Below are 72,089 nucleotides of genomic sequence, written 5' to 3'. Positions count from 1 at the left end.
GTCCCATAAAGAGTTCATTAATGAGATGGCAGAAGATTCCCTCAGAAAATCCCTCCTCAAATACACCATTTTAGGGCTCCATGTCAGAAAATGTTATAAATAGTCCCATTTCCCATTTTAGAAGTGGAGACAAAAAAAGAGGAGCAGAAAAGGAAGGAGGAGAGAGGCAGAATTTGAAGAGTCACTTTCACCTTCCACACCATTTTCAACCAAGATTTGCAGATTTCTTTCTTTTCTTACATTTTTCCTACATTTCTAGTGTTTAATTTCTTGTTTCTTAGCTTAGATTGAAGCTTTATTTCTATTTAAACTCATAATATCTTGTAAGCATTATGGATAGTGAGTAGTTTACCCTTGATTCTGGAGTAAGGGTTGTAATATTTGAGATATTTTGTGGATTTTGATTGGGTAATCCATATTTTGTGGTCTTAATGAGTTTTATTCATTTCTTGTGTGCTTAATGACATGCTTAGTGTAGGATCCCATTAAGTGATGTTCTTAATCTATGGTTGAGGCACCGAAAGGAGAAGGCCTTGTGATAGATAATCAAGAAATTGAACTTAATTAACTTAGATCTAGAAATAGACTAAGGATTAAGAGGATTCACAGATTAATTAAAGAACTTAATGGGTCTTAATTAATTCTAACTCCACGAAAGTAGGATTAGTTTGATTAAGGCACTCTTTGTCTCACTCGAAAGGGTATTCGAAGGATTTAAGAATTAATCTCCTTAAAACCATAAGTTTCACAAGATTAGATAACCAATTTAAAATCCCAAAATAGCTCGAATATGAAATCCCGAACTCCGGAATCGCCTTTTTATCATTGTTAATTTTCAATTGAATTAAATTGCTTGCCATTTTAGAATCTTGCCATATTTGAACTTGCTTATTTCAATTTGATGCAATTTTAGTTTAATTAATACATTGTTGGATAGATTATTAATTTTTCATATATAGATTTCATACTCCAATACCCATTCAATCTATTGTTTTAATTTTGAAATTAGTTCAATTTAGTCAACTTTTATATCAAAAATTCAATCATTAACTCAACTCCTCGTGGGAACGATATCTTTATTGTATTAATTGTACGACCCGTGCACTTGCGGTTGGGCCACATCAATCCCCTGTGAAAAACACTCCACTAATAGTAGCTTAGCAATTTCAGTCATCCTTCCTCAACCCCACTAATCAACAGCCATAACAAAAAGCAGCTTTATAATTTCTCTTCATTCTAGCCAAATAAGCATTCAATCACTTATCATTTATCTGAATAGAAAGGAAGACATGAACTTTATTGAACAAATTGGGCCAAGATATCAATTTTGTGAGAAAGTGAAAAAATGAAACTTGTATTGATCAGGGAACAATATTGCTCTTTATATACAGGAAGTAGTTAGCTAAGCGACTAAAGGCGGGAAAAAAAATTAAAACTAACTAACTGATTAACTCCTTCTTTAATTGACTAACTAAATAAGTTACACAGTAAAAAAAAACTCATCCATTCTCTTCTTGATTCTGTGTTAACACCCCCTCGCAAGCTGGAGAATGAATATTGTGCATTCCCAGCTTGTTTAAAATAGCAGAAAATGAAGCTACTCCAAGAGGCTTAGTGTGGATGTCAGCCAGTTGTGCATTCAAAGAAACAGGTAGTAGCTTAATCAATCCTTGTTGAACCTTGTCTCATACTAAATGACAATCCATTTCAATGTGTTTTGTATGCTCATGGAAAGTGGGATTTGCAGCAATATAAAGTGTAGATTGATTATCACAATATATAATGGCAGGCTGATCATGAGGGATATGAAGATCTTTGAGAATATACAATATCCATTGAATCTCACAAGTGGTAGAGACAAGTGCCCTATATTCTGCTTTAAAGGATGATCTAGATATTGTATTCTGCTTCTTAAATTTCCAACTTATCAGAGAATCTCCTAAATAAACATTGTAGCCAGTAACAGAATGCCTTGTGTCTTCACAACTCCCCCAATTCGAGTCACTAAAAGCAGTAAGCTTGATAGCTGACTTTGATGGGAAGAATAATCCATGACCAGGAGCAACTTTGATATACCTCAGTACTCTATGAAGAGCTTTCTCATGTAAGTCAATTGGAGCTGATAAAAACTAACTTAATTGATGTGTGACAAAAGACATATCAGGTTTGGTAGTAGTGAGGTGCAATAGTTTACCAACAAGACATCTATATGAAGAAATATTTGAATGTAGAATTCCTCTATCCTTGGACAATTTGGTAGAAGAATCCATGGGATTTTTTACTGGCTTTGAAGCTAGATAACTAGTGTCTGCAAGTAATTCAAGAGCATACTTCCTTTGGCATAAAAATGTGCCATTTTGTGATCTTGCAATTTCTAAGCCTAAGAAGTATTTGAGAGCCCCCAAATCTTCAATTCTAAATGAAGAATTCAAGAAGCTTTTAATTGTTGTGATTTCAGTCATATCATTTCCTGCCAATATTAAGTCATCTACATATACCAAAATGGCAGTAAAAGATTGACCAATAGCTTTTACAAAAAGTGAGTAATTAGATTTAGATTGAGTATAGCCACAAGACAACAAAGCATGAGATAACTTGGAAAACCATTGTCTACTAGCTTATTTTAACCCATATAAAGACTTTTGTAACCTGCATGCTTGATTAGGTTTGGGTGAGTGGAATCCAGGAGGTAAAGTCATGTAAACCTTTTCATTCAAGTTCCCATGTAAGAAAGAATTATGCACATCACATTGCTGCAAATGCCAATGATTAACAGAGGCTAAAGCTAATAAAATTCGAATAGTGGTCATCTTAGCAACAGGTGAAAAGGTGTCAAAATAATCTATCCCTTCAGTCTGTGTATATCCCTTGGCCACCAGCCTAGCTTTGTACCTCTTTATTGTCCCATCTGCCTTGTACTTTATTCTATATACCCACTTGCATCCAATAGGAGTCTTTCCTTGTGGTATATCCATCAATTTCCATGTATGATTTTGCTCTAAAGCAGATATTTCAAAGGCCATGGCTTCTTACCATACATCTAATTTAATAGCTTGTTGATATGTTTTAGGTTCAGTATGGGTAGAAATAGACAAACTATAATGTTTGTGTGAAGAAGACAAGGAATGATAAGATAAAACAGAAGATAGAGGATATAGAATACTTGAGGAAGACTGATTAGTAGCAGCTGAAGAGGTAAGATTACAATGGTAATCTTGTAAGTATGTCGGTGGTCTTTTGACTCTATTTGAAGTTCTGGTTGATGAAGCAGGTTGGGAATGGAGTTGTTGAGATTGAGGTGCAGGTATATGATGAGATGTGGAAGAATTAGGAAGAGCACAGAAAGAATTTGGATAAGGAAAAGGATATTCTGGTTAAGAAGTTACAGAAGGTTGAGAAACAGAAACAGAATGAAAACTGAAGAAATCTTAAAGAGGGCAAAATTCGAGAGAAAAGAGAGAAAACCGCTCTGATGCCATATCAATTTTGTGAGAAAGTGAAAAAATGAAACTTGTATTGATCAGGGAACAATATTGTTCTTTATATACAGGAAATAGTTAGCTAAGCGACTAAAGGCAGGAAAAAAATTAAAACTAACTAACTGATTAACTCCTTTTTTAACTGACTAACTAAATAAGTTACACAATAAAAAAAAATTCATCCATTCTCTTCTTGATTCTGCGTTAATACAAGACCTAAATATATAAAATTCTCAAGCCCAATTCACCTGAATTTATACCCACAATACAAAGTCCAACCTACTCCCCCACCATGAGTTGGCTCACTAACAACCAACCACACTAAAGCCCCGCTTGGTAGAGGGGCCACACGACCGATTGATCAACATCATGATGCTGATACGGCTCCAGATTGATAATCATCATGATCTCCAAAGTCTTGTATCCATTACAAGAGACATACTTAAAGACTCATTTCTAATATTTTTATTTTCTTTTTAGAGATGGATATTTTTATGCAATCCATTATGTTTGACAAATTAAAGTCGGTGTAGAAACCTGCTGTACTTGCACATATATGCCCAAATCCATTGCCTTCATAGAAACAGTAAAGCAGAGAAAAGTCCACCAATCATTTAACTTAACACCATTCAGTCATTTTCACTTTTTTTTTTTTTATTTAAAAAACTATGAAAGATAAACAATCATGTAACCATCACTAACCAAATAAACTCCAACAATCGTCCAAGATGAGGCTGTAGTGGTAGTTATAACACTAATAATTATTTAATAACTTGTCAACATCATAATTAAGCTTTAGAACCTTCATAAATAGATTGTGCCGACAAAAAGTTTCATCAATGGTGCGTATGAGTGCAAAGGTTCAACTTTCAAAATTCATATTTGACTGAGAAAGTGTTTTAGTAAAAGACATCATTCTTTTCTCTTAGGTTATTGGCTATGTAATCCATGACCATTGACAATCAGTGCACATGCTTAATAATTCTTGATTAATTAGAGAATAAGATCTCTTTGCAATGACCTACATTGCGTCTCATTACATGTTAATGTATGTAAAATATATATTCTACACATGAAGGGTTATCTTTATTGCCGGCTGTACGGCATGAAATTGAAAGATTTGTTCACGATCTATAAAGAAAGAACAGAATCTTTGAAAGAAAGTGGTTAATTTTGCTTTCTATGTTTAAAAATATAGAAATGATCAAGAGCTTTCTCCATCTGAAGCTTCTTGCACATATCTCGTATACTCCAGCTAGCTACAGAGCATATATCTTTTTCACTTCCTAACCCTTAGGCAAATGGCTGAAACCATCGTAGATAAAATTATAACACCCCCGTTTGCATAGCCTGGTAGATTTCGCTGTTCCGGTAACCGGTGTCGGTCCGGACAATTAAGGGGATTAGAATCATACTTAAGACAACTAAATAAGCCATAAACACAAATAATTAGTAATGTTCAATTAGTTAAGTATAAACAAGAAAAACAGAACATAAGAAGTTAAACGAGCCGAGAGTCACAGCGATGAGTGACCTCCTCGGGAACGACTGCGAAGTCATTTTAAACTCAAATTTCGATCCGTAAAAAGTGACGCCGCGGTCCTTAGGACCCTTATGAACACAGTGGAAAAGAGAAAATCACGAAAAAGAACTATTAAGCCAGTCAAATAATTAGGTCAGGGAGCCGAAAGAAATATGGAATTATTTACAAACCGAGATGAACCGGCGAGGGGCAATTTGGTCAATTGACCTCGAGAGCTGACTCCTGACCTAACTGTCAAATAAAATCGGAGAAAAGAAAATTTTGGAATCGAGAATTAAATTAAAGAACTAATAGAAAAATAAATAAAAAAAAAAAGAAAAAGAAGAAGATAGAAAAGTCAAAGGTGATGACATCATGCATGACCTCATGCATGATGCCATAAATAAATTAATTAAATTATTTATTAAATTAGCTTTTGTGGTCTTCCATAAGCAAAAATTATAAAAGAAAACAAAAGAAAAAAAAAATAAAAAACACTCATCTTCCATACGTTTCTCTCTCTTCCAAGCTCTCCTCTCCCTTTCTTTTTATTTTTCCACCATTAAAGCTTATATTTAAGATTTTAAAACCATAAATTACACCATAAATTTCCTAGTTCCTCATGTTAAACCTTGTCTTTGAGTCTTGAAAAGAAGATTGGAGCAAGAAAGAAAAGGAAAAATTGAATAAATAAAGACTTGGAAATTCTACATAAAAGGTTAGTAATCAAATTTGATAATTTGAGTTTGATTCTTACATTTCTAACTTATTGAGCTTGTAAATAAACTTAAAATGGAAAGAAATTAATTATTGGAGGATTAAAGCAAAACTCATCTAGCTAGGGTTTTGATGTGTGTGCATGAATTTGATGGACTTTAAGGTGTATATGAGCTTGATAGAGTTAAAGAAGCATGTATATAGGCATTGAATTGGTTAAATGAAACAATTAAGTGAGATTAGGGTTAGGAGGCTAGGGTTTGTGAACCAAATTTTAGAGAAATGCATAAATGATGACTTTGGTTTATTGTGAGATGAAAAATGGTCAATAATGACCAAAAGAGATGTGTGGGAATTGTTGGAATGAAAACTAAATTCGTAGGTCAAATGGTCATGCTACTTTGAAGGACCAAAACGGGAATTTTACAAGCCCAATTGATATGCCACCAATTGGGGATGAAAATAGACATAAAAGGGCACAATTTTCATTAAGGAACCATGCCCAAAAACTGACCAAAACTTAGTGAAACAATTGACCAAAGTGAAATGAGAGCAGGCTGCCACTGCACCAAACTGACCAAATGAACAGTAACTGTTCATTTGGTCATAATTCGAGCTAGACAGGTCAAATTGACCAGAAATTTTACCAGCAATTAGATAGGACATAGATCTAAAACTTTTATGAAGAACACCACCCCAAATTATGCCATTAACCCATTCAAATTATTGAGCAAAATTGAGTTATTGTACCTGCGATTCTGCAGAATTCCATTTGAGCAGTAATGTTTGAAGGGCTATAACTCTCTCTAGGAAACTCGGATTTAGGTGATTCTTGAACCGATGGAAACCTAAGACATAGTAGAACATTTCATATGAAGAAAGTTAGACCAAATTATGAACTTAACTTGATCAAATTACTGAACAAAGTTGGACCAAAAATCTGCCAGAACCAAAATACCAGTATGAACAGTGTGCATGAACAGTAATTGTATTTTGGCCATAACTTGAGCTACAAAACTCTGATTGGGGTGATCCAAAAATGAGAATATACTTAAGACAATAAGGAACATTTTCTATGAAGGAAGTTTTGCCAAATTCCAACAGTAGATTGACCAATGGAACAGTGCAACTTCGGAGCACCAAAACCGAAAATTGGCAATTTTGCCAAAATGACCTAAGCTTTGAGAAAATGACCAAAACCAACAAGTTTAATGGCCAAAATGTGGTATGTGGGTGAAGTTGGAGTTCCCATACCTATTAAGCCTCAGAAAGTCAACAATTTGACTTGAATAGTGTAGTGAATAGTAACCCGAAACACAAAATTTCAAGAAGGTCGAGTTAAGCGCGTTAAAGTTAGGTAAAAGTGAAGCTAAATTTATTTTGGATTTATTATAAGTTCTAGTACTGAAACACTGTAAAATTGTGTGTTTCAGTTGGAAAGAATACCGGGAAAGAACCCGAGGAACCGAGTCAAGGCCAAGAGGCGACTCGCTTGAGGTTTGTGCACAACTAACTCTTTTGTTATTTTTCAATTCCAAATTGATTTGAAATAAATTTACTGTATGATTTATGATTTTGTTGTGTTGAGAATTTTAACTTATTAAATGAAATTGTATAATTTGAATATAAATTTTCTTATGCATTTAAGGATTTATTGCATTGTTTTGAGGATTGTAAATTTTAAGTTTGATGTGTTGCCAACCTTGAGCATGAATTTATGATGATTAAATATGTTGATTTGTAAATACTTTGCAAATAGAAATTGTTTTAAATATGATTTGAAACCACAATTGACATGACAAAATATGTTGTGAATTCTTATTAGCTTGTCTAGTGAGATAACTCCTCCACTTGATGGGGCGAGTTTCTTCCTCTCTGGCTTGCCAGTTGGGGAATGATGTGAATGAGTACTCATATATACTAGCTAGTCTTTGTTTCTCCCTTTTAGCCTCGGTTATTGGGAGTATGTGAAATGTCGTGGTGTACAATACGGCATCTATGTGAATTTTGGGTCATGGGTTCGACTGTGTGTATTATTGGCAACGCCCTTTAAATTATGCATGATTTGATAAATTATAATTGAAATAAATAATTTGTCAGTGATTCAAAAATTTTTGTATTGTTTCGAAATTTAAAAGAAATGTAAATAAATAGTTACTATTTGATCAAAATGTTATTCAAATGAATAATTTGCATGAATGAAAATGTTGATTTTTGAAGGTCATGGATTTTGAAGAATTTAGAAATTTTAAAATTCTAGTTGTTATAAATTGTCAAGCATAATTTGTATTAAGTTTTAAATTATTAGTTTGTGCACCACTGAGTTCACCACTCAGCGATAGCTTTGCATGCTGTCGCAGATATAGAGACTAGAGGAGCAGCAGATTGAGCTGCTGAGGACAGGGGAGTTACCTGCTAGAAGTTATCGGGTATAATTTATACCCTAACTGTAAATATTCATTTTGATGTATGTATTGCACGTAATTGTATGGATATGTAAAATCGGTCTTGAGCAGCTTGTATAAAGTTTGTATAAAGTTGTAATAAATTTTAGTTTGGATTTTCTTAATGTAAATTTTGTAATGTTGTATCTAAATTGTTTTATTTCTAATGAAATATGAATGGAACTATTTTATTTAATTTGAATCAAAATGTATTGTTAGTATTTTGAGGATTATTGAATTTTGAACTTGAGAAATGGATTGAGTTTGATTGTGAAATTGAAGCAGTTATTGAGAAAAATTTTTAGAAGTGCTTTTTACAGATATTTGAAGAACTGTTTTCTCAAAATACATAGGGAACTCTGTCAAAATTTTTATAAAATTTGCGTAAAAATAAAATGGGCCAAAAATATTAACTAGTTTTAATTTTAACTAAAATGTTTTAAGTACTTATTAGAAAAGTAAGAAAATTGTTTTAAAATCCCTTGTATGGTACTTAATGAGTTATCGGTAGTTGAAGTTCGGTAGTTCATTAGGTATTCTACGGGATCATGTTATGCCTTACAGAGGGGTAAGGTGTGACAAAAATACTATCTGATACAGATGTAAAATATCGACTAGCGTACCCTATTGACAGCTATAGAAGTGGGGCGATCCCAATCCCTCAGGGACAACCTTCTGTTCAGTTTCAAGCTACTTATACTGAAAATATCCAGCAACATTATGACTTACCAGTCACCGTTCGCAACAATGTTACTGATCGTAACCGAAGACCTGAAATTGTTGGGCGAGATTAGCTTCGGTTTGTACGTGAAAAGCGTCTTAAGAGCGGCGATAGAATCATTTTGACAAAGGAAGTTGATGAAGGTAATGGTGTTGCGATACAGTATTAGAGCTCAGACAAGATTATTCGGTTAGTGGATCACTATTCCATGACCATGACGGCCTACTTTGTAAGTTGAAAATATTTTTACTACTTTTGGTTTGAATAATTATTGCAGTTATGATCCTAACAAAGTCGCAGTGGATTTGGCCGAGGTAGTGCATGTTATCATGGACAATGGATTGGAAACAAGAACTGGGATTCACATATAGCTTCCATTAGTCTTAATCTTGTTATAAAAGTGACGAATCTCTTCTCCAATATTAAAACATAAAATTATGTTTAACAATAGAAGTAGAGATATTGTCTATACATGGTATATTATAAGAATTGAATTTCAATTCTTTATGCTTTGCGCACCGACACAGCTTGCTCATTGACTTTATGCTTCTTCTTCTTCTTATTATTATTATTATTATTGTTATTATTATTATACTGTTAAAAGAATTAATTTCACATCGCAATCTGATAATATGTTAAATGGAGATATTTTGGCCTTTTTTTTTTTTTAATAATCAGACTAAAATAGTCAAAATGCAAATGGATCAAAATCAGGTGTATATGCTCAGGCATGGATTATCCACAATAAAACAATAGCTATAATAATATATCATGATCATATATGAGCATATTCTCTCAATTTCTTATATATGGTCACTATGCATATTAGGAGATATGCAAGCAAATGAATTGATTCATCACAGCTTTAATATAGTCACACAATCACAAACTACAATTTCATTATTAAAACAACAGTACAAGATACAATCTTTTACATGAAAAACGTGCTAGATAAATCTGTTTCTAAAACCATAATCATGCACAACCAAACACAAGTTATTAGAGTGCTGACAAGGGTGGGAGCACCTGCTTGCTTAATACATAACTAGCCTATAAACTTCTAATCCAAACCTTTTGAGTTTAGTGACACACAACTAAGCCTTGGGATCATGCACTGCTTGATCAGCAATTCCCATGCCATTGAGCTACTACAACAACTAAGCTTTAAGCTAAAGGCATATCAAGCTAATTAAAGACCCACATTTCAATTTCAAAGAAAGGAAGCTGATGATGAGACAAGTGATCACCTTCAAGGTGATAAATTCTCATACTTTTTCCCATATTGCCTTACCAAATAAGGGGCTGTGATTCTTTTTCAGGCCTCTAACTTGCAGTTTGCCATTGTCATTGTCGTCTTTGTAAAACACCACTCCATATTCTGCATCATCCCCAGAGAGACCGTGCGCTACCACAAATTCATGCCATTTGCATGGCCGAAGAACTGGTTTATCATACGAACCAGTTTGACGAATGGCTAGTATGAATTCCCATTTACGACCACCTGCATCGAATGCAGTAAAGTCCCTCTCGTAAGATCCATTCTCAATAGCAAATTGCTCGAAAACTCGCTCCGGAACAATTAACTGAAAATCTCTATCAGTTTTTGCTAGTTTCTTGCTGAAGATTTTTGTTCCGTTTGGAATATCTCCGATTATCTCCTTTGGGTGTCCCATATCCCTGTGTGTGTTCGTTCTTAGTTGAGCTTCACTAGCACACGCAATATAGCACCTGAAGTTAGTAGCTGGCTATTTATAGAGAATTGTAGGATGACTGATGATTGTGACTGAATCTATATCACGTCAGAAAAAGGTTGGTCAGAAAGAAAAAACATCCTAGCACCGAAACTGCGATATGTCGCCCATGAAGGGAGGGAGGACCCATGAGAGTGACAGACAGTCACTACAACATTCAAATGCTCTAGGTACACTGCTCAGCTCTGTTTTTCTTGCTACCTACTCTGTTCCTTGTCCAAACCTGAGATGAAGTGAACTCTATACGTGATGGTTATGTTCACACATTACAGGTTAATAAATTCTTCAATTGTTGAAGTGGGTCCAATCCAAAATCCTAATGGATCATTCCATAGAAAAATGAACTACAAAACATGCTGTCAAACCCACTAATTCTATTGGTGATTTGAACGAGCATTTGGGTGGTGTCTAGCAGGTGGTCAACGAGAGATTCTTAGTTTGCCAATCAGAAGAAACAGTATGTTTGTTGGATATATCATACCCATGCAAACAAATTATATTACGTCAAAATATCTACATAAGATAATTGTAAAATAAATATTACAGCAGTCAGTGCATTCAGAAAATTGAGTTATTTATTCAAAATTAGTTAGTTGATTTCTATAGTTAGCATCTATTAGTGATAAATATTGTCATTATCCAGGACCCTTAAAGCTAATAATCTATTAGAATGTTGGGCGAATTTAAAACCCATCCTTAATTAGAAGAAGGTTCTAAAGTTCATGACGTTGATAAGTTAATAATTAAAAATATTTGGTAGCACAAGAAATTCTCACGAGTTTTTCTCATTTAAATTTAGTGTATTATAAATTTCAAATATAAAATATATAATAAAATTCACCTATTAAATATATAGCACTATAACCATTACCTCATCTTGGACGGTTATTGACATTGATTTAGTCAATAATGATGGGCAAAATTTTCTCCCATGATTTTCTATCTTTCACAATTTTTTCGTTAAAGAAAAGAAAAGAAAAAAAAGGTAACAAATGGTGAATGATGAATGGTATAAGTTATATACAGTTTTTTTTTTTAAACCCATTTGGAATAAATTATTTATAAAAAAATTAATTAAATTTTCATACAATTATATTTAATTTTTATTTTTTAATAAAAATTTAAATTAAAAAAATATTTTTTTTAAATATGAGAATTGATAAAAGGAAATTAATTTAATTAAATTTTAATAAAATTCTAACTTTTAAATGAGAGGATACTATTTTATATATAAAGAATTCAACACATCGCTTTAATATATTTTTATTATGTGAGACTTAATTCAACTAATAAAAAAGTGAATTTTTATTTTTTATTATTTAAATAGGCTTTACTGAAAATTCATTCCAAGATTATTTATCTGAATATATCATTATGATGTAAGGAATTATATTTTAAAATCATCGAAAAAAATAAATTTAATTTCAATGTATAAAAATAAACTAAAACTAATTGATTGTAAATATTAAAAATAATAATAATAATAATAAATGCTTCTGTAAAGAGCATTGGGTAAAAGAACCAACCTTAAACACTATAGCAAGAATCAACACAACTTCTAATCCAACCACAAGAGGGCTTCTTAAAGTCCATGCATTGTCGTGCTACAAAATCTTAATGGGTCATAGGTATTATTGTCATTATTATTATTTTTTTAAGCATACCCACATGTAAAAAATTTCAAATTAGTTATATTTCTTTTATGTACACTTGTCCATTAATTAATTAGCCTGTCCTTAAAAAGCAATCTTCTCCACTAGTCGTATAAGTGCCAATTTTACATATAGTGTGGCATAGAAAGAAAGAAAGTGAGTTTAGTGTCAAATATGGTGGGGCCATATATATTTTTTATTCAAAAAGTACAATGTTACATTATTTTTTTTTATTCAGCTTCTACTTATTGATACTTAAAACATTATAGTTTTTGAGATAATTTTAACATAGCATTAAGCATTGAACAATTTTGGCATAAAGCTCAATTATTATATTCCCTATTTATTAGCGAAGTTTAATTTAGTTTATTTTTAATTTTTTATCTAATTTAATTTAAAAGTTTCAATTTAAATTCAATCTAACTCAAAAATCAAGAAATTGAGCTTTTTAATTTTTAGACTTAAATCAAGAATTGAGAAATTTGATCCTAAAATTATGAAATTAAACTTCTAAATTTTTTATTTAAATCAAGAAATTTAGCTCATCAATTTTAATTTTTAGACTAAATTGAGTTTAAATTAAAATTTTTAAAATAATTTGGACAAAAAAATTAAAAATAAATTGAGCTTCTTCAATAACTATAGAGGCTAAATTGAACATTTTTCCATTATTTTTTTAACAATTACAAGTTTACAACTATGCTTGTCTGATGTAAAAAAAAAAAAAAATCCCAGGATAATGCTTGGGTGTATCTAAAAAAAAAAAATCTTCATAATTCAAAGCAAATTGAATCTATATCATATCAGAAAAAGGTTGGTAAGAAGAAAAAAGCGATTGTGCTTTCTTAACTTTCTCTAATTTCAAATGTGTCTCCCATGAAGGGTGGACCATGAGTGTGACAGACGCTCATCAGTCATTCAATACAAGCTTCAGCCGATACCATTTTTCATCCCCACCAATGAAATTAAGGTATCTACTTGATTAGAAAAATTCTAATCTTAGAAGAAAACTCTGAGCTTCCAAACCTAAAAGCTGAGTTGACAAATTTTATTTAAACTTGTGGATTCAATCTGAAGTCACATGAATGTGACAGACACTCACTCAGTCACTCACTACGTACAACCTTCAGCTAAGAGCCTCTTTCATTCCCACCAACGAAAACTTCTAATCTTGGAACAAAATTCTAAGCTTCCAACTGTTAGTATCTGTTAGTTAGTGATAAATATTGTCACCGTCAAGTAGCCTTAAGCCTAAAATTTATTAGAATATTGGGCCACATTCTATATTTTATGCATATATATAAATACAACAGATTTTGTATTTAAAAATCGCATGCTGATTTATCCTGATAATTAAAAATGTATTACTCATTCAGCAGAATCAAATCTAAGTCTCACTCCCATATATAATTCCCCTCCTAAAAGATGGTTTTGTGTTTAAAAAACTTTTTTTTTTTTTAATTTGAGAAGCTATATATTATATATAATCCAAAATCTAAAACCAATCCTTAATTAGATGAAGGTTCTAAAGCCAACGATGCGATGATCAGTTATTAATTAATTTCATTAGAAAAACATTAAATATAATTGACGGCAACCTAGTCAAAGGGCTGAAGTACTTCCAAAATCTTACAAGAAATTTCCGAAAAGTGTTTAACGTACGCAGCCCAAATCTATCACCTGATGCCCTTGTTTGAATTAAGCTTTGTGTTATCCCTGAGGTAGGTAGGTAGATAGATAGTTTAGCTGAGTACGGCCAATGAATATGAAAGTGATAAATAGATTTTTATAGTGGTGGACTGACAGATGACTTGTCTTTTAAGAAAGCGATCTTATCCCTTTGTTGACAATGTTAAATGTGGTGTGACAAATGAAGAAAGAAAGTGAGTGAGTTTAATGTCAAATGTGGTAGAGCCATAGATTTATATGTATATATATATATATACAATGTTAAATATCGTGTGGCATAGAAAGAAAGAAAGTGAGAGAGTTTAATGTCAAATGTGGTGGGGCCATTGATTTTTTTTATATATATAGTCAAAACGTACAAAAGAATGGTACATTATATTATATTATTCAGCTTAGCAAAACATTGTAGTTTTAGATAGAATTTTAACATCATTGAACTAATTTTAGCATTATTTTTTTAATAATCACAATAAAGCTAACGATGATGACTAGTTATTAAAAAAATAATTATTAGTATCTACCAAAAAAAAAAAAAAGAAATCTATCAAAAATAAATAAATAATTATTAGTGTTAGCACTACCACTGCTACCTCATCTTCGACGATTGCTAGCGTTTATTTGATCAATAATTGTGGGCAAAATTTTCTAACATATTGTCTATCTTTCATATTTAAACAAAAAAAAAAACAAATAAATAAGAAATGATTGAATGGTATCGAAAATTTTTTCATAAATTTTATCTATTATAAATTTAAAATATAAATATATGAGATTCATATATTTAATAAATGAGTCTTATTATATATTTTGTATTTTGAATTAATGATAAATTAAATATATGCAAGAAAAATTCATATGTTTTTCTTTACTTTAATGTTTTTATAAAAAAATTCAACATATCGCTTTTATTGTATTTTATGATTTAATAGTTAATTCAATATAAGTCTAACTTACTTATTAATCTAGGTTGATTCTAATGAAAAGTAATTTAAATTATTTATTTAAATATGTTAAATTGATTCTACAAAATGAATGTGATAAAACTGCGAATGTTAAGATGAATATATGATACAAAATTTCAAAATAAGCGCACAGGTTAGAGAATAAATGTAGCATGAATTGGAGATAAAATGAGGTTAATCGATTAAAATGATTTAGTTATGTAACACCCCTAATTTTTTTTAAATTTATTATTTTTGGGTAATTATTGATATTTTATTTTATTTGAATTTTAGGAAATTATTTGAAATTTTTCGGATTTTAGAAATCGGATTCGATTTTCCGAAAATAAAAAATTTGATGATTTTTAAAAAATTAATTTAAAAACCACGTGGCAAAACTAAAAATATATTTAGAGTCTACGAATTTTTCTGAGTTTTCTAGAATATTTTTCGGAATTTTTGGGCCTCGTTTTCAATTCCAAGGCAAAGTAAAAAATTCAAAATTTTGTATTCTGAATCGAACAGGCGAAATCAAATCGGACCGGATCGGACCGATCGAATCGGACCGGCTCCTTCTTCCTTTTTTTCTTCCTCCCCGCGCGCGTCCCGGCCTCTCTCTCTTTCTCTCCCGTTTTCTCTCTCCTCCCTCCTCCCCTAGCCGCGCCTCCGCCGCCTCCCCAGCCTTCCCACCTCGCCGGCGTGCCACCCCAGCCACCCCAGCTCGCCGGCCGCCGCCTGGAACGCTAGGAAACGTGGCGCGAAGCGACGCAATGCGCAGCGCTCCGCTTTGTCTTCCAGGCTGAAATCCTGTCGATCCGGCCACCATTTGGGCCGGGTCTTGTGTCAAACACCATCTACACCTCGAGAGCTTTCTATAGACACCAAGAACACCAAAATCCATCAAACGGTTTGTCTAATTTTTGTCCGGGAAGTTTTGGCCCATTTTGATTTTTGGATTAGATTTCTCACAAACCGTAAACCCCACGAGAAAACCCAGAGTACCAGAGCGCTCCACTCGTCGAGAGCTTCGCGGGAATATAAATTTTAAAATTTTTCGACACCGTTTTTCGGTGGGTCCCACGGAATTTCGTAATGTTTTTCCGAGCATTAAATGAGTTTAGAAAATTCTGTAAAATTTACATACTAACCCCCGTGTTGTGAGCTTCGTGTAGGTATCTTCAATTCATGGAAATTCAACAGTTGTCCGGGTCTGTGAATTTTCGGCCAAACAGACCAGCTACCGAAAAAGTCTCCGAATTGGATCAAGATTTTGGCTACCCCACCATTTTCAAATGTCCCGAGCGCGTCCTGGAAGTCGGAATCGGCATAGGTAAACCCGAACCTTACTTTTTCGTAATTTTCTAGTACTTAAATGGGATTAAAAATCTATAAAATATTCGAGGTAGCTCAAAAAATTATAATTCTTTTTGCAATAGGCTAGTAATATTGCTAAGGACCGCGAGGCAAAGTTTTAGAATTTTTAGAGCTTATTTGGGCAGTTTTGCAAAAATGATCAATTATAATGACTAAACTGTAAATTTACATATTGTGATTGAGGACTGTTTGGATGGGCTCAGGAGGGGCTGTGTGATGTGATTGAGTTGTGAGTGTATGAATTGTGAATATAAAAGTGCGTTTTGAGCCATTTTGCAGGTTGGATAAGTCCTAGGTATAGGGGAGACTCTGCCGGATCTTCGGTACGACTTAGGACGTATTTGATCTTTTCTTAGTTTGTATTGAGTCAAATTTACTAAATGATTGTAATAAAATTATTAGGTGAGCCGGGACAGCCTTCTTCCTCCGTCCAGCCACCTCAGTGACCGCTGTCAAGTCTGTGAGTAAAATATTAATTTTAATTGTAATTTTACTATTATTATATGTTCAAGCATGTCCATACATCACTTATATGTATATATCTTTGTAGTTAAACTCTAAGCACATTCTATGTTGCATTCACAACTGTTAAAGTGTCATGGATGTTATTGTGGTAATTTGGAGCAGTGTGCGTGCGTTGGCGTGCGTGTGATGTGGTGTTGGCTATGGATAGGACGGGTAGTCACGACTTGAGATCTTCGCTGGGACCCGGTCCTTTGGGGTAGTCACAGCTTGAGTTCTTTGCTGGGGCCCCGATTTGGTTTATTAAGCAAAAGTCCAGCTTGAGTTCTTCGCTGGCACAGGTTGGATTTAAGAGAGCTGTATAGGGAATCAGCTCTCATATATTATGATTGATATTACTGGGTGTGTGAGTGCTCCAAATTACCTTTTTGCTGTTATGATGTGAAAATATTACTGATGTTGCATTTCACTCTACAGGGTGTATTAGTTTTAAATAGTTATAGAGATTATGGTTAAAATTGATATTTTACTCTCTGAGTCGAACGCTCACTCCTGTTCAATATTTGTCCAGGCCACAGGAGGATATTTTTAAGGTTAACCTGCTTTTCTGTCTCGCAGGTCATTTATTAATGTTTGTATAAACCTGTTAACTCTTAAAATTTTCGCATATGTTAGAAATATTTATTTGATTTGGGTTTGTAATATAAATTGTTATTTTGGACCTGTAAATTTATAATTTTATGCATGTTTGATGGATTGGATGAGGGAGTTGAGCTCCCATTTATTTTTATAACATTTGAGTATGTAGAGGGTGAGCTGAGCTCCCCAATTGATTATTTATTGTGTTTACAGGTCGGGTGAGTCAAAAACTTCCCGTTGAAAGGTCCACTTTATGGTAGGACTCTGTCCGGTTGATTTCTTAAAATTGGGCCCAAATGGGCCTTAGAGTTGGATTGAGGAATAGTTAGGCTTACTACGGGCCTCGGGGGCTTTAGGCTGGCCTAGGTCCTAGTGCCGGTCCGGCCCATAGGTTGGGTCGTGATAAGTTATATCCAATGTAAAGAATTAAATGCTCTGGTATGGAAATGTGATAAATTAATAGGAAAAAAAAGTAAGATAATTTGATCATATCTACCATATTGGAAATAAAATTAGAGTGTGTCAATTAAGATAGTTTGATCATGTCTAATATATGAAATTAAATGTATTAATAGAAGTATGATAAGTTATTATTAGGGGAATGAGTAATAAGAGAGAGAGAGACACCTACAATGATACAGAGGGAAATGGTTTTAAAGAACTTATAAGTTTTGAGTATAAATGCGAACTTGGTGTAGCTAAATGACAAAATAATCTGAATATCCAATCTCATTTAATTTAGAATTAAAATTTAATTGTTATTATATATTAAATTGATGTGGTAAAAAAAAAATTTAATTTTAATTTGTGAAAATTAGCTAAGAATACTTAACAGCAAATATTATAATAATCCCAAAAAAAAATTATATAAAGAGCATTGGGACGTAAATTAGTCAAAACATCAACCGACCTAAAAAGTTAAAACGACCCCACGAGTGCTTCTAAGATTCCATGCATTGTCGTGTTAGAACCTCCGAGTGGGTCATAGATTTTATTGTTTTTATTTGTTGAAGTCTCATTCCGAGAATGTGGGGCAATTTTTTAAATTGGGGGTGAATTGAGAAAATAATTAACATAATTTTAAAATTATTTCTTAAAGTGGAATGATACTGGTAAAATTCATTTCAATATGATTTTTTTTTTTTTTGAATCAAAATGTGCTTTTTTTGACGGCCAATATGAATTAATTTAATGAAACTCATCATTCACAAATAAAAATAAGTATTTGCAGCAAATCTTATGGGCACTGGGCTGCTGGGCCTTAAGCCAGGAAGTTTTTTTTTAATTTTTTTTTAGTCGTTTTTGGGCCTATCATTTTGTTTTTACTCCATTGTGTGAGTCATTCAGACCATCTTTATAGACTTCTCTCTCTGCCCATGATAAACGACTCTGCAGGCAACCAGGTCTAGAGCTATCTAATAAAAGATCCAATGAATATTTGATTTGACCCACCATGGGCTAAAACCAAAATGAATAATATTTTCTCCTTTTGGATTAAAAATGGGGTTCTCCCTTTCATCTTGTTCAGCGTCCTTCACCCCAAATTAACTTGGAAGAGTAGCCTGCCCTAGTCCTAGAATTATTGGCTCCTTGAAGGGTTGACAAGAGTTCAAATGGGACGATGGTCTGTGAAGAACACTTCAATAATAGTAGCTCAGCAATTTCAATTATGCTTCCTCAAGACCTGGAAATGATATATCCGCTTAATAAGAATTTTATTTTTTATATATTTTTTAATTAATAGTCTTTAACTAAAAAATATATATATAATTAACAATTAAAAAATATATTATATAACCATCATGTGATTTAATCATATAATTAAGGACTATAAAATAATTTAATATATTTAATACTAAAATTATTTTAAAAAAATTTTAAAAAATAAAAATAGCTTGATTTGGAAAATTTCCAAATATTTTTTAGCCAACAATTAATTATCATTCGTCCCCTTTATTTCTTAGACACACCCTGAAAAAACCTTTTAAAGCTATTCAACACTATTTAAATGTTGTCTCTTTCTCTCAACCTCTCTCTCTCTTGTGTCACTCAAAGACAAGGAGCAAAGCAAAAAAAACATTTTCTTAGTTACCTGAGACTTACAGTTTGTTTGAGAGGAAGTTTTTGAAAGTAAAGTATAGACTTTTAAAATATCATAGTTTTTGAAAGTAAAGTATAGATTTTTAAAATATCATACTTATTAGCGATGAAATTTTTTTAAAGGAGGTAAAGTTTTCAGAGGTTTTAAAACTTTTAAAATCCTTTTTACATTTCATTATCTTACTTTATAAAACATTTTCTCATTTTATCTAAATGCATCATAAGTGTTTTGATTCAAAATAGTGATTAAATAGATTTTGGCTTTTGATATGAGCCCATTGTTGTTTGTTGGTCATAGATCAATGGATTTTTTGCCTTTCATTTTTCCCTATTTTCGTTTTTTTTTAATTGGTGATTTTTCCCTATCAATGGATACATTGGATCCTCATGCCAACATTACCTTCGAATGAAATCTTTTGCAATCAATTTCTGATTCAAATGATAACAGTTATTTTTTTTTCTACATAAAAATAAAAAAAAATAAGTACATTACATGTTTTACATTGTAATATTATAAAATAATTATTTAATCTATACTACATTTTTATGGGTTTATACTGTAATTACACAACTTGCACTTTAAATTTATAATTTTGTATTCAAATTACATAATTTATATCACAACTTTTTACACGTTAAACTATAATTTTATACTGTAATTACACATAATTTATCCTACATTTTTATACATAATTTATATGCTATAATTACCCTTTCTCTTTGCAACCATTTATAATTCTTTTCAATTTTTTTTAACCTATTGGGATTTGTCCCCATGGGACAATAAACATTAACGAATATTTAAATAGTGAAACTTAAAAAAAAAAAATGGAAATCGGTTTATTTTTTCACTTATGATGGCAAAACAAATCCTTTTGAGTAGGCAAGTGCAAGGAGCAATATCGTCGCAGGTTCTTCTGAGTGAGTTCATTGTTCAGAAGCACCAATTTAACCATCAATGTGGTGGAATTCTCAAGATGTTTAATAGTATTTTCTGCGATTCCATGGGATGAATTGTATAGATGGTATCTCAATTTATGGATATGTAACAATAAAGTATATAACTTTAATTTTAATATAAAATTCCTAATTTTTAATTTAAATAACATAAAATGCCTTGTGATATTAAGTGATCAATTTCTAGATTATTTTGCTGAAGTGATACTGTCAGATTAAAAATTATATTTTCTTTTGGTTAATTTGACACTTATTAAGAAAAAAAAAAAACTATGTTCTCCATCTGCCGATAGCCCACGATTTGAATTATACAAATCAACACTTCAGTAATCTAATACCTATTTACCTGAAACTATTAATATATGAAAATCTAATTTTTCATTTTGATAAATGCTATGTCAACATAAATAATCTAGATTCCAACTATTAAACGTCATAAGAAGGTATTATATTACTTAAACTAAAGATTTATGTTAATTAAATTAAATATCAGGGGTGTTTTGTGCTATAAATTAAAGTTTAGTTTAGTTGAGCTACCATCTGTATAATTTACTTCAATTCCATGTGAGGTTATATGTTAGTGTTATTTGATTGAAGTGGTGAGTTGTGCATCTGTTCTTGGTGAAATGCAGTGTTGGAGGTTATATAACATGTGTTGTGCTAATTTGATGCAAGAACGTGGAATGTGACTTGTATCTATTCCTAACCGAAGTTTTGTGTTTCCCCTTCTGCATTTTACAATGAAATTAATTTTCCCTGCCCCAAATGCAGTCGGTGATGCCAAGGAGAACCTTACCTGGAGCAAAATGTGTCAAGTAAAACAACCTTTCACTTTTTTACATTCTGTAATATGAAATCAGAGTTTTCTCAAAACTTCTTGCAGAGGTTTCTAAATCAAATTACTCTAAAAGGGTATTGTTATTAATCAAATCAACATGGATGGTTTCTCTAGCTTATATATGATTATAATTTTAATTTGCACATAAATTCCATTTAAGTACAACCTAATCCTTCTGAGAGTTGTCAGGCCAGGGCAGATACCATCTATGTTGGAACAAAAACATGATCCAAATGAAGAACCAACACCAATTGTAAGGTGTTAGCAACACTTGCCTGATTCGGGTGCATTGGCATGTGAAAGAAAGTCTACAAGCAATATTGGACGGTTAAGGACAGTGACAAATCTGAATATCATGAAAAATTATTCTCAGTGGAACTTTGTGGGTGTTTCATCACAACTTGAAAAAATATTTTCAGAAATTGGCATTTTTGTGTTTGTACGCCAATCGAATTTGTGAGTATTGTACGAAATAATTTTTCATAAATTATAGTGCGCATTTGTGCACCAAAGAGTAGTATACCAAACATTCATATAAAAGCAGTTATATTATAAAATTCATAAATTATAGAGCGCATTTGTGCACTAAAGAGTAGTATATCAAACATTCATATAAAAACAGTTATATTATGAAAAATGAGACTAGCCATGTTGTGAGTCAAAATGCATACCTAATAATTTATCGAAATAAATTAATTTCAATGAAATTTATCATTCACAATAAAAATAAATATTTACTGCAAATCTTATGAGCAATTTGCAGATGGGCTTGACACCACCTTTTTTTTTTTTTTTTCTATAATCAGTTTTACCCCATTATGGAATTGTGACCCTGGTTTTCATGTTAGATTGTGATTCAGCCCATCTTTAGACACTTCGCTCCCTACCCAGTTTCAGATTCAAGCACAGTGTAATCGACTCTGTAGGCAACCAGGTCCATATCTATCCCATGAAGATTTGATTTGATCCACTAAAGGTTATCTAAGATGAATACTATTCTCCAATGCATTAACTCTTTTCATTATGTTGAGCATTCTTCTCTTCAAATTAAGTGGGAAGAGTAGCCCTTATTCGCTCAGTGAAGGGTTGACAAGAGTTTAAATGGGATCCCCTGTGAAAAACACTCCACTAATAGTAGCTTAGCAATTTCAGTCATCCTTCCTCAACCCCACTAATCAACAGCCATAACAAAAAGCAGCTTTACAATTTCTCTTCATTCTAGCCAAATAAGCATTCAATCACTTATCATTTATCTGAATAGAAAGGAAGACATGAACTTCATTGAACAAATTGAGCCAAGATATCAATTTTGTGAGAAAATGAAAAAATGAAACTTGTATTGATCAGGGAACAATATTGCTCTTTATATACAGGAAGTAGTTAGCTAAGTGACTAAAGGCAGGAAAAATATTAAAACTAACTAACTGATTAACTCCTTCTTTAATTGACTAACTAAATAAGTTACACAGTAAAAAAAAACTCATCCATTCTCTTCTTGATTCTGCGTTAACACCCCCTCGCAAGCTGAAGAATGAATATTGTGCATTCCCAGCTTGTTTAAAATAGTAGAAAATGAAGCTACTCCAAGAGGCTTAGTGTGGATGTCAGCCAGTTGTGCATTCAAAGAAACAGGTAGTAGCTTAATCAATCCTTGTTGAACCTTGTCTCATACTAAATGACAATCCATTTCAATGTGTTTTGTACGCTCATAGAAAGTGGGATTTGCAGCAATATAAAGTGTAGATTGATTATCACAATATATAATGGCAGGCTGATCATGAGGGATATGAAGATCTTTGAGAATATACAATATCCATTGAATCTCACAAGTGGTAGAGGCAAGTGCCCTATATTCTGCTTTAGAGGATGATCTAGATATTGTATTCTGCTTCTTGGATTTCCAACTTATCAGAGAATCTCCTAAATAAACATTGTAGCCAGTAACAGAATGCCTTGTGTCTTCACAACTCCCCCAATCCGAGTCACTAAAAGCAGTAAGCTTGATAGCTGACTTTGATGGGAAGAATAATCCATGACCAGGAGCAGCTTTGATATACCTCAGTATTCCATGAAGAGCTTTCTCATGTAAGTCAATTGGAGCTGATAAAAACTGACTTAATTGATGTGTGACAAAAGACATATCAGGTTTGGTAGTAGTGAGGTGCAATAGTTTAGCAACAAGACGTCTATATGAAGAAATATTTGAATGTGGAATTCCTCTATCCTTGGACAATTTGGTAGAAGAATCCATGGGATTTTTTACTGGCTTTGAAGCTAGATAACTAGTGTCTACAAGTAATTCAAGAGCATACTTCCTTTGGCATAAAAATGTGCCATTTTGTGATCTTGCAATTTCTAAGCCTAAGAAGTATTTGAGAGTCCCCAAATCTTCAATTCTAAATGAAGAATACAAGAAGCTTTTAATTGTCAGTGATTTCACCATATCATTTCCTGCCAATATTAAGTCATCTACATATACCAAAATGGCAGTAAAAGATTGACCAATAGCTTTTACAAAAAGTGAGTAATCAGATTTAGATTGAGTATAGCCACAAGACAACAAAGCATGAGATAACTTGGAAAACCATTGTCTACTAGCTTGTTTTAACCCATATAAAGACTTTTGTAACCTGCATGCTTGATTAGGTTTGGGTGAGTGGAATCCAGGAGGTAAAGTCATGTAAACCTTTTCTTTCAAGTTCCCATGTAAGAAAGCATTATGCACATCACATTGCTGCAAATGCCAATGATTAATAGAGGCTAAAGCTAATAAAATCCGAATAGTGGTCATCTTAGCAACAGGTGAAAAGGTGTCAAAATAATCTATCCCTTCAGTCTGTGTATATCCCTTGGCCACCAGCCTAGCTTTGTACCTCTTTATTGTCCCATCTGCCTTGTACTTTATTCTATATACCCACTTGCATCTAATAGGAGTCTTTCCCTGTGGTATATCCATCAATTTCCATGTATGATTTTGCTCTAAAGCAGATATTTCAAAGGCCATGGCTTCTTACCATACATCTAATTTAATAGCTTGTTGATATGTTTTAGATTCAGTATGGGTAGAAATAGACAAAGTATAATGTTTGTGTGAAGAAGACAAGGAATGATAAGATAAAACAGAAGATAGAGGATATAGAATACTTGAGGAAGACTGATTAGTAGCAGCTGAAGAGGTAAGATTACAATGGTAATCTTGTAAGTATGTCGGTGGTCTTTTGACTCTATTTGAAGTTCTGGTTGATGAAGCAGGTTGGGAATAGAGTTATTGAGATTGAGGTGCAGGTATATGATGAGATGTGGAAGAATTAGGAAGAGCACAGAAAGAATTTGGATAAGGAAAAGGATATTCTGGTTAAGAAGTTACAGAAGGTTGAGAAACAGAAACAGAATGAAAACTGAAGAAATCTTAAAGAGGGAAAAATTCGAGAGAAAAGAGAGAAAACCGCTCTGATGCCATATCAATTTTGTGAGAAAGTGAAAAAATGAAACTTGTATTAATCTGGGAACAATATTGTTCTTTATATATAGGAAATAGTTAGCTAAGCGACTAAAGGCAGGAAAAAAAATTAAAACTAACTAATTGATTAACTCTTTTTTTAACTGACTAACTAAATAAGTTACACAATAAAAAAAAATTCATTCATTCTCTTCTTGATTCTGCGTTAATACAAGACCTAAATATATAAAATTCTCAAGCCCAATTCACCTGAATTTATACCCACAATACAAAGTCCAACCTACTCCCCCACCATGAGTTGGCTCACTAACAACCAACCACACTAAAGCCCCGCTTGGTAGAGGGGCCACACGACCGATTGATCAACATCATGATGCTGAAAGATTTGTTCACGGTCTATAAAGTGAACAGAATCTTTATTGTCAGTCTATAAAATATATATTCTACACATGAAGGGTTATCTTTATTGTCGGCTGTACGGCATGAAATTGAATGATTTGTTCATGATCTATAAAGAAAGAACAGAATCTTTGAAAGAAAGTGGCTAATTTTGCTTTCTATGTTTATAAATACAAGCTTCTTGCACATATATTGTATACTCCAGCTAGCTATAGAGCATATATCTTCTTCACTTCCTAAACCTTAGGCAAATGGCTGAAACCATTGTAGACAAAAAACTATCTGATTGTGGGGGTGGGGGCGTGAGGCGAAATATCATCCATTGGAATTATATAAAATGCACCAGGTAATGCCCAGGAAAGATGGTGGAGTCACAATGGTCTCACTTAAATACCACCTCCTTAGACAGCATTTCCTAGACATGCACTTCATACAATCCTAATAGAATCAAACCACTGGTAAGTACCGTCTTCCCATAACACTACCACGGTACTAACGATTTATGCCACGAAGGCATAGATAGACAGGAGTCGCCATCCGGGTAATAACCGGGACATATTCAGTGTTTCTTCCGAGGGTCATGGATGGCAACTTACTCCTTGCAGAGTTTCCACAACTGTCATTACCATAGCCCAATGTCTAGGTTCGGGATAGTGGGTACGTAAGGGGAAGGTGTTAGGCACCCCTTACGCCTGGTCTAACCTCGTTGATTCGAGTGCCAGTCCTCTACTAATGTTTCTAGAAGTCTTATTTATTATTCCTTTATTAAACTTTATCCTAAAAAATGCAATTCTAATCCTACACACGCAAGTAATTCACAAAAGGGTTGTTGTTTACACACAATTTTCATGCACAAGTAATTCCTATCTATGGGGTTGCTAATTATTTAAATGATATTTACCAGATGACTAAAATTAATTTATTATTGAGAATTTAATTTACAAACAAATTCAATTTCAAATAACCCTACGTTTCTATTTAACCTAATTAATTAATTTTCACCAAGTTATCCCAAGGATAATTGAACTAAGTTAATCATGTACATGTGTAATTTATTCTAATATCACATAAGGCCCAAACAATCACAACCTAATAAAGATTTATAACATGTAAATTTATTTTACAATTAACAAGTATTAAATTAAATTTATTTACATGCCAATGTTAGTTTAATTTACAAACAAGATTAGTTTTAATTTACAAAGTATTTATTTAAATTAATTACATGCAAAAGTCAGTTAAATTAAAAACAAAGTTAATTTTAATTTATCAAATAAAAGTTCTATTATTACTACAATTTCATGCCAATGGTTATTCGATAAGTTTAGAGTTACTTACCTGTTGGTAAATGCAGTTGCCATTGGGGCAAGCTACCCTTAAAAAAGGGTCTTCTCTTCTAGTATGGCAGTGATATCCTGGCTTACTCCCGTTTAGCTCCATATAAGCTCCGCGCAAATGCCCTCTTTGGTACTTACCTTAGGGCTACTTACCAATTTTATTTGTAATAAAAAATAAAGAAAACAAAGAAAAATAATAAAAGTATGAGAGACAGAAACTAAACATGTGCAGAGTTGTGTATCCCCTCAAATTAAACATGATTACATGATCTATATGAACATATAAAATAAATTGAAGACAAAGAGCATAGAATTAAAATATTGCGTGGCATAGATCTTGAAAAGAAAACAATAAAAAACTGACATTCCAGAAATCTTGTATGAAAATCTTCTTGAAGAAAAGAAAAAATAAGGGAGAACTCAAAGAATCTTGAATATCTCTAAATTTCTTATAGCTCTGATTTTTCTCTTCCTCTTTCCTCCCATCCTCCCCTTCTTCTCTTCTCTAGTAGGGTATTTATAGGGTTTTGGGAGAGAGGTGTGATAGGGTTTGGAGTCTTAGGATGATAAAGTTTAGATGACTTAAACAACTACAATTGCAGAATTCGAATAAGACTGGGATATGGGTGAGGTGTTTCAACCAATAGGAAGACAGGAAAAAATGGAAGGCACCAATAGGGAATGAGGAAGAGGTGTGGTAGGATTTGGAGTCTTAGGGTGATAAAGTTTAGACGACTTAAACAACTGCGATTGCAGAATTTGAATAAGACTGAGATATGGGTGAGGTGTTTCAACCAATAGGAAAACAGGAAAAAATGGAAGGCACAAATAGGGAGTGAGGAAGAGAGTGGGGTCAAGGAGGAGAGAGATATTTTGTTATTTTAATTTTTAGAAAATAATTAAATAGGTCCCATTTAAAATTCCTAATTAGGCTTTCTTAGGCCCATAGAGTCCAATTAAATTTAATTAGATCCATTTAAGAATTACCCATATTAAATTTAAACAAAATAAAATTTTATTTAAATTTAATTAAATTAATTTCCCCAAAACTTTATTATTATTTTTATTTTTTCAAGATCATGCCACGGAATTAATAATTCAGCTCCATACCTCCAATTACATCTTACAGTCATATAATTTTTCATCATCGGGTTTACCACGGCCTCAATGCACATACTCATCACAAAATAAGGGTCTACAGTTTGCCCCCCACTTTGGCGAAAGTTGAAATCAATGCAAAAGCATTGCTCAAGTTTCGTCAAAGTGAAACTCAAATTTCTAATAACTATGAAACATTGGCTATGAGGATCAAGTATATCTTGCTCGGTCGACATACTCTATGTTATGAGACTAGCTACGGTCTCATAACAGTAATAACTGTGTTATGTGAAAAATGAGTGTATCTTGCTCTGTTGATAAGCTCTGCGTCATAAGACTAGCTACGGTCTCATAACAGTGATAACTGTGTCATGTGAAAATTGAGTGCATCTTGCTCTGTCGATACACTCTGTGTCATGAGACTAGCTACGGTCTCATGATAATGGCAACTGTGTGATTTGAAATGTTGTGGATTCGTATTTAGGACCGCAGTCCTGAACTACCTACGTATCCCCCTCATTATCCTGAGGAAGAATCAGACCCACTCGTAGTTCGACACTTGAAACTGTGGTGATGCATGTTCTTCTACGCCTTACACACCTACAGGTGACATGTTGATGCGTGTTCTTCTACGCCTTACACAACTATGCCATATGCCCTAAACAACGTCTAAGGACTTATCAAAAAATATCTGTCATAAAATGTTATGGGTTCGTATTTAGGACCGCGGTCCTAAACTACCTACGTATCCCCCTCGCTATCCTGAGGAAGAATTAGACCCCCTCGTAGTTCAACAATTGAAACTGTGGTGATGCATGTTATTCTACGCCTTATACACCCACAGGTGACATGTTGATGCATGTTCTTCTATGCCTTACACAACTATGTCATGCGCCCTAAACAACGTCTAAGGACTTACCAAAAAATATTTGTCATGATTTGAAAAATTTAGAATGATTGGGTCTCAAAATTCTCTCTGATTTTTATGTTTCCTATATGCTACTTCCTATCATGAGCATGCTGATTTTACTAAAGATTCTAAAAAAAAACTTAGTCCTCTGGGGGACCTCTTTTTGCAAAAACTTTCTTATAGCCTCAAAGTTTTTTAGAAGAATTGTTCACCAAAAAAGACTTCTTTAAGGTCACAATACAATTTCTCTCTGATTTTTTTTTTCTTCTCTCCCCCCATGGTTTCTGTCTTGACTCATTTCTCTTTCATGAACTCCATTCTCTGTGCTCTAACTTTTGCCTGAAATGTCCTTTTGGATTTTCATCTCAGCGGGCTTGCGCTAACTTTTGCTTAAGCGGCCCTTTCGGGTTTTCTACCTAGCAAGCTCCCTTTTTTTTTTTTTTTAGAAGGCATAGATTAAATCAAAACAATGCAGTTCAATTACTTAATCTTTTGATGTATCCCTCAAGACACAAAATATTCACAATCATAATTAAATAAAATCCATTCCTAGTTAATGCAATAAAAAAATTCTTTATTTATTCAGGTACACCATTACTCCCTCTTACATTAGGTTTTGCCAAATTTCTAACCTTCCAAAGTTAGAAATAAGCTTTATAACTCTTTGAATGACCGCTTCGTGTTTTCCATCCAGATCTTCTCTCATCTCTCCTTTTGCCTAGACCGCCTTTCGCAAGTTTTCAATCTAGCATTTTTTTTTTAACCCTTACTTTTGCCTAGACCGCCTTTTGTAGGTTTTCAGCCTAGCGGGCCTATCTCACACAAAGTACCATTTGAGCCTGTCTAAATTGACTGGTTCTTGAAATTCATTCCCATCCAGGTCTGATATTCTTACTGTGGTAAGATCTTGTTGACTATGTATGGACCATCCTAGCTTGGGTAAACTTTCCTCTTAAATCAAAAGGGATGGGCCGAGCTTGTTTCAAAACTATGTCTCCCTCTTTGATCTTTCTTGGCTTCACCTTCTTATTAAAGGCTCTAGCTATCTTCCTCTGATAAGCCTGCATACGATACAAGGCTCACATCCTCTTTTCATCAATCAAAACTAGTTCTTCATATCTCTTCTAAGCCCACTCATTTTCTAGGATCTTAGCTTTTAACATCACTTTTAAGGATTTGATCTCTTGCTTAATGGATAGCACTACTTTAGTCTCATACACTAAAGAGAAGGGGGTTGCCCTCGTGGATATCCTTGTAGTACTACGATAACCTTAAAGAACATAAAGGAGTTTTTCAGGCCAATCCTTATATGTTTCGAACATTTTTTTTTTTCAACTAGAACCTTTCCATTCATATGGAGACCACACATTCTTGCATATACTTCTTTCATTATTTTCTCAGCCTATTTTTCTATCACAGATAAGAGTTTGTAGAATTGCCCTCCAGCTAAAGTAAATTGAGTGGCTACTCTATGAATTATTGCTCTATCTCTTTTGTAGGCTTATTGTGAGTATTCTCTCACTTCCAGAGACCTCCTTATGTCTTCATATCATTTTCCTTCTCCCTCTAGGTCCATATGTGCTACTATTAATCCTGCATAGCATGAAATTTTACTCCTTATTAGGATAACTAGCTAAGTCAACTTTTGATCACTCTTTTTCTATGGGGACGGCATCTGATTTTAAGCTTGAGGCATGTACTTCTTGGTACTTTGTTAACAAGGCTATAAATTTATCTCTTTCTTCTTGGGTTAAATCTTCAGCTAACTTAATGTCTTTAGGACTATTTGGTGTACCCAAATTAATAGAGATCGATTTTGATGCATTAATAGAAATTGATTCTAAATGATTATGAATGCCATGCATATGCCCATTAGAATAAACATCAAACAAGTAAGCAGAAGGACTGGTCATATTGTTGATCTTCGCTTTAAAATCAGCATCAAGTATATCAAAAATGGAAACATCTGTATCACTACTGTGAGCATTACAAAAGACAGACTCAAACTTAGGGGTGTAGCTTTAGGTTCTTGGCTTCCATGCGGTCTTTAGATCAATAGTGCTGATTTTCTGCTCTAATTCTTTCATATGTGATAACCCCTAATCATATGTCAAGGTAATTGCCCCCTCTTTCAAGGACTTAGGAGGCTTTGGCTTTTCTTTCTCTTCAGTTGGCTCATAGCCTAAACTATAACTCGTGATCTACCCCTTCATCTCAAGAAAAGTCACCAGACCATTTATACTTTCTCCTAGGCCTATGCTAAGAAAAAACTTCATCTCCTCATCAGAATTAGTCCAGACATCCAAAGGACCCTCATCATAGCTAGAATTATCACAAATGTCAACAACCATTATAGACTGAGGTTCATTGGGCTTTTGGATGGGTTGGATAGGTTCACTGGGCTTTTGGATGGGTTGGATAAGTTCATTGGGCTTTTGGATGGGTTGGATAAAGTCAATAATTTTGTTAGGGTTATTTGGAGTGATGGAGATCATGTAGAGATCTAATGTAGTTGGAAATTTTGGCTAGGCATGGGGCTTTTGGGTTGATTTTCTGGGTCAATTATCCTTTTGGCATCAATTAGGTCTTAGATATCATGCTTAAGTTGAAAGCATCAGTCGGTGTCATGACTGTGGGCTTGGTAGAACCAGCGACATTGGTTGATATCACAGCTAGGTGGGAGTGAATTTGGTAGTGGTCTGGTTGCTAAGAGCTGTAGGAGGTCTTGAGCTTTGAGACGCTCAAAACTTCAGATAAGGGTTGGCTGAATTGGAAAAATCTCCTTGGGGTGTGAGACACAATTTGAACCTCAATAACTTTAATGCCACTTAATTGGCCTACCTCGAGGCCTCTTTCTAAAGTTGACCACAATTTTCTCTTCTAGCTCAAACATCTTGGCGTTCAATATTTCATTAAGCACGGCCATAGTTTTTTCCATCTTAAGTAGTACAGGTGAAATCCTTACTAGTCTCTTCCCTTCCCTAACCCAAGTGACCTGATTGGAAGTCTCTTTGGTGTGCTTTGAGGCTATGTTTGCTCAAAAAAATAGGATTTAAGAGTTAACCTAAGCATACTACGTACATGAATGTAATGCATGAATGGACCCTTTTTTTTTTTTTTTGCCTTTACTTTTACTAAACCAAAACCGAACCATACCAATAGAACCAAAACTGAACCCAAAACCAGACCATATAAACTGAACTAAAATCGGACCAAAGACTGGATCAAAACTGAAAAAAAAAAAATCTCCAGAATTGAATCTTCGCCCCCTTATACCTTCAACTCTCACGTGCAGGGTAAGAAAAAAAATTATATCCTAGGCTATGGTACACTGGACACACCAACAGAGGGTGGTCCAGGACGATCCTTCCCTCACAAACAAAGGATTTATATCCTTAAAGTTTAACCATAAGTAAGCATCCTCTTGCTTAACATGGGTTTTGAAATGGACTTGGGCCTATACACACATTGGGCCTATGCATAGGCCTAGGTTCATCTCAACTACCACTAGAACTTATGGTTTGAATAGTAAGAATACGAATCCAGCACAACAAAAATCTATGGGGTACCTAAGGTTGAAATCTATGGCTCATGGGCTTTATTGGGTAAGAAAAGGGTCACCCATGCGAGAGATTGTCCATTAAGTACAACAGCCAGAGCTGTGGCTCTTTTATATACTCGAAGGTACGGGCATGGGGTGCTAGCATTCACCAATTCGTCATAGCTCTAGTAGAGCCATGGTCTCCTTGGCTAGTACTAACGAGGCTAAAAGGGTAAGGGTGATCCGTGTGATAGTGTAGTGCAATGCAAAAAGTTTAACAAATGAATAATATTAGACTAATAGAAACATGTTGGAGTAACTATCCATTTAGTCCCCAGTGGAGTCACCAAACTGTGGGGGTGGGGGCGTGAGGCGAAATATCATCCATTGGAATTATATAAAATGCACCAGGTAATGCCCAGGAAAGATGGTGGAGTCACAATGGTCTCACTTAAATACCACCTCCTTAGACAGCATTTCCTAGACATGCACTTCATACAATCCTAATAGAATCAAACCACTGGTAAGTACCGTCTTCCCATAACACTACCACGGTACTAACGATTTATGCCACGAAGGCATAGATAGACAGGAGTCGCCACTCGGGTAATAACCGGGACATATTCAGTGTTTCTTCCGAGGGTCATGGATGGCAACTTACTCCTTGCAGAGTTTCCACAACTGTCATTACCATAGCCCAATATCTAGGTTCAGGATAGTGGGTACGTAAGGGGAAGGTGTTAGGCACCCCTTACGCCTGGTCTAACCTCGTTGATTCGAGTGCCAGTCCTCTACTAATGTTTCTAGAAGTCTTGTTTATTATTCCTTTATTAAACTTTATCCTAAAAAATGCAATTCTAATCCTACACACGCAAGTAATTCACAAAAGGGTTGTTGTTTACACATAATTTTCATGCACAAGTAATTCCTATCTATGGGGTTGCTAATTATTTAAATGATATTTACCAGATGACTAAAATTAATTTATTATTGAGAATTTAATTTACAAACAAATTCAATTTCAAATAACCCTACGTTTCTATTTAAACTAATTAATTAATTTTCACCAAGTTATCCCAAGGATAATTGAACTAAGTTAATTATGTACATGTGTAATTTATTCTAATATCACATAAGGCCCAAACAATCACAACCTAATAAAGATTTATAACATGTAAATTTATTTTACAATTACCAAGTATTAAATTAAATTTATTTACATGCCAATGTTAGTTTAATTTACAAACAAGATTAGTTTTAATTTACAAAGTATTTATTTAAATTAATTACATGCAAAAGTCAGTTAAATTAAAAACAAAGTTAATTTTAATTTATCAAATAAAAGTTCTATTATTACTACAATTTCATGCCAATGGTTATTCGATAAGTTTAGAGTTACTTACCTGTTGGTAAATGCAGTTGCCATTGGGGCAAGCTACCCTTAAAAAAGGGTCTTCTCTTCTAGTATGGCAGTGATATCCCTGGCTTACTCCCGTTTAGCTCCATATAAGCTCCGCGCAAATGCCCTCTTTGGTACTTACCTTAGGGCTACTTACCAATTTTGTTTGTAATAAAAAATAAAGAAAATAAAGAAAAATAATAAAAGTACGAGAGACAGAAACTAAACATGTGCAGAGTTGTGTATCCCCTCAAATTAAACATGATTACATGATCTATATGAACATATAAAATAAATTGAAGACAAAGAGCATAGAATTAAAATATTGCGTGGCATAGATCTTGAAAAGAAAACAATAAAAAACTGACATTCTAGAAATCTTGTATGAAAATTTTCTTGAAGAAAAGAAAAAATAAGGAAGAACTCAAAGAATCTTGAATATCTCTAAATTTCTTATAGCTCTGATTTTTCTCAGCCTTGGGATCATGCACTGCTTGATCAGCAATTCCCATGCCATTGAGCTACTACAACAACTAAGCTTTAAGCTAAAGGCATATCAAGCTAATTAAAATGACCCACATTTAAATTTCAAAGAAAGGAAGCTGATGATGAGACAAGTGATCACCTCCAAGGTGAAAAAATCTCATACTTGTTCCCAAATTGCCTTACCAAATAAGGGGTTGTGATTCTTTTTCAGGCCTCTAACTTGTAGGTCGCCATTGTTGTCTTTGTAAAACACTACTCCATATTTTGCATCATCCAGGGAGAGACCGTGCGCTACCACAAATTCATGCCATTTGGGTGGTCGAAGAAATGGTTTATCATACTTACCAATCTGACGAATGGCTAGTATGAATTTCCATTGACGACCACTTGCATCGAATGCAGTAAAGTCCCTCTCGTAATATCCATTCTCAATAGGAAATTGCTCCAAAACTCGGGTTGGAACAATTAACTGAACATCTCTATCAGTTTTTTCTAGTTTCTTGCTGAAGATTTTTGTTCCGTTTGGAATATCTCCGATTATCTCCTTTTTGTGTGCCATATCCCTGTGTGTGTTCGTTCTTAGTTGAGCTTCACTAGCACACAGAGTATAGCACCTGAAGATAAACAAGATATAGCTGGCTATTTATAGAGAATTGTAGGATGATTGACGATTGTGCCTGAATCTATATCACGTCAGAAAAAGGTTGGTCAGAAAGAAAAAACATCCTAGCACCGAAACTGCGATATGTCGCCCATGAAGGGAGGGAGGACCCATGAGAGTGACAGACAGTCACTACAACATTCAAATGCTCTAGGTACCCTGCTCAGCTCTGTTTTTTTTGCTACCTACTCTGTTCCTTGTCCTGTTATTAATCAAACCTGAGATGAAGTGAACTCTATACGTGATGGTTATGTTCACACATTACAGGTTAATAACAAGTTGATCAATTGTTGAAGTGGGTCCAATCCAAAATCCTAATGGATCATTCCATAGAAAAATGAACTACAAAACAAGCTGTCAAACCCACTAATTCTATTGGTGATTTGAACAAGCATTTGGGTGTCTAGCAGGTGGTCAACGAGAGATTCTTAGTCAGCCAATCAGAAGAAACAGTATGTTTGTTGGATATATCATATCCATGCAAACAAATTATATTACGTCAAAATATCTACATAAGATAATTGTAAAAAAATATTACAGCATTCAGAAAATTGAGTTATTTATTCAAGATTAGTTAGTTGATTTCTATAGTTAGCATCTATTATTGATAAATATTGTCATTATCCAGGACCTTTAAAGCTAATAATCTATAACAATGTTGGGCGAATTTAAAACCCATCCTTAATTAGAAGAAGGTCCTAAAGTTAATTACTACTTTTAATCACTCAAGCAACCATGCTAGGCTACACTTGCTTTCTTTTAGTTTGTTTTGTTTCCGGGGGAGAATACTTTATGTTCTTGTTCTTGTGGTGTCTTTCTTCTTTTGTTTTTCTTCTTTTGTCAATGAAACAAACCTATAGTCTAGCTTAGTGAATAACTATACTTAATTATGTTTTAGTCATATAATGCATTAAAAAAATATGTGACCCTTCTTACAATACATAACCCTTTCCTTTAAGCTACATGTCATCAATGGAGGTTTGCAAGAAAGGGGCAGTTTCAGTGGACAAGGGTCGCCTTACTTGATTTTTCTTCTTAATTTGCTTTTCCCCATATCACAGCATAAAAGCCCATTGATAGTACTAGAGCTCCAATGATACTGCAGCAAAAAAAAGGTCAAAAGAGTATGGCAGATGAATCAAGATTAAAAAAAATAATACTAATAAAAAAATAATCAACACATACATCCCAAGATGAAGAGAATCCCCAAGGAATATGACACCCATAATAGCTTAAATAGCAATTGACAATGGCTTGAATATTGCTACATAGACAGGCCCCCTGAAGCGTACCCCCCCATGCGTGAACAATTGTGCTATAACATGGACCAAAAATTGCCTTAACAGAGGTAGAAGGATCACATATTTAAAATTAATTACTACTTTTAACATCAAATATCTTCAAAATTAATGTTGTTAAATTCAAAATTTGTTATAATGGATCAATCAGATTCTTACTGAGTATATGATAGCAAGTAATGCTATATCAGGTCTCAGTCGCCAAGCATCCCTGTTCTCTTCTGCAATAAAACATACTGGTGCCGATATTATGCTCACACACAAGGTGTAGGCGAAGGTCACAAGCAGCTCTACTGGGCATATCCTCATAATCTGAGTCTGCGTGTAGAGTTGAATATCTAATCTTTTGGGCAAGAACTCAACGTACTAACCCAATAGCCGATTGAATGAAGTCCATACCTGAACAAGGTACCAAACTGAATAAATAACATATTCTGTAGGAAGTAAGAGGCCTCCAATAAGCCAATCTGATTTTGCTGAACCCAGAGGCAGAGGCCATTGAATTGGAATGATCTGTTTTAGAGATGCAGTGGCTAAAATTACTGGGCCTTTGTAGAGAACCACTACTAATGCCCCTGTTATTGAAACTATGGTTCCAATCACTTCAGCTTGGGTGCTTGAGCTTCTCATATCTAGCTTTTCCATCCTTTATAAGACACCCAGAAAAAAAGGATGTACCAGGAGAAAACAAAGGAAGAAATCTCTAGCAAAATGGAGGAAGAGAACCTGAAAATGACGGCCAACGCAAAGGTAAAAGGTGGTAGTAGGTTGCTTATGGCTGAAGCTGTTGAGGCAGTGGGTGTAGAATAGGCTTTGAGGCATGATGAATCACTATCTTTAAGGTATTAATTGCCCCCACTAGATTGCTGCAAGGTAATGGCAATATACCTCAATGATACAAAAAAGCCTGAATTTCCCTTAAGAACTCTTTATATGAACCGAATTTAGAGAGACTAGAAGAAAAGAGGAAGAAGTAGAAGTAGTATATATTTCTAGATTGAAAAACTCATCTATATTTATAAAGAATGAAAAGTTATGACACCTTTACTAGATAGACACATCTGTTTATCTCCAATAGATACAACTGTTTGTGCAATAGACATGCCTGTTTATTAACAGATACTTATATAAATAGTTGTGACTTTTTATATAAAATAGACATGTCTGTTTATTAACAGACACCTATACAAACAGTTGTGACTGTTTATATAGAATAGACATGTCTGATTATTAATAGACATATCTACTTGTTAATGAACACATCTGTTCATAATTTATTTACGAAAATTATAATATGATAATTATTTTATTTTACACATATACGTGTCAAGTGCCATAATAGAATAATATCTATTGAATTATATATATATAATTCTATACATATTTCACTCTTGCCATTCTTTCACTTTCTTATATTTTAACAATATAGGAATTCTTTCTCTCTATACTATCTAACATACAAGCTATTTATAACAATCCCCTATTTAGCTTGTATTGTTAGATCCCATTGTTTCATGCATAATGAAAAGTATTTTTCGATTTAAACTTTTCCTTAGTGTAAGTATTTCAAAGTTCTAAAGAAATCATAGTGGCCTTAGCTTAAACCTTAATTCCTATTAAATAGAACCGGAAATACTACACACACGAATCAATTAGTTCGACTTAAAAGTTCACCAAAATTTTAGCACGAATATGGCCTTGTGCTACCTCCTGTTTTCATGAACATTTACAAAAGTTATTCTCACTTTTGTTGAAGCGGCACCACTTCCTATGTTCATATAGGTGAAGTTTCCTTTGTAATAATATTAAACTTCATTAAGAATATAAATACACATCCTCATTCCATTACCTTAGTATACTAAGTACTTAATTACAACATTTACTAATGACTTATTGTTACCCATTTAAACTTTATTTAGTAATAATACTATAAAGTAGGGTTCCCATCAGTAGTAAATTTAATGGAATATTCTAAATCCTAATATGCACATGTACTTATGATCATAATTTTCGAGAGCCCTTTTATTAAAGGATTTGTTAGATTATTATAGGATTTAACATAATATGGTAATAACACCATTAGAGACTAATTGCCTTACATTTTCATGTCTTAAGCTTATATGTATATACTTTCAATTGTATATTTTACTATAAGCTTGAGCCATCATGATTTTGACTATCACAATATAAAGAAATAGATGGCACAGGTTGTGGCCACAATTTAATATCTAATAACAAGTTTCTCAGCCATTCTGCTTCTTTACCAACATTAGCCAAAGTTATAAATTCGGATTTCACCGTAGAATGAGTTATACAAGTTTGTTTCTTTGATGCCTAAGATACAGAATCTCCACTTAAAGTGGACACCCAACCAAAGGTTGACTTATTATCCTTAGTACTACTTATCCAATTGGCATTTGTATAACTCTAGGATCTCCACCATATTTGTTTCACTAGTCTACCATATAATCACATGTTTATAACATGAACTACATAAATAATTCACAGTCTAGATTTGTACCTTATTTGTAGAAATAATTGCTCCATAACTTGTTTAAAATGAGAGTATCCAACAATAAAGAACCAAGCTAAACTTGCACATACACATAAATGCATACTCATTTGTCCCTTTGTCACTTCTTACAAATGACTTGTAAGGCTTTTATATTTATTACTCAAAATGTATCAACCTTTTGGCCAATAAATTCATCTCTTCATACATGTAACTATTAAGAAGAATTGCATCTTTTTATTTAGTTACATCTTTGGGCCAAGAGACACAACTCTTTGCATGAATACAACTCTTTATATGGTTTTAGCACATTTGGAAATTTATCACAGAATAATCTATAGTTTATAATTCTTTTTTTTTTTAATATCCAAAAACCCTTGAAATTTCTTTCCAGTATTTCATACTAATATTACTAGTATAACTTGAAAATTTAAATACTGCGAAAGCAATATCAGGTCTAGTGCAATACATAGCATATATTAAGCTATCAATAGCATTAGTATACTCAATTTGAGTAATTATTCTACCAAAATTTTCAGTCAATTTGCAATAAATATCATATGGAGTATTTGCTTCCCTCAATATAATGAACCCCCACTATGTTACAGCTAGGTAGTTTAGGCAGATCCCTCAAAGATAATAACCAAAATATAAATCTAGATAGTAATTTTAAAATTCTCCCAAGAATAAATTAAAGAATAATAATATTGATTGTAGGTAAAAATGAAGAGAAGAGACAAAAAAGAAAAGTTAATAGATTTTTGTTTCAAACTGCTATTTATAAAGCATTCTCTTAGAACATATACAACCATTCACTTATACCTTTTAGAACAGATACAACCATTCACTTTGTATCTCTTAAAATAATTATATTTGTTCACTTATACCTTTTACAATAGATATAATTATCGGTAATAAATAGTTCATTTTGTAACACCCTAGGCAAATCCCACATCGGCAAAACACGGGAGAGATGCTGGGTTTATAAATTGACAGTTCGTAATCCCTAGTGACGCGTTTTAAAACTGTGAGGGCTTCGGCCTAGAGCGGACAATATCACTAGTGGGCCGAACCGTTACATTTGTGGTATCAGAGCCACTCCGCGTGCAACCTTGAGCGATGGTGGGGCAAACCTCAGCGAGGACGCTGAGTCCCATAAGGGGGGTGGATTATCCGCTCTGGGCAGAAGCCCTCACAGTTTTAAAACGCGTCACTGGGGGTTATGAACCGCTAACTTATAAACCCAGCATCTCTCCCATGTTTTGCCAATGTGGGATTTGCCTAGGGTGTTACAAATTTTGATATCTTTTAATGAACAGACATAACTCTTTTAAAATGAGACAAATTTTCCTATCACTAATATTTTTAACAATATCCCCACCTAGTTAGTGATAGACACAATCAATATGAATTAGGATTTATGCATATAAAAAGTGTTTTTTGACTTATGCACATAAATCTTATTATATTCTTTAACACATTCACCATGAGCTTTAGCATCATAATATAACCTTATATTTCTTCTAATTATAAACATGTCATCAACATAAAACAAATTATCATATAAAAAAACTTTTTAATGTGTAAGTATTTCTGAATCTGTTTAAGAGAAAAAACGTATGTGGCATACAGTAATTTCTTTCTATAATCATTCAAACTAGAAGTATGATGTGCTATTATTCCTCTTAATTGCAATGATTTAAGAACTACCACTTTTAAATCCTTAAACTTTGAAACAAAGATATGCAACTCATGGACTTATCCATAACAAGCATATTATCAAGTATTTAGAATTCAAAATATTTCATAATGAGAAATTTATCCATACCTTTTTTTTTTCTGTATTGTATTCGAATTCTAACGAATTCCAGATTTTCTTTGGAGACTTGACAGAGGTAAACAAATTTTATAGCCTATCTGATGAGTTATTGAGAATATGACCTCTACATGGCAATTCATCTTCTTTTCCTGATCTGTTTTCACCTTCTCAGTGAACATAATTTATTCTTTAAAACGATCAAGTTTCACAAGCTCTTGATTCATCACGGAAACAACCTTAGACTTCATTGCGATTAATACCTTAAAATTGTTGAGGCAGTGGGTGTAGAATAGGCTTTGAGGCGTGATAAATCACTATCTTTAAGGTATTAATTGCCCCCACTAGATTGCTGCAAGGTAATGGCAATATACCTCCAGGATACAACAATACCTGAAATCTGCAGACAGCAACTCCTGAAGATTTCCCTTAAGAACTCCTTTATATGAACCGAATTTAAAGAGACTAGAAGAAAAGAGGAAGAAGTAGTATATATTTCTGGATTGAAAAACTCATCCATATTTATAAAGAATGAAAAGTTATGGCACCTTTACTAGATAGACACATCTGTCTATCTCCAATAGATACAACTGTTTGTGCAATAGGCATGTTTGTTTATTAACAGATACTTATACAAATAGTTGTGACTTTTTATATAAAATAGACATGTCTGTTTATTAACAGACACCTATATAACAGTTGTGACTGTTTGTATAGAATAGACATGTCTGATTATTAATAGACATATCTATTTGTTAATAAACACATATGTTCATAATTTATTTACGAAAATTCTAATATGATAATTATTTTATTTCACACATATACGTGTCAAGTGCCATAATAGAATAATATATATTGAATTATATATATATAATTCTATACATATTTCACTCTTGCCATTCCTTCACTTTCTTATATTTTAACAATATAGGAATTCTTTCTCTCTATACTATCTAACATACAAGCTATTTATAACAAAAGCAAGAGTTGCAAAATTGTATTCTATACCTTTATTTCTAACAATCTGAGCTATAAACCTGCCTTCAGAAAATAATTATAATCACAATCACTCTAATCCTCGATAATATAAAAAAAAAGGTTGAGAAAACAGTTCTATACATACCCAATAAGGGCAAGTACCCAAATACCGAGGAGAAAAGGCAAATTGAGCGATTGAGGCAAAGAAGTGCTGCATATGCCAAGGACACAGGGACAGAGATATAGCTGGAGAATATGTGAGACTAGAACTTGGATTGGATTAAAAAAAAAAAAAAAAAAAGAAAGAAAAATCAAATGATCAGGATATAGAAGAATCAAGACCTGCGAAAGATGAAGGGTACAGGGATGAGAAGAAGAGTTGCAAATGCATAGGAGTAAAAGATGAAAACATAGTAGCTCATCCCTTTCAAAGTAGCTGCTTTGAATAGAGTGTTTACACCCACATTAGTGCATTCTACAGATATCATAGCTATAAATGGCAGTACTTCCTTGTAAAAAATCCGCCAGGCCATTCTCTTTTCTGTCCGTCAATACCCCCCAAAATGACAATTTAAATGGATCAATAATCTCGATTAGAAATTTTATTTTTGGTTGTTCCAACATGTCATTAGGATTTAGGAATTCTTGTGGGTGGATGAGTCCAAGCTATGCTAACATCAGCAGCTTCTATCTTTCATTAATTTTCACCTATCATTTAGCAGAAACAACAAATTAATTTAAAAAAAATAACACTAATATGATCAAATATGAAACTTCCAATCTGATGAGAATAATAATGTCAAAGTTATTGGCTAATTATTGAGACCAAATGGGGATTAGGAAAGCTGCAGATATTGAAGGCATGGAAAGAGTTTGTGAGCTGTTTTCTCGTGGTGGGCATGGAGGGCAAATAGAAAACACGAGAAAACAAATCCAACAACAGCAAGTCTTTCTATGATAATTATTTTTATATAGTAATTTAAGTTAATTAATTAAACTAACACCTAATCAAGTTGAAATCTGAATGGCCGCCACACAAATAAATAACTTCATTCTGTTGCTGTAGTAGAGAACCATCCAAATGAAAAAATGATTTGTTTTTGTTTGTGGTTGTCACTATTATTGCCCTGAAAAATTGGACATGAAGGAAAATTTTCATTGTGAATTGATTCGAATTAAAAGAAATCCCGAAAAAATAACTGAAATTCAATTTGTATTATATATTTTTATTTTAAACCTAAACCTATAATATTCACATCATATAAATCAAAATAAAATTAAATTATCAATAATAAAAAAAATTATAACTATCATAATTTATTTTATGAAAAATTCTTGCATAGATCTCAAATATGTAAGATTTATATATTTAATAAATAGGTCTTACTTAGATTTGACCAAGTGTGGGTCAAGAAATATTGAATGGCAATGTGGGACTAAGTCTATCCAAGAAAAATCTATATTTCATTGCAGGCTGCAGGCCTAATTCAAGGGATAAATTTTAATAATCGTCTCTAAAATCATTTTAACGTTCAAATTTTGAATAGTAAAATCCCTTTAACCTTCAATCACTATTTTTAAGTTAGAAACAGACCTAGACAGTTTCAACTTGAAGCTTAGTCAGCATTTTTCTTTTCTCTCTCAAGTTTTGTGTAAATTAAATCATTCTCTTTTTTGTAGACAGAATAATTTTATACTTTATATAAAAGAGAAGAGAAAAATGCTTACTAAGCGCCATATTAGAGCTGTTCACGTCAGTGCCTAATTGGAAAATCAATAATTAGAAGTCAGAGAAATTTTACTGTGTAAAATTTAAAAGTTGAGAGGATTTTATATTATATTTTAAAATTAAAAGATTGTAGCATTATAACCATATAAGTTCATGAACAGCCGTTAAAATTTATCCCTAATTCAAGTCAAAATCTACATTAGACAATTTGGGCCTCCCAATTTGCAGCCCAAATTGATGTTCCCTTAGACACCATTCTTAAGCACTCCCTGATTGTGACAGTAAAGAAAACCGGAGACCTCATGGAAATGCCTGCGCATGTATGTTGTCCTTTCAAAGGAAATCCCATTGAATTTTCTTCCTGCAGAAAGTCTTCTAGAGCACAACATACGCTATATAAATTTCCTGGAGTTTCTTGGAAATTGAAACTTGTATGTCTCCTGTTTTCATGGCAACTTGGTTGAACCTTCTTTTAATCCATGATAAGTGCAACAACTATATATATACGTATTATCATGTAAGAAAACTACATAAGAGACCAACATATAAGGAATATTATTTCTCCAAGCTGAATTTCTACAATGGCTGCACTTTTCTCAAAGATGCTAACCAAAACCGACATTGAGAGTTGTTTGTGTATTCGTGCTTCACCTCTTGGCCAATTGCCGTTCGAAGAAGGGCAGCGAGTGAACATGCACGTCCACGACGAAAGTGGCCAGGAATGGATCTTCTCTTGCTCTATCGAGGAAGATGAAAATGTGGGACGTTTTGTTTCTGTAGGTTGGCTTGAGTTTGCTCGTTTCAAGGATTTGAGAGTTGGTGATCAGGTCATTATTCATGAGGAAGTCATCAAACGCCATGCTGCAGCAACTTTGATAAAAATTACAGTGCAGAGGAAGATCAGATTGTTTGGTGTTGATATTTGGGCTACCGTGTGAAGTGTATATATATAATCAAAATACATGGTGAACCTACTTAATTAATCGTCTTTAATTTAGCTTCCAGTTTCAGTTTATTATACTTTTTTTAAATTAATATTTTTTATGTTTAGCTTTATATTAATATACATTGATGTTTAAACTCGACAGATCCTAGATTTAATCTAACCCAATGTGAAAAAAAGTAAATTTAATCTTTATGAAAATCAAGTGAGCTCTAGAAAGTTTTTTTTTTTTTTTTTTCTTGCGCATGCCAAACTACAATACTACTATTATTGTCTTTTTAAATGTGAAACTGAACAATTGTATATGCCACATCACCTTGGCATTAAATAGGAAATTCTTACCTAGTGAAACTCCCATGTTTATGTCTTAAATCCATATTGGACAGGGTATAAATAAGAAAAATCCATATTAAAATTATTATTATTATTATTTTTACAAGGGCAAGACCAATAGATTATAATGCAAAGAAAAGATTACGAAATTTGTTTGCTTCCATGTATTACAAGCAAAGGAGTCGCATTGGAGCATTCATTTAGCTAATGAATGAGTAGCACAATTACATTCCCTATTAGCAAAAGTAAAACTAGCATGCAAAATTGAAGAAGATAAGAAAGCTATGTCATGGAAAATGTCTTGAAGAACTGATAAGTGCATAATTTATTAATTTTACTCTTATCACATTTAGTATTTTTAGTTTGTTTTTATGTTTAATTCTGTTGTTTAAAATATATTTATCATTTAGGCATATTTTTAGATAGTTGTGGAATAATTGTGTTAAATGTAGAAATTTTCAGCATTTGACCTTTGCTGTATTTTTTAGGCGTTTCTAAAGTTGTGGGTCTCCAATTTGAGTGCTGTTTAATCCATTGAAAAGCTAAGATAGAGCACTTCAAATGATAAAGAGGGACCAAAGCCCAAATCAGTCTCCAAGTTTGACAAAATGAGCTATGGATCTATTGCAAAAGCCCAGACTTAATGTATCACCACCAGTTTCAGTATTTATTTTGTATCTGGAGTTTTAGACGTTCAAATGAAGCAAGCCCAAGCCCAATTGAACCTTAAGAGCCACCTCTACAACTTCTATGAAGGGCTAGACATGAGATGAGGCCATTTTAATTGTCAAAAACGGCAATGAAGTCGTCACTATGGGCTGGATTATCTGTCTGAACCAGTCCCGGTTTTTGAGCCATAACTTGGGCTGTAGACCTCCGATTTGGGCGAATGAGTACCCGTTGGAAAGCTAAGAAATAGGGCTACAACTTTCCTAAAGAGGGCAGAGGAAGATTCGGAAAGCAAGTCGACGAAAATCGGCCTTGATTTCAGAAACGTGAATGCAGGCTGAAAATCTGTCTTTTGAATTTCAAAACTTTTCCTAGTTTGGTTCCTATCTTTGGGATTAGGTTTTTTTATTATAAATACGTCTTTGGGCAGTAGCTAAGAGCACACCATTCAGCAGCCTCTCGATCTCAAAAACACCTTCATTCTCCATTTTCTTTTTAGATTTCTTCTTTATTTTTCTTTATTTTTCTGCAAGCCATGAACATAAGTGACTAAGTTTTTAATTCAGTTCAAGGGATTCAAGTTCTTATGTGTGATTTGTGAGATCAGATTCTTAATTTAATTTATGTCTTTTTGAATAACTATTGTTTTCTAATTTAATTGTTTTTTATCTGTTGAATGATTTGCTAAAAAGGCCTATTAGTTAATTGTTTGATTTGATCAATTGCTAGTTCATCTTCATAATTCGTAATTATTGTGTAAGATTGAACGTGAGTAGCAATTAGGTTTTATTGATTATGATCCAAGTTTTCGATAATAACCTAAGGAAACAATAGGGTGAATTAAATGATTTATGCTTCATAAATTATTGTTCAGCTTAACTACTTTTTTTTCTTAAAGCAGTTATTAATTTGATGAGGATTGCTTAATATCAACTCAGTTAATAATTAGAGTCAATAAGAGTGCTGGGCTCGAATTGATGAGTATAGAGAAGTCAGGGGTTTACCTCGCTATTTGGTAAATCTATGTTAAGTATTCAATAAGATATAATTGTATTTCTTTTGCCTATGATCGAATCAATACATTAAAATACGAATTACCTTGGACTGAAGTTTGTTTAATTTGCGAGTTTCTTAATTTTTTTTATATCTTAATTTTTGTTTTTTGATTTCTTCTTAGGATTGCGAATTACCCCCCCCCCCCCACCCCCCAACCTTTGTTTCTTTTTTCAAGTGCATGAAATTTAATAATTCAGTCTCTAGGGTTCGACCTGGACTTACCACGTATTACAGTAAATATTTCACAACTGGTAATTTTAGTTAATTAAATTTCTGGTGGTTTCGATAACCATCAAGAATTTTGGCACCGTTGCCGAGGACTGAAATTCATTGGATTTTGTGTTTTTAGTGTTAGGATATTTTGTTATTAATTTTGTTTGTGAAGTTTTGTTATTTTTAGGTTTTTGGAAAAAAAAAAATTACAGTGTTACTATTCATCGACAAATTTTTGGTTGAATTTGGAGGGCTGCTTATACCTATTTTGAAGGAAACTACGTTCTGATCAAGACCAATAAATCTTTTAAAATTTTTTGGCCCCACCCTCTTGAGGCCAAATTCGATTGTTTTCAGGGTTTTGAGGCATTTTTCTGTTTTTACTTTGATTTCTCTTTGTTTATGACAAGAACTTCTCAATCTGGTGAGTTGATCTTTGATCCAGAAGTAGAAAAAATAGCTAAACGGCTGAGAAAATTGGCTAAGCAAGTTAGGCAAATTCCGAGTACATCTGAAGGAGTCCAATCTCCAAGGGAATTACGTTCAGATTCGAATTCATATTCAAATTTTGAAAATGAAACCATGGCTGCTAGAACTTTGAAAGAGCTGGCTGCTTCTAATCTAAACCAACAACCTTTGTGTATTCAATACCCTGCTTTAAATGTTGCTTTTGAGTTAAAATCTGGACTAATCCATTTGTTGCCTAAATTTCATGGTCTTGCAGGTGAGGATCCACATAAGCATTTAAAGGAATTTCATGTTGTGTGTTCCAGCATGAAACCTCAAGGAGTTTCAGAGGATTAAATCAAGCTTCGAGCTTTCCCTTTTTCACTGGAAGGCACAACTAAGGATTGGTTGTATTACCTTCCTTCCGGATTTGTCAACTCATGGAATGGGATGAAGCAGATATTTCTGGAGAAGTATTTTCCTGCTTCCCATGCTACCAATATAAGAAAAGAAATTTGTGGCATTCGGCAGTACAATGGAAAGAGCTTATATGAGTATTGGGAACGATTTAAGAAGCTGTGTGCAAGGTGTCCCCATCATCAAATAAGTGAGCAGCTGTTGATTCAGTATCTATGAGGGATTTCTACCAATGGACCACAGTATGATAGATGCTGCTAGTGGAGGAGCTTTGATTGACAAGACACCAGAAGAGGCAAGGAGGCTGATTGCTAACATGGCAGCAAATTCTTAGCAGTTTGGAATGAGAATGGATCACACACCTATGAAGGTTAATGAGGTAAGTACATCTAACCTTGAGAAACAAATTTCTTACTTAACTTCTTTGGTCAGGCAATTGGCTGTAGAGAAAATGCAAACTGTTAAGGTATGTGAGATTTGTTCGGGTTCGGGTCATGCTACTGACATGTGTCCTACATTACAAGAGGATGAATCAATGCAACATGTTATTGCAGTAGGAAATTATGGACAACCACAACGCAGGTATGATCCCTATTCGAATACTTATGATCCAGGATGGCGAGATCATCCCAATCTGAGTTATGGGAATCAATCGGTGCAAAACCGACACCAGCAACAAAGACCACAAGTGAATCAACCACCTCCACCTCTACCTCCACCTCCCTTAAATCAAGGTATGTCACTTGATGAAATTATTAAGGCTTTGGCTAACAATACACAACAGTCTCAACAGGAGACCAGAAATAGCATTCAAAACATAGAGAGGCAGATTGGTTAGTTAGCTTCATCTGTGAGTAAGCTAGAAGCTCAAGGTTCTGGAAAGCTTCCATCATAAACAGTCATGAACCCTAGAGAAAATGCAAGTGCGATACTATTGCGGAATGGGAAAGAAGTTGATAATCAGATTCCACATGAGCCAATAAAAAGGAAGAAGCAAGGAGCAAAAGAATCTGAAGTTCCTGAAGCTGAGGTAAATACTGAACCTAAACTGAATAAGTTTAATAATTCTATTCTTCCTCCATTCCCATGCAGGTTGGCCAAGACGAAGAAAGAAGAACAAGAGAAAGAAATTTTGGAGACTTTCAGGAAGGTAGAGGTTAATATACCTTTACTTGATGTGATCAAACAAATTCTCAGGTATGCTAAATTCCTTAAGAAATTATGCACTACCAAGCGCAAGTTGAGGAATAATGAGAAATCAGTATGGGGGAAAATGTGTCGGCATTCATTCAGCAAAAATTACCCCCTAAGTGTAAGGATCTAGGTTCGTTTTCTCTTCTCTGCAGAATAGGTGATTCTAGATTTGAACATACAATGGCAGATTTAGGAGCAACTATTAATGTTATGTCAAATTCAGTTTTTCAAACTTTAAATTTAGGTCTTTTGAAAGAAACCTGTGTCATTATTCAATTAGCTGATCATTCTAATGCTTACCCATTAGGAGTAGTTGAGAATGGTTGGTGCAGGTTGGAGAGTTAATTTTTCTTGCAGATTTTTACATTCTGGATATGGAGGATGATAATACTCTCTTATCAAATTCAGCTTTGATTTTGTTTGGAAGACCTTTTCTAAAAACTGCTAAGACAAAAATTGATGCGGATGAGGGTACCTTAATTATGGAGTTTGATGGAGAGACTGTCAAATTTAATATCTTTGATTCCAAGAAGTATCCTGCTGATAATCATTCTGTTTTTTCTATTGATGTTGTTGATATATTTGTGCAGGATGTTTTTGAGTTAAGCATGGAGGATGAGTTAGAAAGAAAATCACATTTGCATGAATTAAAGGAAATTCGCCTTAAGGCTTATGAAAATTCTAGGATCTGTAAAGAAAAGACAAAGGCATTCCATGACAAAATAAGGAAGCAATTGTGATTGGATAAAAAGTTTTATTGTATAATTCCATATTGAAGCTGATGCCTGGTAAGTTGCATTCTCGTTGGATTGGACCCTTTGTTGTTACTAATGTGTTTCCTTATGGTGCAGTTGAAATTCAAAGTTTAGGAACTAACAAAGTGTTCAAGGTCAACGGTCATGAACTCAAGCCATTTTATGAGGGGTTTTAGGAGTATTCAGTGGATTAAGGAGCTTTGCCATGTCGAGCTAACGACGATAAACAAAAGCGCTTCTTGGGAGGCAACCCATGGGTGGCTTGTTAGCCACAATCAAATTTGTTTTCTTTTTCTTATTTTATTTTATTTTCTAGCATTTTTTTTTCTTTTCTTTTGCATTTGGGGTTTACATTGGGGACAATGTAAGTTTTAAGTGTGGGGGAAGGAGAAATTTTTGCTGCAATCTTTTTTTTAATTATTAAAAAAATAAAAAATAAATAAAAATAAAAATAAAAAAAATAAAATAAAATAAAATTTATTCTCATAAGCTTGATTCATGATTCTATATTAACTTTTGAAGAGAACTGTTTTGTCTTTGAAATGACTTTTCTATTTTAGATTCAATTTTTGAAATTTTAAGTAGGGTAATAGTAACTTTAATGATGGATTTTCCCTTTTCTCCATACCATAGAGCAATTTTTTTCCTGCACAAATCATTTAGGCTTGATTTAATGGTGAAATGATTAGTTATGTGTGCTTTAAACTAGTGTCATGCATATTTCAGAACTTTGTTTAATCTATAAAGGCACTTTATAATATGTAGATGCATAAATTGGGGGAAATAAAAGGTTGAACTTGAAAATTGCTCTGCTATTTTAGTTAAGCAAACTAATCAGGGGTCTTCATGAACCCCATGTCGATTCTCAGGTCAAAAGCTAGCTAGGATAAGCAAGATACTTTTCTGAAGGTGACGGTTGAAAAAAAAAAGTGATAACTGTGACAAGAGAGAAGTACAAATTTCAAATAAAAAAAATAAAAAAAAGGGCATTTCTATCTTCCTTAAGATTTGCAAAGAGCTATAATTGTTGTGCCTTGATAAATTAGCCTTGTGTTTTGGTGTGTATTGATTTAAAATTTTATGGAACTTTAATTGTGTGAGCTTAATTGATTTCAAGCCTTTTGTTTTGTGTTGGAAAATTGCTGATATATTGGTATGGTGTTGATGGAATTTGTTGTAATGGTTATTACCTTGCTTGCCTCTTCTTTCAAATTTTTAATCTTTTGTTAGAGAATGTTGTGATAAGGTGAAGTTAAGGAACTTCTAAGTAGAGTTGATTGAGAGTTTAAGTCATGCTTGAGGGCAAACATGGAATAAGTGTGGGGGAATTTGATAAGTGCATAATTTATTAATTTTACTCTCATCACATTTAGTATTTTTAGTGTGTTTTTATGTTTAATTCAGTTGGTTAAAATATATTTATCATTTAGGCATATTTTTAGATAGTTGTGGAATAATCGTGTTAAATGGAGAAATTTTCAGCATTTAATCTTTGCTGTATTTTTTAGGCGTTTCTAAAGTTATGGGTCTCCAATTTGAGTGTTGTTTAATGCATTGAAAAGCTAAGATAGAGCACTTCAAATGATAAAGAGGGACCAAAGCCCAAATCAGTCTCTAAGGTTGACAAAATGAGCTATGGATCTATTGCAAAAGCCCATACTTGATGTGTCATGACTAGTTTCAGTATTTATTTTGTATCTGGAGTTTCAGATGTCCAAATGAAGCAAGCCTAAGCCCAATTGAACCTTAAGAGCCACCTCTACAACTTCTATGAAGGGCTGGACACAAGATGAGGCCATTTTAATTATCAAAAATGGCAATGAAATCGTCACTATGGGCTGGATTGTCTGTCTAAACCAGTCCTCATTTTTGGGCCATAACTTGGGCTGTAGACCTCCGATTTGGGCGAATGAGTACCCATTGGAAAGCTAAGAAATAGGGCTACAACTTTCCTGAAGAGGGCAGAGGCAGATTCGGAAAGGAAGTCGTTGAAAATCGGCCCTGATTTCAGAGACGTGAATGCAGGCTGAAAATCTGTCTTTTGAATTTCAAAACTTTTCCTAGTTTGGTTCCTATCTTTGGGATTAGGTTTTTTATTATAAATACGTCTTTGGGCAGAAGCTAAGAGCACACCATTCATCAGCCTCTCGATCTCAAAAACACCTTCATTCTCCATTTTCTTTTTAGATTTCTTCTTTATTTTTCTTTATTTTTCTGTAAGCCATGAGCATGAGTGACTAAGTTTTTAATTCAGTTCAAGGGATTCAAGTTCTTATGTGTGATTTGTGAGATCAGATTCTTAATTTAATTTATGTTTTTTTGAATATCTATTGTTTTCTGATTTAATTGTTTTTGATCTGTTGAATGATTTGCTAAAAAGGCCTATTAGTTCATTGTTTGATTTGATCAATTGCTAGTTCATCTTCATAATCCGTAATTGTTGTGTAAGATTAAACATGAATAGCAATTAGGTTTTATTGATTATGATCCAAGTTTTCGATAATAACCTAAGGAAACAATAGGGTGGATTAAATGATTTATGCTTCATAAATTATTGTTCAGCTTAACTACTTCCTTTTCTTAAAACAGTTATTAATTTGATGAGGATTGCTTAATACCAACTCAATTAATAATTAGAATCAATAAGAGTGCTGGGCTCGAATTGTTGAGTATAGGGAAATCAGGGGTTTACCTCGCTGTTTGGTAAATCTACGTTAAGTATTCAATAAGATATAATTGTATTTCTTTTGTCTATGATCGAATCAATGCATTGGAATGCGAATTACCTTGGACTGGAGTTTGTTTAATTTTAGAGTTTCTTAATTTTTTTTATATCTTAATTTTTTATTTTTTATTTCTTCTTAGGATTGCGAATTACCACCCCTCCCAACCTTTGTTTCTTTTTTCAAGTGCACGAAATTTAATAATTCAGTCTCTAGGGTTCGACCTGGACTTACCATGTATTGCAGAAAATATTTCACAATTGGTAATTTCAGTTAATTAAATTTCTGGTGGATTCGACAACCATTAAGAACTAAGGGTACCACATTACCATTAGCATAAGAAAATAAGCATCACCCTCAATAACAACATTCGGGAACCCTTTGTTTTTTGCCAAAAAAATGGCTTCACGACAAACTATTGCTTCCAACATAGTTGGGTCAGTGATTCCTTTCACTCTTTTGCAAAACCAGCCGAGAATTTGCACTGAAATATTATGGGCCATGGCTGCCAAAGAACCCATGTTTCTGTCAATGTCAACCGCAACATCAAAATTGATTTTAATTGCTGATAAGGGAGGAGGAAGCCAGTGTGGAAGTTTAATAATAGGATTGTTAGGAACTCGACTGTCATCTAAATTAGACGCGAATTTCATTGAGGGCCAATTTTGACATGGCATTAATCTCCTGAAATGTCCACAACTGTTGTTCAAAGATAAGAGCATTTTGGGCCTTCCATATGAACCAGAAGAGATAAACAAGCAATTGAGATAATTTTTTATCATTTTCATGCGTGGAATTAAAGAAGTTCACTGCAATAGTTAGCCATGGTAGAACTATCAAGTAGTAATGAACAAATTCGAAAGGAAGAATGCAGCCATACCTCAACTGCATGAGAACACTGAAAAAATATATGGGGTAACGTCTCAAAGGCCCCATTTCCCGAGGAATGGAATGGACTCTCTTATGTAACAAGTCTCCACAAGGCAATCTTCCCTTAACCAATTTCCAAAAGAAAATCGAAAGTTTGCTAGGAAGAGAAATGCTCCAAAGTTTTTTCCAAAAATCTTCAATGTGAGTATGAGAGGATGTCCCCAGATTGTTCTGCATAGAGATGTGATCATGAGCCTCTCTAGCCAAGTAGTAGCCAGATTTAACAGAGCATTCTCCTGTTTTAGTGAAATGCCAAACTAACTTTTTTTGTTTTTTTAAAAGCTGTTATTTTATTAAAAATGAACATGAAGAAAAAGGGGAAAAACCACCAATTGAAGGACCCAGGACCAATAGGTGATGAAAAAACCCCAAAATAAAAAAACCATAAAAAACCATCACATCTGCAGATTCTTAAAAATGCCAAACTAACTTGTCATCCCGTTTGTAAAAAGAAAGAGCGATAGCAAGTATATTTTTGAACTTCTTCATCCTGAAAATTTTCATGTACAACATCCAAATTCTGAGAGCAACTATTAGGATACATGAATTGAGCAACCCATTGAATAGAAAGATCATGAGAAGAATCGGTCCTTATATTTTTAAAAATATATAATTTAATTCTTCACATTTAATGCTATTAGCAATTTGGTCCTCCATTTATTTTTGTCAAATTAATTAATAGCTAAGGACCTAAATTGTTATCAATAAGAGACAAAATGGAAATATATATATATATATATAGAGAGAGAGAGAGAGAGAGAGAGAGAGAGAGAGAGTTTAATAGTAAGAACTTTAGGGACGAAAGTGGCAAAATTAAAGATGTTTTCATCTATTTCTTAAAATGCAAGGACTCAAGTGTTAATTATGGCAAGATACAATACTAAATAGTTACTTTTCCCTATAATAAATAAATTTTATTTTGGAAAAGGTTTATTTGAGCTCTTAAAGTATGGGTTAATAGTCACATAAACACTTAACCTTTTTCAAGATTCGAACAAGCTCTTTTAATTTTAAGAAATATTAAATAAGTTCTTCAAATTTTAAAAAATATATCAAAATAAGTCCTTAACAACAAATACTCCCTTAATACTTTAAAAATCAGTCAAATAAGCCCTTTAATGTTTAAAAATATATCAAAAGAAACTGAACTATAATTTACTTCTAATATAAATCTAATCAAGGCCATACACGAAGAACTTCTGATGTACAGATCCTCATCAGTAATTTTACACACCTAATTTGTAACATTCTAGAAGATATCTGCTACATGTTAGAATAGATTGATAAGTTATTCTTTGTTAAATGGTTTAAAAAACTTTTTAATGGGTTCATCAACAGTTTAGTAAAAAACAAGTTATCAATATGCTTTGAGTTGCAGTAAATATCCACCGGCATGTTGCAGATCCAATGCGCAGCATAACTGATAAAGACCTTATGCACTAAAAGATATTCATAGCCTTGGCTGAATTTGAATTAGAGATAAGTTATAGTTCGGTCTCTTTTGCTCTATTTTTAAAAGTTAAATAACTTATTTGATCGATTTTTCAAATTTAAAAGAATATTTAAAAGAATTATTTTTTTTTAAATTTGAAATGCCAAAAAAATGTTAATTAAACTAATTAAGACAAATTTATAACTTAATTTCATATTCGTTAAGAAAAATTTATAACTTAATTTCATATTCGTTTTTCAATTTTAATTATTTTAGATATGACGTTTTTTGAGATCTTGTTTTTAGACGGATTCAAGTTATTTGGGATTGTGGAATATAATGATGGTTTGAATTATTTATTGTCAGGAAAGATTTTAAGTTGAATTTATAATTTATAAATTGTTTTTAGATTACAATATTAATTTTAAAAATAATTTTGTTCATTTAATGTTTAAATTAAATTTTAATTTAATTAGAATAATTTAAATGAATTAGCACCGACTTGAAATTATTTTTCTTTGTGGATAATAGGAACATTTTTTTTTTCAATCAAGAGAGAGTACTTTTCGTTTCCTAGACAGATTTTGATTTGATTCATAATTTTAAGAGTTTGTTTAATATTATTATTAGAGTTGCAATTAAGAAAATCACTTTTTAAGATATATTAATTAAAAAATAAAATAGTTTTAGCTCAAGCCACGGGCACTAATATCCTGAACTGACAAGTTGGGTGGTCTAACTCAAAAATGAATTCAGTTAAAATCACTTTGACATTGTTGGGTTTCCAAATTTACAGCCCAAAATCATGGTCACACCACTCACAATTAATTTCCCCCATGATTGTGACTGTACAGAAGGCCAAAGACTTCCTGGAACGGCCTGCATCAGCATGCGTATGAAAACGTGTATAAGCATATAATTTTGTCTTCGTTGGCCATTCAGAAGAAAACCCGTGGAAATTTTCTCCTCGGAAAACAGCTTCCCAGGCAAAGCACACTTGTATATAAATTTCGTGGAGTTTCTTGGAAATTGAAACTTGGATGTCTTCTCTTTTCATGACAACCTGGTTGAACCTTCTTGAATCCATGACTAGTGCAACATACTATATATATAGGGATATATCATGTCAGAGAATTAAGTGGCCATCATATAAAGATTATTATTTCTCCAAGCTGAATTAGTATAATGGCTGCACTACCACTTTTCTCAAAGATGCTAACCAAAACCGATACTGAGAGTTGTTTGTGTATTCCTGCTTCTTCTTTTGGCAAATTGCCTTTCGATGAAGGGCAGCATGTGAACATGCACGTCCACGACGAAAGTGGCCGGGAATGGATCTTCCCTTGCTCTATCGAAGAAGATGAAAATGTGGGACGTTTTGTTTCTGTGGGTTGGATTGAGTTTGCTCGTTTCAAGGATTTGAGAGCTGGTGATCAGGTCATTATTCATGAGGAAGTCATCAAACACCATGGTGCAGTAACTTTGATGAAAATTACAGTCCAGAGGAAGATCAGATTGTTTGGTGTTGATATTTGGGCTACTGTGTGAAGATCAGATTGAACGCAACTTCAATTGAGTTTCAAGTTTCACTTAATTATATTTTTTTAAAACATTTTTTAAGTTTGGCTTTATATATTAGTTTTTAATGTATCGATAAAAGTTTAAGACTATGATAGATTGCTCGCTATAGAGTAAATTTTAAGAAAAATCTTTTGTTGAAAAATATGTGGGTAAAGTAATAATTTTTTATAGTTCTTCATTTTCGAAGACTATAGAAATTTTTTGTAATATTGACTTTTTAAGAATTTATTACCTCTATAATTGTAAAAGAGATTAAACCACCAAACATCGGGCAACACAAATAAACTCTATTGATAAAAACATTACCATAAAGATTTAATTAAAATATTCAACAAAAAAAATATCAACAATCCACGCTTTATCTCAAATTGTCAAAGAACTCATTTAAATACCGTAAAATGATAAGTAAAACTCTCCTAAGAGAGAAAACAAAATCCAATAATAGAGAAAACATTTTGAAGAAAAAATATTAGATTTATTCCTAGTGAACATAAATCTAAGAAAAACCCATATATGTATTAATTTAATATAAATCAAAATTTATGAATTCAAATATATGTATCTAAAACAGCATCAATTCATTTATATATCATCGAATGATTCTGGGAAAAATCCCATCAAAAGTTAATCATATAAAATCATTTCTTCGGCTATGTTCATTTAAATATTGAACTTATTCCAAAACTTGTACGTATTCATACTCATTTTTATATATAGATATAGCAAATTGGTCGGCTGAGATATAATAAATGGGTCAGATAGGTTTGAATTCAACCCTTTGGGATCTCGTTTTTAGAGGGAGTAAAGTTATTTGATATTGTGAAATGATGATTTGAATTATTTATTGTTATATGATAAAGATTTTAAGTTGAATTTATAATCTATAAATTGTTTTTAAATTAAAATATTTATTTTTTTTAAAAAAATTATTTTTATTCATTTAGTTTTGAAATTTAAATTTAAATTTAAATTAATTACAATAACTTAAAAAAATTAACATCCATTTGAGTCATATAAATAATTAATTTTATATGTAATCCAAATCTAGTTAATTGGTCTAATCGGATTAAAACTATCTTTATACCTAACTAATCTGGTTAAAAATTGAAACTGAATCAATCTAATTTAAAAATGAAATCAATTAAAATCACTTTTATAAAAATTAATTTTTAGTCGGATTAGTGTCGGTCTTTATGGTCTAAAATTTATTTTTTATTTTAAAAAAAAAAGAAAAAAAAATTCTGTCATTGAATTTGATCAAAATGGAAATGAAACTCAAGCTAAATTTGAATGGATCAAATAGTTTCAATTTTAATTTCAATCCCTCTAAATTTTAAACTAAAATTATCAATTTCGACTTGAAATTAATTTGAATCAATTTAGTGAACACTCAACGATTATCAAGTATATTTTAATGGCTTAGACTAATTTGATTCTGTTATTAAGGCCATATCACTCACTTAATAGATCCAAATTTAAATGCTTACTCTCTCAATTTCTTAAAAACAAAAAAGTGTACTTTGTCACATAATAAAATTCTCTCTTATGCCAATTGTGGGGCGGTGGGAGAGATTCGATATTGAAGTAAATTTGATGCTTCTTTTCAATGGAATTAGATAGTGTCTTGATTAATATCAATAGTACTATAGGAATTTTGCTTCCAAATAATGCGACTTTGCAATTTAATAATCTATAAATTACTTTGCAATTTATTTGACTAAAAAAGTTATTTTTCATTGATTAAAATATGTTTTAATATAATAAACAAATCAAAAATTATATAATAATAAAGTAATAAAAAATCATTAATTTATTGTCATGCATATTAATTTTTCTAAATTAATAAATAATTAATATGCTTTTAAAAAGATTAATTGTTATTTTTATTTATAAAATTATGAACAGTTTTGATATTGATTGTATGGCCTATATATACTCGATCTGTAATTCTAATTATAATGCGTTGCATAATTGACAATTAGAAAAAAAATTTTACAGTGTAATTATTTTATAATTATTATGTAATTTTGAAATTATTTATTATATTAAAATATATTTTAATCAATAAAATTAATACTTTTAGTATAAAATTTTAATTAAAAATAAATATAAAATATATTTTATATAATAAATAAAAATATTTAAATATAAAAATTTAAACTAATGAAATATTTTATTAATTAAATAAAATTTCATAAACTATATTATAAATTATCATTTCTCTCTCAAATTCAATTTAATTCCTTTAGTTATAATTATTATGATAACTAATTAAGTTTCAATTATAATATAAAAAAAAGGCTACAATGGTAAAAAAATCTAAAAATTTTGATTTTTTTTTATTCAATAAGCCTTACTATTATTACTATTATTTCTACTTTAAAAATAATAAATAACACTCCAACAGAAAAGTAAGTTTATAAAAAAATTAAAAATATAATTCAAGAAAATAAATAAATAAAAATATATATATGTGTGTGTCTATATTTATATGTGTGTGTGAAAAAATCAACATATTTAAAACATTAAAATTTTTTTTAATTACTAATATAATAGAATGAGAAATAAATTAATATAAAATTTTTTATTTTAAATTGAATCTATTATAAATTTAATACATAATATAACTTTATTTATAATGGATGGAACTTAAGTTATTAAAAAAAAAATCTATAAGTTGCTAATATAATGCCCCATCTCCCACATGCACACGTAGATGATTGGCATATAAGCTAGTTTTGGTTTTGGAATTTGTTATCCAGACAACAGCTGAAACGAGAAAGTTGAAAATTGAAGATTATCGAATCAACCCTACCATTAATATTCAAATCATAAGCTGACAATTGAATAAAATTAATTTCTATATTACTATCATCTTTTTAGTTTGAAAGTTATCCCTATATCTAAGCCGGCCACCACCAACTTCATATTATATAATAATATTATTATTATTATATATGAATTTTTCATACATATATATGTATCTGACAAAATTTTCAAGAAAGTTTAAAAATTTAATTATCACTAATTAGAAGGTCAATATGAGAGAGATGATTCCACTCCAATAAGGTGCAGGTTGTTTTAATTTTTTGAAGCCATAAATTTTAGCATACATGGAAGTGTTGTGATTCTGAACGCAGCACGCAGCACGCAGCACATTAATGATCAGAATTCATTTTGTGCAAACTGGACAACTATATTCCATTTTTTTTTTTTACATAAAAAATTTAAGTAAAGAAAGTTTTCAGTTTAAGATCACCATATATCACTAACTTCATTAAGATATTACAGTAGAGTTTACATATCACTTATCAAGAGATTAATGGGAACACTAATTGAATTTTGCCAACCGAACTGATTCTAGTTGGCTAGATTTCCAATTCCTTAACTCATTCTCCATGGATGCCTAGTTCTAGTACATCAAGAGCCCAAGTCTTGGAAGCTAACACTAAGAAAAGAAAGAGAATAAAAAATATCAAATGGCTAAACTAAGACATGAAGGATAGATAATGATCCAAATGATCCCTTGGGATGAAGGAAGGTTTAGTAAAGTAAGTTATGATAAGATAAAGTATGGAAAGGTAAGGTAATAATTTATTTTATATTTGGAAGGAAGGTAAAGTAAGATAAATAAATGTTTAATAACATTGTTTTATTTTAAAGTATGATTTTGAAAAATAAGGTTAAATATGAATATTATAAATATATTTTTTTATAAAACAATTAAAAACATAAAAAAAAAAGTAAGGGGTAATTTTAGGTTTTTAGAAATTAAATAAGGATAATATAGAAATATTAAAACCTGGACTCTCTCAACCAGCCAAATCTATGGGTTGAAAAATAGAAGGATTTAGAGAGTTTTCAACCCCCAAAATAACCACCAAAAAATCATCCCTCTACATACTATCATCCCAAACAATCTAAAAATCTCCTAAAACCTTAATTTACTTTACTTTACCCTCAAAACCCCTCATTGTAAAATTTTTCCACATTAACCCAATCATTATTACCCTTAAGAACATTTTTGAAAATATTAAAAAGATTTAAAATTAATTTAATTAATTATCACTAATTATAAGGTCAATATGAGAGATGATTTCGCTCCAATTAGATGCTTATGGTTTTAAATTGAAGCCATAAATTATATTCCTTTCATTCATTTTTATTTGTGTTTTTTCACTCATTTTTATTTATCATTTGTTTAAAATTATTTGTTGTTTTAAAGACCTCATTCGGCAATATTAATTGTTTTTATAATTATTCACAATTTTAGTAGCTGTCAGCCGTTAGCTGTTAAATATTAGCTATTGATGATTAGCCGTTTATATAGCTATTAATATAGAAATATTTGATAAAAATAGTTATTAAATTAACTATTAAATGTAGAAATAGTGATGTATAATCTTGTTGATTCTAATCAAAATTCTCCCTCAACGTCCAAAAGCTAGTAAGGGTAACTTTTCATGAATCACTCCAATATCTAAATACCAGTATAAACACTATACCACTGAACAATATAAACAAAAGAGAGAGTGTTTTGACTCTAGTTAAAATATTAAACGCCACTTGAAAAGCTATTACCGAACAGGGCTAAAAACATTAAGAAATGCTAATTATATTTTTCAATTTCATCCTTATTTCTACTAAAACAATAACTATTTTTATAATTTTCTTAGACTTATATTATCATCTCTTAATTAAATAAAATAAAAAAATATATAATTAAATGAAAGAATATTTTATATAATTTAAATAATTTAATTACCTCCTTAATCACTATGAAAAATCTTAAATGTGAACGGAGGAGTAGCATGCATGGTAGTGTTGTGATTCTGCACGCAACACTCAGCATACTAATGAGAGAGCTTCATGTAGAACTGGTCACACATGTAATGCTCCTCCCTGGGAATTTGTCGGAATATTCATCCGTGAAGGATCTGTTAGATTCTAACTCAACTCAATTAAACTAAGCGTTCATCTCAAAAATTTGAAGTCGGCTATATGAATTCGCTTTCTCCACTCTAAACGATTTTAGGTTAAATCCTCATAAATATATAATTTTTCTAGGTCATATCCATTAAATTCCAATTAATGAAAATTCTATAAATAAAAATATTAAATAAATGCAGATATAAATTATTAAATTTTAAAGTTATTTGAATATTTGTTTTGGATAAAATATTTTAGTTTAATCTAAAGTAAAGTTGAATTATATTATTTTATGAGTTTAAATATTTAAATAAAAGTGATATTTAAAGTAATTATGCTAGTAAAAACCCTTTTTATAAATAAAAAGTAAGTTTGTACCCTTCACCCACCCTTCCTGGAAACTTCTAGGCAGTTTCCCCTCCCTTTCCCCTTTTTTTCCTTCCCAATATACCCCTTCCTCGTCTCCCATTCACCGACAGCTAGGGGAGCACCTCTCTCCTCCTCTCCTCCCATTCACCGACAGCTAGGGGAGCACCTCTAAATATTCATAAATTTAGATTGAAACATTTTAAAAGCCTAAGTTCAACTGCCCTCTCAATATTTACAAATCAAGAAAGGAAAGTAAAAAAGTGGGCATCCCCAACTCCTAGTACTAAGAAAGTATAGATAACACACCATACCAAACAGCTAAATTAAGACATAGGGAAAGCTAATGATCCCTTGGGAGTTAGGAACCTGTCTTAATGGCCTAAATAGTGAAGCTAGGCAGGGCCTATTGGTTGAGATGTTGAAGCCGGGTTGTGAACTTTTTCCACATTAACCCAATATTTATTACCCTTAAATAAGATAATTTGTCTCATGCCTCGAACTTGTACCTTATCAGCTGCATCGTCTCGCCTTGTATAGAAGATTACCGCATCACCAGCACGAAGCCTGAACTCTTGCACGAATGGATGCCACGAGGCTGGGGGAATTGGAGGTTTAGCGTATTTACTAGGGGTGGCTTATTCGTGTTCGTATAAAATTCTTGTCGACTCATTTATGACACGGTTATAATCGTGTCGTGTCACGGGTTAACCCGCTAATCAGACTTGACACATTTATAACACGATTTAATATTCGTGTCACGTGTTGACCCATCATCCACTAACCCATTTGACCCATTATGACCTATGAACCCACTTATGTAGCGTGTTAAATGGGTTATTTCATATTAAATGGGTCGTATCGTGTTGAATACATCTAATACAATTTAATATTAATCGTGTCATGTCGTGTAATCCGTATAGTAGAAGGGTCGTGTTCGTGTTTAAATTTTTAACACGATTTGTTAATCGTGTCGTGTTCGTGTCGACCTTAATCGTATTCGTATCGCGTGTTGACATGACACGAACACGACACATCAACCCAAATTGTCACCCCTAGTATTTACCAGTACGTGTGGCTAGGGGAAACTCCCATCGCCTTCCATTCTTATCGAATGAAATGATGAAGTCACTCACAATCCCATTATGACCAAGAATTGGATATTTCTTGAGTACTTCACTCGGAACAATAAATTGATTCTCAAGATCTGTTTTATTAAGCAGCTTGCTAAACAGTACGTCAGTGTTCGGATCATTGATCGGGATGACGTCCTTCATTTTTTTACTTGTCTTCAAGGACTTCAAAACTGATTTCTATGCTTGAAGAAAGCTTTGCTGAAGAGCAAAAGATATGAACTAAACTTGCAACTCAAACCCTTTATTCATAATATAATCTAGGGATGACCATGATCATCAATAATGTCCCTTTTTTTATTATTATTTTTATTTTGATGTTTCACTTGGGACGCACATATCAGAAACAAGCTAAAACCAGTGAATTTATGAAACTGCCTTCGAAAAAAAAAAACCATTCTTTCTTGGTCATCAAAAGAAAACAAGACAAATGGACAAATTTCTGCGTGTGCATTATTTGTAATATAATGCAGGAATGATCAGGCGCAAAGAGCATTAGATAAGGCTTGAAAAACATAATGGATTGCATAAAAATATCCATCTCTAAAAAGAAAATAAAAATCATTAAATTAATTCTGAGAGCGATGGAGATATAGCTAGATTGAGATTCCTTGTACTTTGGCTAATGAGAAAGGTACAACTATAATTAAATATTTCGGCAGCTTTTGTCACATTTATAATTATTCCATAAGTAGTGCTTAATGGATTTCGTGTTGTTTTTTTAGAAGATCTTTGTGGGTCAGTATTGGTAGAAGTTTTTGCCATCCGGATGGGAGTACTTTGACCTTTTGGCTCACTCTTACGTGGATCCTCTGCTCTTAACGAAACTGGGAATGGCATTTTTTTATATAGCCAAAATGAATTAATGTCAATGAAATTCATCATTAACAAATAAAAATAGTATTTACAGCAAATCTTATGAGCACTTTGGCAGTTGGGACTTGGGCCTTACACCAGGTTGTCTTTTATTTTTAATTGGTTTTTACCCATTATGGAGTTGTGAGCCTCGTTTTTACATATGATTGTGATTCAGCCCATCTTTATATACTTATCTCCCCGCCCAGTTTCAGATTTAAGCACTACATAAACGACCCTGCAGGCAAGCAGGTCAGATCTATCCAATAGATCCAATGAAGATTTGATTTGATCCACCAAAGGTTATCTAAGCAGAATAATATTCTCCAATGTATTAAAAATGGGGTTCTTTCTCTTTAAATTAACTAGGAAGAGTAGCCTTTATTGGCTCAGTGAAGGGTTATCAAGAGTTTAAATGGGATGGCCTGTGAAAAACACTCCACTAATAGTAGCTCAGCAATTTCAGTTATCCTTCCTCAACTCCATAAATCAACAGCCATAACCAGAAGCAGCAGCACAATTTCTCTTCCTTCCAGCCAAATAAGCATTCAATCATTTACCATTTATCAAAATATAGAGGAAGCCATGGACTTCATTGAACAGATTGGGCCAAGAACTAAATATATAAAAATCTCAAGCAACGTTCTAACTTAACACTCTCCGTTCGCAACAATGTTAATGATCGTAATCGAAGACCTAAAATTGTTGGGCGAGATTGGCTTCAGTTTGTACGTGAAAAGCATCTTAAGAGTGGTGATAGAATCATTTTGACAAAGGAAGTTGATGAAGCTAATGGAGTGCAATACAGTATTAGAGTTCAGACAAAATTATTCGGTCAGTGGATCAATATTCCATGACCATGACAGCCTTCTTTGTAAGTTGAAAGTATTTTTACTACTTTTGATTTGAATAATTAATTATTGCGGTTATGATCCTAACATATTCGTAGGGGATTTGGCAGAGGTAGTACATGTTATCATGGACAATGAAGACAATGGATTGGAAACAAGAACTGGGATTCACATATAGCTTCCATGAATGTGTCAATAGTATTTGTGAGCTGAAAATAGTCTAAATAAGAATTTTTCTGTCACGATCCGAATCCATGGGCCGGACCGACACTAAGACCTGAACTGGCATAAAGCCTCCGAAGCCCATAGTAAGACTTACTAATCCCAAATCTATGATCACCATCATGCAAATAAAAAAAATATATATTATATTATATTTTTATTCGGGTTAATCCAACCCGATAACTATTAAAATCTAAAGCCAGAGGAGCTCAGCTCAACCCTTAATCAATCAATTATAAACTATATAAATTTCATAAAAAATTTTATTTATTGATATCAAAAACTTAAATTAACAGTCTCCAACAAGGCCTATGCTACTACTAACACATGTGTAGTTTTAGATTTCAAATTTAGAAAATAATATAATAAATAAATAATTGATGTTAAACCTGCGAGGAATAAAGCATGTTACTCTAAAAAAGAACTCCTCCTGTAGCCTAAAAAAAAAAAGAGTGAATAGAAGTGAACGTTCGAGTCATAGAATAAGATATTGATTTTACCTATAATTTCTATAACTATCTAATTCTAATGCGTCCTTAGAAATAAAATGCATCATCTTAATATTAAACCGAGCAAAACAAGTCATATCACACCCAAGGCAATCTGAAGCACTCACACATACATATATGGAGAGTTGATCCCCCTACCCGACTCTCTTAGTTCCAATCTCTACCAGTAAGATCAACTCAAAGCCAGACTTTCTCTTATTATCCAAATGCGGGGGCCAGCGAGATCAACTCAAAGCCCTGCCTACCCTGACTTATCTATAATAAGGATCGAGTCCCAGCAAGTCAAGCTCCAACCGCGTCTACCCATTTTACCCATGTCCACATATACATCCACTCACACACACAGCTCCAAATCACCATAAAATAACAAAAACAACAATGTCAATATATACAAATGCAATAAAAGGTATGCCTAATATTTAACTATATACATATATGTATAAGTGATGCATGAGCATACTTTGAATAAATAATAATATTGAAATTATAAATAAAATCAATATGTACTCGCAGTACACCAGGGGCTATTGTGGCTACTGAGTGGAGGAAAATAGATAACCTTGATCACCTAAATAATTATAGTAAAAATTTATTAGTACTAATTCAAAATAAAACTCTAAAGAGATAACAGACAGCCTAATTTTTATCGAAAATTCGATAAAGTTTCTCATATACCTAGGATCCACCCAACCTATAAAAAGATCTAAATAATGCTTCTAATTGATCAATTTCCATAATCACATCTCATCAAAATCATATGGCCCCTCCTGGGCCCTCCAAATCAGACAATAGTCATAAACTTAAAAAATTACATTTTAGTCCCTATAATTGATATTTTGTAAAAATTCACTCAAACAAGCTCTAAAAATTCTAAAATTTTGCCCCGCAGTCCTTAATAAGGTTATAAAATTATTGCAAAAGGAATTGTAATTTTCTAATCACCCATAAATATTTTATGAATTTTTATTCAAGATTATTACTCAATTCCATAAGTTTCCAATAGCTAACATATTTTTAATTCAACCCAATTCAACATTCACATATTTAACTCTCCATTCTTAAGCTTCAACCAATCATATAAAATTTAAATACCATAAATTCAGATAATCTTATATGCCCATATTTTAAAAATCTAACTAAAACCCATATATATTTTTCAAAAATATTCCACAATCACTCAAAAATTCAATAAACACCATAGAATATCTTCAAATAATTATCACTCAAAAATTCAATAAACACCATAGAATATCTTCAAATAATTTTACTTTCATCATATATTTTTCTTAGAATTTTTTTTCTCTAATTTTTTCGGTTTAAGAAACATTGCATTTAAGTACCACAGACTGAAGAATAAGGAAAATAATCTTACCTAAAGCTTATCAAAATGTCGCCGGTGCCAGATCTAATCATATCAAAATGTTCCTCTTCTCCTCCTGAGTCCATAAGTAGTCTCGGATTTCTGATTCAACGGTCGTATAGTCCTAGATCTGACCAAAAAGCTTGAAAACTCAAAATTTCTCTCCTCCATATCTCACTCATCTGACTACCAAATGTTGCAAAATGGGTATCAAAAGAAAGCTCTAGGAATATGTTTTTCAACGCCACCAGAATCGTTTTGATCGGATGTCGGATGAGGCCGGAATCGCTCCGGAAAGCCGCTACCCACTATGCGCGCATTCTCTCTCCTCCCTTGCTTGCCGTCATTCCTGATGCTGCTACCAACCGGCTGGCGGTTTGCCAGCGTCACCCGAGGTGGGGGACTCCTTGCCAGCAGTGGTGGTGGGTGGTGGTCGCCAGCAGCTGCAAAAGGAAGGGGGAGAAAAGAGAGTGACGGGAGGGAGAGGAAGAAGGTGGGGTAGAAAGAGAGAGAGAGAAAAAAAAAATAATTTTTTTTTTAATTGTTGCAACAGCAGCTAACAGTGGGTGTAGCCCACTGCTACACGCCATGATCACTTCTCACTTTTCTCTATTTTTTTTCCTTTTTTTTATTTTATATATATATATATATATATATATATATATATATATATATATATATATATATATATATAATTTTGTATTTCTTACATTTTTGCCTTCTTTTTTTTGCTTTAGTAATAAAATATTTAGGGATGGGAGGAGTATCTTCGTTCCCGAGAAAAGGAAAGGCTACAGACTATTGGAAATTACTTGTTAATTAGAATACTGACTTGTGTGTTTTAATTTAGGCTTGTATAACTTGGTTTACCAAGAATAATAAATAAACCAATTTGTTATATTATTATAATTAATTGTATAACACAATATTATTGATAAATTTCCTTATGATTATTTGATTCAGTTTTTTTTTTTTTTATTGGAGAGAACCAGAGATAACCTTGGGAGAAAGACCATAGAAATTGGAGCAGCAAATGCTAATTAACCTTTAATATAGCTTAGATATATTAATCAATATTTGATGCTAATTTTCATTTTTATTAATTTAAATCATACAAAATTAAAAAAATTTATATCTGAGGGATGAACTCTCAATTGCCAAAAGGCCCCAAAGCTGACTTTTTTTTCCTAATTTTTAATGTTAAAAATATAAATATGTTTAGGAGGACAATTAAAGTCCCTCAACCAAATAAAACAATGAGTAAATGGGTCCTACGTAAAGACATTAAGGCGTATTATAAATTGAAAATTTAAATTTTAAGTAGCTTAGTGTATACGTTAGAAATTTTGCAATATAATTACTGGAAGTGACGTAAAATGGTTGACGTAAGCACAGTGATATAATGGAGGTCAGCCCAGAGACAGCGGCAATTTTTGGTTGTGAAGTGTTTAACATGACAGCCTCCTAACTCCCTGATTCTGGGCGAACAATAATCTGTGGATTCTCTTCTGGTTTGGGACCCACATAGAATCCTTGTCTCAACATTGCAAATTTCAACCCCTAATCAGGTGGATCGCATCAAGAACCTTTACAATCATTAAAACATAAAAAAATTTACCAAATTAATTATAAAGCTATAATTAAAATATTAATATTCATAAATTTAATTAATAAAATTTATATAGACTAAATTACCCCCTACTAGTTACAGTCTACATTTTTTTATAAATATATTCATTAAGAAATTTTTACATAAATTAAATCGTTTATATATTTAAGACATAAATATATGATATTTATATATTTAATATGTGAATCATATCATATATTATATATCTTAAATTTATGATAGAATTGATTTAAATAAAAAAAAATCCTATACCTCTATTTTCTCGATTAACTTTTTTTTTCTTTTTAAATATATTATGTATAATGCTTTTCCATAACTTTAATAGAAAATTCTTATGCAAATGATTTTTATTTTCTAAATAGTATGTACTATATAATTTTAAGCACTTTTTAGGGCCATCTTCAGTAATTATAGTTTGTTACGTTATAATTCACAAGTATGTAATTTCAGTTGGTTAGTTTAATTTATTTATTTGACAGAAAAACAATAGTATGACATGTACTTAAGTGCTTTAATGTAAATTTTAATTCTAAGATAACTAATTTATTTTAATTTTAAATTACCTCTAAAAGTTTCATATTGATTCAATGTCTCGTTGTAGGTCTAAAGTGAGCATTTGGTGACCTAATTGTAGCATATGTTAGCATCTAAAATCACATGACAAATACTAAATTTCCACCTTTTTAATCTTTAGTTTGCTGTGTGGTCTTAATGTGTTGCTTTTGTAAATTTTATGTTTTTCCACTTAGAATGATATGTTGTAAACTTGGTATAATTAGATTGATTTATTAACTTGAGTTAGACGGATATTCTCATGTTAAGTTTTTCCATATAGTTCGCCCATTTGCTACTGGGTGCTTGCTTGACTATATTTTTTATTGAGTTTATGCTTATTATTATTATTATTATACTATTAAAAGAATTAGTTACACATGACAATATGACAATAGGTTAAATGAAGACATTTTTAGATTTTTTTCTTTTGGAATAATCAAACTAAAATGGTCAAAATGCAAACGGTTCAAAATCAGGTATATATGCCAAAGCATGGATCATCCATAATAAAACAAGAGCTATAATATATCATTATCATATATAGGCAAATTTTCTCATTTTCTTATATATGGTCACTATGCATATTGGGAGATTTGTAAGCAAATGAATTGATTCGTCATGGCTTTAATATAGTCACACAATCACAAACTACAATTTCATTATTAAAACAACATTACAAGATACAATCTTTCACATGAAAAACGTACTAGACAAATCTGTTTCTAAAACCATAACCATGCACAACCAAACACAAGTTATTAGGGTGCTGACAAGGGTGGGAGCACCTGCTTGCTTAATGCATAACTAGCCTATAAACTTCTAATCCAAACCTTTTGAGTTTAGTGAAACACAACTAAGCCTTGGGATCATGCACTGCTTGATCAGCAATTCCCATGCCATTGAGCTACTACAACAACTAAGCTTTAAGCTAAAGGCATATCAAGCTAATTAAAGACCCACATTTAAATTTCAAAGAAAGGAAGCTGATGATGAGACAAGTGATCACCTCCAAGGTGAAAAATTCTCATACTTGTCCCCAAATTGCCTTACCAAATAAGGGGCTGTGATACTTTTTCAGGCCTCTAACTTGCAGGTCGCCATTGTTGTCTTTGTAAAACACCACTCCATATTCTGCATCATCCCCAGAGAGACCGTGCGCTACCACAAATTCATGCCATTTGGGTGGCCGAAGAAATGGTTTATCATACTTACCAATATGACGAATGGCTAGTATGAATTTCCATTGACGACCACTTGCATCGAATGCAGTAAAGTCCCTCTCGTAATATCCATTCTCAATAGGAAATTTCTCCAAAACTTGGGTTGGAACAATTAACTGAACATCTCTATCAGTTTTTTCTAGTTTCTTGCTGAAGATTTTTTTTCCGTTTGGAATATCTTCGAATATCTCCTTTTTGGGTGCCATATCTCTGTGTGTGTTCGTTCTTAGTTGAGCTCTGTGTGTGTTCGTTCTTAGTTGAGCTCACACAATATAGCACCTGAAGATAAACAATATATGGCTGGCTATTTATAGAGAATTGTAGGATGATTGACGATCGTGACTGAATCTATATCACGTCACAAAAAGGTTGGTCAGAAAGAAAAAAACATCCTAGCACCGAAACTGCGATATGTCGCCCATGAAGGGAGGGAGGACCCATGAGAGTGACAGACAGTCACTACAACATTCAAATGCTCTAGGTACCCTGATCAGCTCTGTTTTTCTTGCTACCTACTCTGTTCCTTGTTCTGTTATTAATCATATATTTATATATTGAATTTATAATGGAACAGACTTAGCATTACAATCACTTCATGATCTCGGACAGTTGTTGACATTTATTTAGTCAATAATGATGGGCAAAGTTTTCTCTCTTGATTTTCTATCTTTCATAATTTTTTTATTAAATAAAAGAACAAAAAAAAGGTAACAAATGGTGAATGACGAATGATACAACTTACATGATATACAGTTTTTTTTTTTGTTAAACCCATTTGGAATAAATTATTATAAAAAAATAATTAAATTTTTATACAATTATATTTAATTTTTATTTTTTAATAAATTTTTAAATTAAAAAATAATTTTTTCATTGAATTAATAAAAAAAATTGATTTAATTAAATTTTTATAAAATTTTAATTTTTAAAAAAGAGGATACTGTGTTTATATATAAAGAATTTGACACATCACTTTAATATATCTTTATTATGTGAAAGTCAATTTAATTAATAAAAAAGTAAATTTTTTATTTTTTATTATTCAAGTCGACTTTGCTGAAATTCATTCTAAGATTATTTATCTGAATATATAATTATAATGTAAGGAATTTTATTTTTAAAATCATCAAAAAAAATAAATTTAGTTTCAATGTATAAAAATTAACAAAAAATAATTGATTGTAAATATTAAAAATAATAATAATAATAATAATAATAATAATAATAATAATAAATGCTTCTGTAAAGAGCCTTAGGTAAAATTTGTCAAACATTTTAAGTTCACTATAGCAAGATAAGGTAAAAATTATAATTAAATATTTATTTAGTTTTGAATATGACCACATTTTTTTTTTGTTGAAATAACATTGGACAGTTTTTGTTTTTGTCGTATATAGCATCCGCATGAGTGCTAGAAAATCTTAGTGGGTCATAGATATTGATTATTTATTTTTTTTTTTTTAAAGAGATTATTGAATATATCAATGTGTATTATATATAGTCTTTATCTGAATATAAGGATCTCATTTTCTTAAAATTAAAAAAAAAAAAACCTTTTATTTTTAAGGGAATACTATTTTTTTAACTTTCTGATTAATTCAATAATTCTACTTTTTAAGCACACCCACATGTAAAAAATTTCAAATTAGTTATATTTCTTATATGTACACTTCATGTTCTGCAAACATCTTTTGACGAGTTAAAATTAAGAAGCAAATTTATTAAATTAAATGGAATATTCTAATAATTCTCTTCTAACTTAAATATGGGTACAGGATGACGTATTGCAATTTTCAAGGATCATTTTTATAGCTCTCCTTAAATTTTTTTCCCAAGTTTTATTTTGGTCTATCACCTTTTATTTATTATTAAAAATTTTCTAAATTTTAATTTTATTTCATAAAAATCTCTCAAATCTTTTATAGCAAGTTTCAAGATAAAAAAATAAATAAAATTATTTTTTTACCTTATTTTCTCTTACACTCAAAAAACACTAAATGTTTTAATCACCACTTGGATCTATCCCAATAATATCAATATCATCATAACGACTTACTTTTTAAAAAAGAGAATGATTTATTTTACATCATAAAATGTTAAAACTGCATTTTTGAATATCACTGTAACTTAGAATGATTCCCCTCTTGAAAAATAACTTTGTATTTCAATTTTTTTTTTTTTTTTTTAATTTGAGAAGCTATATATTATGTATGTTCCAAAATCTAAAGCCAATCCTTAACGTACGCAGCCCAAATCTATCACCTGATACCCTTGTTTGAATTAAGCTTTGTGTTGGTGAACAGTCCATGATTCCCTGAGGTAGGTAGATAGTTAGTTTAGCTGAGTTCGGCCAATGAATATGAAAGTGATAAATAGATTTTTATAGTGGTGGACTGACAGATGACTTGTCTTTAAAAAAGCGATCTTATCCATTTGTTGACAATGTTAAATGTGGTGTAGCATAGAAAGAAAAAAAGTGAGTGAGTTTAATGTCAAATGTGGTAGAGCCATAGATTTATATATATATATATATATATAAAATTAAAAGTATATAATACATTTTCACTTAGCATTCGTTATCATAAGTTGAGTGTACTAGCGAGATTTAATGACTGGATAGTGAAATGGACAATGCATATTAAGTTTTTTTTTTCTGAGTTTTATTAATGGATGAATTTGCTTATTAATATATATATAATAAATTTAAAAAATCTTTAAAATATATATATATATATATATATATATAAATTCAGTTTTTAATTCGATTTTGATACAATTTTAATATAAATTTTAATAAAAAACTAAAATATAAAAATAAGTTAGATTCAATATCCTTCAGTTCAATTCAAATCC

General features: G+C 32.2%; 1 non-coding gene and 1 pseudogene across 1 annotated transcript; both read right to left on the bottom strand.

Moving 5' to 3' along the window:
• Positions 1 to 34,073: 34,073 nt before the first annotated feature.
• On the bottom strand, positions 34,074 to 41,672 carry LOC110667630 (WAT1-related protein At5g40240-like; annotated as a pseudogene).
• Positions 41,673 to 47,072: 5,400 nt separating this feature from the next.
• Positions 47,073 to 47,179, bottom strand: LOC131173518 (small nucleolar RNA R71). The gene has a single exon (XR_009143834.1). It is a non-coding gene; the product is annotated as a small nucleolar RNA R71 (small nucleolar RNA).
• Between the last annotated feature and the right edge of the window lie 24,910 nt (positions 47,180 to 72,089).

Source organism: Hevea brasiliensis, chromosome 14, assembly GCF_030052815.1.
Source record: "Hevea brasiliensis isolate MT/VB/25A 57/8 chromosome 14, ASM3005281v1, whole genome shotgun sequence".
Classification (NCBI taxonomy): domain Eukaryota; kingdom Viridiplantae; phylum Streptophyta; class Magnoliopsida; order Malpighiales; family Euphorbiaceae; genus Hevea; species Hevea brasiliensis.
This window is presented reverse-complemented; position numbering and strand designations above follow the sequence as displayed.